Source organism: Mesocricetus auratus, unplaced genomic scaffold (assembly GCF_017639785.1).
Source record: "Mesocricetus auratus isolate SY011 unplaced genomic scaffold, BCM_Maur_2.0 Super-Scaffold_4256, whole genome shotgun sequence".
Taxonomy (NCBI): Eukaryota; Metazoa; Chordata; class Mammalia; order Rodentia; family Cricetidae; genus Mesocricetus; species Mesocricetus auratus.
In genome coordinates this window covers 26,427,266-26,499,354 of record NW_024429182.1, presented here as the reverse complement: position 1 = coordinate 26,499,354, position 72,089 = coordinate 26,427,266, and the positions used below count along the sequence as shown (strand labels likewise).

Sequence of the window (72,089 nt, the reverse complement as noted above, 5' to 3'; positions counted from 1 at the left end):
GGAGGCTTTGAAGGACAATTAATTCTTGTACACACTACAATTATTATGATGCGATTCCTGGCTGTAAGACATTGAAAGCCTGAGAATGTTGGCTTGCTTTGTTTACCCACATCTGTTGGGAATACTCTGTGGTCTGACCTTGAGCTGGTAAGAGTTCATCTGGGTCCTTATCTCCTACCTGACCTCTAGAATTATTTGGCCTTAATTACATCATTTTCTTTCAACAGATCACTAAGTGTTCCCTGTTTTTATTTGTATTTCAGTCATTCTCAGAACTTTGCCAATCCAGACGGGCATGTGTTTCTGTGCCCGTGTTTCTGGGTTTGTTCCATAGAGCGTCTCAGTCTCATAGCTACCCTAGGGCGGTGATTTGGAAGCAAGGTGCTACCGAAGTGTGAGGCGCAAGAGAGGCGTGTTGCCAGGCTGAGAACCTTTCTCAGGATCCTGGCTCTTAAGTTTCCCTTTCTTTTGGTAGTGTGACTGGGATTTAAAGTGGAAGAACGGCCCTGTGAGAGAGAGCAGCCAGGGATCACTGCCCGAGAGAACGATTCTTTACCACAGCTTACTTTCAGTCAGTGAATATTGACAAGGTTGGTTTCGAATTCTCGGTTCACATTCCTACACTGAAAAAGAAGTCACGAGACTAGTCTTTTGCATAGCTGGCCTGATTTAAGAGATAATTGTCAAAGAATTCCCAAGATTTCAGCCACCCCCCAGAGGGTCTGTAAACAAGCCTGGAGATCAGCTCTAGGCTCCAGACAGCACTGTGGGAGGCCTACTGACATTCACCACCGGCTTGCAATTTGCCATGCCCCTTCCTCCCCTTTTTCTCCATTGAATTTTACACAACTCCTATAATAGGAGTGACAGGAAGCAGAGGCAAAGAGGCCAGGACATGCAGAAAGGAAATAGACATATTTTACTTCAGAGCTTGGAGACTTGATAATAACCCAAAGTGTACAGTTATAAAGAGAGGCTTCAAGTAATCTGTTATGCGTTAGAAACACAAGAAATGTCATAAAATATGACAAACTTTCCAAAAATGTGCTCTTAAACTAGGATTAAAACAACAGCAGAAGCATATTATTTGTGATGTCTAACATTTAACATGGGAATTATATTGTTTTACATATACAATATATACTTATATGTTGGGGAAGTCCTGTTATTTGCCTGTGCATTTGTCAATAAAGTACTGTCTGGCCAATAGAAAACCTAGATAGGAGGGACTAGGAGTCGAGGAGGATTCTGGGAAGGGGAAACACAAGAGAGTTCGACATGTAACGCCATGAGGTAGGACCCCGGAACTATTCTCCGGTAAGAGACATACGTAGATTAACAATTATGGGGTAATTACTTAAAGCAGAGCTAGCCAGTAAGAGACAAGGAAGGCCAACAGCTTCATAATGAATATAGCTTCCTGTGTGTTTATTTGGGACTCATGCAGCTCTAGAACTAGGCTGGCGCGGCAGAGCCCAGGCGACTGGTGGGGGATAAACCAAAGTGGCTAGCAAAAGAAAAAGCTTCTCTTAACACTTATATACTTATAAGAACTACATACTAGCATAAATACTTTTATACTTATAATTTTAAATGATATCTAAATGTCACAATAATTTTACATTTCTGAAATATTTTACAAACAAAATATTTGTATATTATATGAAATTAAAATGCAAAAAGTTTTATATAAAATATACTATAAAAACATAAAATAGAAGAGGGATTTTGTGTGTGTGTGGTTTTTTTTTTTGCCAACAAATGATTGTTCTTTATGGAAGGATGTACAAAATACGTGACAAGATGGTTTGTTAGAAGTATCATGGAGATAGTTTGTTTCCAGAAAATGGCTGTGAGTTGGAAGAAAGAACCGGAGAAATAAATGCAAACTGTACTGGTCATTGAGTTTCATCTGGAGTCCACTTGACGTGTACTGGTCATGAGTCCTGCATGTCCATTTGAGTGTCCTGTACTTTGGGGATAGCTGAAGCCTGGCTCATCCCTAAGCCCTCCTGCTCTTATCTATGGCACACACAGCATCCTCCTTTATTCTTACTGAGTGTTTAATCTGATACTGGATTAGCTCAAAGACTTGTCTAGCCCTGGAGGGAGAATGAATTAACAGATGGATGAGGGGTTTGAGAAAGAGCCTGGAGTTGAGGCAGGGTTTAAAAGACATCATCAGGGATTAATGGATTTTTAAATCTAGTGTCAGATAATAGGACAAGATGGAAGACTAAAGACTCTCGTTGCTAAAAGGATCCCAGATTTCCCTAACTAAGGTCCTGTCTTAACCTTCAGGTGTATACTGGGACTTTAAGCCAAAACACAAATTATACAAACAACTGATGAAGAAATCTATCCATACCCTGAGAAAGACATTCCACCCCCATCTCCAAGGAAGGAACAAGATTGGCAGCTTAACCTTGGTTAAAGTTAGGAACACAGTAGTGGGTAAAGAAGCGATGGGTTCCTAGGAGTGACAAGGCAGCTTAACACTGTATTCTGGTCAATAAAAGAAGCCAAAGCATAAGGAGTAACATGACAGCTTCATTTGTTAGTCGATCCAAGTATCTGAAGTCAATTGTGATCTAAAAATAGTAAGTGAAAAAGTCTAAGTGTCAACAATTCCATTTAACCATGCACAATTTTAAGTAAAATTAAAAAAAAAAAACACACCATCCAACTACTTGTCCAGCATATCCATGTTGTATATGCTACCTTCTAATTAATCACTTAGGCCATCTCATTTAGGATGACTATGTTCATGTAACACTGTTGGGAGAGATCATTGTTATTTAGAACCTCTTGTGAATATTGTCAGTCTTTTTAAAGAATAGTCTGTCCCCTCCCCAGCTTCCTAATGAACAGAGCCTGGGTTCACAGGAATAGCTGACAGCAATCTACAGTTAGGTTACTCAACCCTCCTTCCTGCAATTAGGCTACTTAGCACTAACACCTCTTCATTCCTGCTGCTCAGCCTCAGTGGTGGTCTGCCAACACCCCTCAGTACCTGACCAAAAATACACTCCTTGGTTGCCACGCCCGCTGTGCAGCCTGTATCCCAGAATGTGGCGAGGGTGTCGGGATTGATGACACAGAGGCCAGTCAGTTGTGTTAAGAAATCTTTATGTTCAGCCAGGCGTTGGTGGCACCCGCCTTTAATCCCAGCACTTGGGAGGCAGAGGCAGGTGGATCACTGTGAGTTCGAGACCAGCCTGGTCTACCAAGTGAGTTCCAGGACAGCCTCCAAAGCCACAGAGAAACCCTGTCTCGAAAAACCAAAAAAAAAAAAAAAAAAAAAAAAAAAAAAGAAATCTTTATGTTCCCCGAGAAGGCTAAGGAGAACTTCCCTACAAAAAAGCTTCTGCCATACCTTCACCCACACGGGCACACACACATCTTTTCCTCCTCCTGGCTAGGGTTAAATCTCTGACACCAGAATAGGCAACAGCAGGGGGGACAGGAAGAAGTGGCTAGCCATTGGGAAGATCAAAGTCAGGGTGTTTCAGTGAGCAAGCCCTTATCAGGAACTTATAGCTCTGGTAAACATTTCTTAGGGCACTGAATTGTTTTCAGTAAACATGTTTTCAGTAAACATTGTCTCATAGCTGCCTGCTCCCAGGCTGATGGAAGAGTGGGTTTCCGGCTAAGGTCTGTTGTTCCCACACTTGGTATGTAACCAAGAACACTCCTTGGCCTGATTACTAAGCAACAGCCCCTCCCTTATTGCCTGCATCCCCCTACCTCATTTCCCCTATTTAAACCTGTACAGAATTTTCATTAAACAAGAGCTTGATCAGAAGGTCTGTGTGGCTGTCACCTCCTCTTGTCTCCTTCATTCCAGGTTCCCATGGGCTCCAATCTGTTGTGCCCTGCTGGTCAGGGCAATTGGAGACCAACGTGGGAATCCAGAACCCCAGAAACGCTGCTGCACCCAGAATGAGAGGCCTGCCCATGTGTACTGAGCCACCACACCCGAAGCACCCGCTCGCAAAAGTCACCACACACGATTGTGAGACAGACTTGTAGAGGCCACCACAGTCCCATAGCAGTGAGACAGACCTGCAAAATGGTCACCACTGCCCAACAAGGCTGTGAGATGAACCTGCAGTGATTGCCACTGGCTTTACCTGGCTAGTGAGTCAAATCCTGAGGAGAAACGCAGCAGCCCAAGGTAGGCTTACGCCACAGGACAAGCATTTAAATAAGCAAAGTTTGTTCATTAAGGGACTCAAAAAAGGCTCTCAAGACAAGGAATAAGGGTTAAAATCAAGGATCTTAAAATATACACTTAGAGCTATGAGACAGAAAATTGTTGGTCAAATGATCGTATATTTACTTGTGTGTGTTTTGATAGCCAGGAGAGCTAAAATAAAGTAAAACTACAGAGGATTTTAGAGTTTAAGAGTTTTGGGGGATCCTTTCCCCCCGCCCCTGCAGAGGCCACTGTTGCAGCTGTATGGAAGCTGCACCAGGGCTTTCGGGAAGGGAAGATGCGGCCATGAATATGAAAGACAGCGGGGAGTAGCTGCCTCTGAAGTGGTTAGCAGAAACCTCCACACCTACTGAGAAAAAACATACAGGGCAGAGAAACTGGAAACTAGAAAGACAGAGAGGCAAAAACCTAGTGGTAAAATTCAACAAAACCTAGGAGGCTTAAAAGATTTAACAAAATTGCTCTCATGGGGAAATAAAAACTTTTCAAGTTTCCTCAGATCAGAGAAGTGTTCCTTTGTCTAAGGCAGTCTAGGGGCAAGCCCCCCTCTGGTCATGGCCTATGGCCATGGCAGGTTAGGTGTTTCCAGGCAGCATGGTGTTGGAGAAGCGGCAGACAAACAAGCAAAAAAGCCCAGGATGTAGGAGAAAAAAGCAGCCACAGGTAACCTACTGCGGGCCAGCCCAGGCCCAAAGGCCAGGGGTGAGGAAGGCCATGGCCAGAGCCTAGGGGGCTCACAGCCTTGAGAGCTGCTTCCATGGCTGATGCCCAAACAAATGTATAGAAAATGCTATTAATACAGCCAGTCAGAAACTGTTTTAAGACCTTATAGAAAAAAAAGGGCAATATGGATAAATTTAAATTTGTTCAGATTTTGGATGTTCAAGGATTGACTATAGCTGCTGTGTTGCAAGAGACTTCAATTAAGGATGTTTCATTTCAACTAACTAATTATAATTTAGGCAAGAGGAGAGACGAGAGATTTGTATACATGGTCTGTGTGTATAGGTGTGGTCACACCAGTATGTTTGGAATGTGAGTGTAAATGTGTGAATGTTAACAAAAGCAACTGTTCTAATTGCCTTGGATATGATTAAAAGGATACTTAAATCACTTCAAATTAGTTAAAAAGCTACCTAAACTGCTTTAGATACACCCAAAAGGAGCATCCAGCCAGTCAGTTAATGTTTTAACAGAAAAGATGAAAGACTTAAGCCTTCAGAGCCAGTCAATAGAAAATAGCAAAAGCCCATAGCATGGCCTGGGAGACAAGAGAATCTGTATAGATGATTCTATGAAGTTTAACAGGAAAGGATACGGAGGTTCTCTTTGTTGGGGTGCCCCGGATTGAGGAGGGGTCCCCAAGCCGGATTCGTCACCCCAAGAATCAAGAGTCCACACGCCAATTGATGCAACACGCAAGAGGCTTTAATTAGGCATCTGCAGATGGGCCTCTCGGTCAGCTTTTAGACCGATTGGCCCCGAGGTTCAGTTACAATCAGCTGTTAAAGACAAAAACCACAAGCTTTTGGGAGGGGTCCTTATCTCGTGACGGGGGAAGGGGGTACGTGACTCCTGTCCCGGGGAAGTAGATGTCCTTCACATCAAACTTTGGCATGAGTTAATTTATCTCTCCCTAAGTAAATAGTGTTATCTCCTTGTTTCCCACCAGTCTTGTTTGCCCTGGTCAGTTCTTCACAGGTGGCAGCCCATAATTGGCTTTTTGTGGATTTACAGCCCTTCTGCAATTAAGGTTGCTAAACCATACATTCCATTCTGTGGCGATTTACAGCCCTTCTGCAATTAAGGTCTCTAAACCATACATTCTATTCTGTGGTATGGCCGGTTCCTGGGATGGGGTCCTTTGTTCACTTCCCAAGTTCTCTAGTGGGGTGCCCTTCCTGTTTAAGCTTATATTTTATTTCTATAAATTCGGGGTCTTACACTCTTAAATTTTTATGGTTAGTAAAATAAAATCTAAAAAATAAAAGTTAATACATGATTTAAAAAAGATTTTTTTCAGGAAACTACTGCTTGGTTGGGCCCCACCCACAAAGGTGTCTGTATAGATGCAAATTAGACCTTGTCAGCTACGATGCAAATGAGGCCTTGTCAGCTAGTGTGAGCTTTGTCGGTTGGAATGGAAAAGAGTGATTTTCAAAAGTTATTTGGGACATATGTTACATTCTAATAGAAATTAAACCTCAACTTTAAAAATTAAAAAGGATAGTTTACAATCTTTAAGTGATTTTCAAAAGTTGTTAGGAAATATTCAATAGTTATGTCCTTTTTTTTTTAAGGTCTATCAGTTATTCCCTGGGCCAGAGAATCTTTACAACTGACAGAAGACCTTTATGACCAACAAGTAACAAGGAAATGGCAACAGGAATGGTAAACAGTTGGAGCTCTAACACTCCTGATTTAAGGAGTTAAATCTTCCTTTGCCATTAGAAGTTCCCTCTTTCTATATAGATTTAGGGCTCAAGTTTTAAACTTTTATTAATTTTATTCTTTGGTCCCTCAATACAAGTTACGTATACCAAGCAACAACTTGATTGTTTCAAAACAGTGATTCATGAAAAATTGCTTTTGCTGAATTTTCAGGGAAAATTGATAATCAGTTTAAAGCTCATAGGCTGTTACAGTTTGAGCTAATACATCCATATATATATATATAATATATATATAATATACATAATAAAAATAGTCCTGTAAAAATGTTTTGATAGTTTTTACTAAGGGTTATTCTTATGCAAGAACAGCTTATGGTATAGATGGTAAGAAATACGTGGAGCAAATAACTCTGGCTTCAGCTCAGCTAGTTGAGTTATGATCTGTTACAATGGTTTTTCAAATTCTAGTAAATGATTCATTTAATTGTATACTGAAAATCATGTTTTTAAAACTCTTCAAATAATAAAGATAGTTTGGTACATTAAAACTAACAATAATCAGGTTAAAGTATTATTTAAACAAATTCAAAATGCAATTGCCATGTTTTGTGGGTAACATTGAAAGACTCCAAGCGGGGGACTTTCACGGGAGGGAGACCCGAACCCAAGGAACACCAAGACCACGAGCTTGGATGCAAACAGCAAGAGGCTTTATTGATAATACACGGGTACCCGGGGCGTCTCAGTCTCGGGAACTGAGAGCCCCGAGCTGGGGACTCAGGGGTTCTTTTATAGCAAAAAGCGCAGTACAGAAGCGAGAAGCCTAGTTACAGGACCCTGATTGGGTAATTTAAATGAGGCGGGGGCTCAGAACGAGGTTTCTCTCATCTGGACAGAGAGGCAATTAAGGTTTCTCTCATCTGGACAGAGAGGCAATTAAGGTTTCTCTCATCTGGACAGAGAGGCAATTAAGGTTTCTCTCATAACTCAATTCTCGGCCTTGGCCCTATCTGAAGAACAAAGGTTTCTGTGCCTGCCCAATCTTTCTGGGCTGGCTGTGCAGACCATAGACACCTGGGCCCCTATCTGGACAGAGATAGTAGTGACTATGCAGCTGTAAAGACCTTGAGCTGAGCTTCCTTCTGATCGAAAAAATGACTATTCGGCTGATCTGTGGGGAAAGGAATTTTCCATAGGCCTCAGCCACCTGTGCTGGGCCGGGGTCTTTCATTCCCCCATTGCTCTTGTAACTGAATGAAATCTTTCATTCAGAGGTTTCTGCCATCTCGAAATCCCTTTGCTTTAGCTGCTGGTATTGCTGAGTCAAAACCAGTGATTGTACAATTGATCAGCTTTCCTTTATGAACTGGATCAATCTGTTTAAGATGCATGGCCCAATCATCAGAATCAGAAATATAATGATCAGGGGTCCCATAATAGTGGATATGAGAGTCGAATACCAAGGGGACCTGTTATACCAATTCTGAAACCATCCCTGTTGGGACTCAATTAATTGGTGGTACTTTTGGCGTCTTTCTTTTATTTTAGCCAGGTTATTTCTTACCACTCCGGTATGGTCTGCGTAAAAGCAGCATTCTTCTTTAAGGGCCGCACAAATTCCCCCTTGCTGTAAAAATAAGAGGTCTAGTCCCCTTCTGTTTTGGAGGGCTACTTCTGCCAGGGAGGACAGAGACTTCTCCAGGGCAGCGACAGACTCCTCTAAAGACCGAATATCTGCACGCATTACTTGTTGTAGGAGTTGGAACTGTTTAGTTTCCTGCAGTGCGGCAGTACCGGTTCCTATTCCTGCTGCTATGCCTCCCATGGTTAGTCCTCCTAGTAGGATGGCAGTAGTGATGGAGATAGGTTCCCTCTTAATGCGGCCAGTACTTATCATGTCATAGTCAGAGGGGTGGTAAATTACCTTAGGCCATAATTCAATCAGAACACAATAGTCAACGGTGGCACCTAGTACCGTGGTGGAGACACAAGGGGTTAATCCAGTGTTGCATGCCCAATATGTCCCATTGGGGGCTATCAAGTAGCGGCCACTTTGGGGCAAAGGCTCAGTGGCATTGCATAGTCCTTGATGCGTGGTGGGGACTTTACCTATACATAGCCCCTTTCCAGACACTTCTGAGATGGTCAATTTATGTTGCGTGGCTGTCCCACAAAGAGCCTCGGCTGTGGCCTGATTTGTATATTTGCCCACAACCGCTAAGCCTTCATAATAGGGAGGTTGCGGAGTCAGACAAAGCCAGCATTCCTTAGTTTTATCTGGGCGAGTTAAATTCAGAGTGGCATATGTCCCTTTGATCAGGGCTAATATTCTATTTCCCGTGCCTTCAAGGGGGGTACCCGAGGAGGGGGGTTTGGGAGTGCTTTCTGGAGGCGCGGGAGCGGCTGTGGTTTTAGGCAGGGTCAGGGGCCTGGTATCAGCCTTGGGCATGAATAGGCTAGGCTGCTTTTGATCAGTAAGGACCTGGTTAGGGCCTATGGCCTGTGGATTGACGGGAGCCACCTTGCATCTGATTGTAAAGATTACTCCCCTGTCTGGTCCGTGTAGATACCAACGCAAACCCCAGGTATACCCAGTCTGCCAGTCCGGGGCTTGCTTTCCCTGTGCAGTGAAAGAAATGGCAAGGGGCATACCTATCATTCCAGATTGTCCTTTGTCCCAGCCTCTACGTACTTGTATTTTATCCCAGGATGAGGATGGCCTCCAATATGCGTCCCCTGTAGTCTCGCACCCCCAAGCTGCACAGAAAAAGGAATTATATCCCCCACATTTCTGGGCCTGTTGCCAGGTACGTCCATCTCGGGGGCAGACGTAGAAGTCCAGTGAATTTAGCTGCTCTCTGGCTCTGCGACTAACACACCCGGGGGTGGTTTCTCTGGAGTCCACGAATATGAATGTACGTCGGCGTCTGTAAAGGTGGGAACCACTGGCGCATGCCTTTGGGTGGCAATGGGGAATGTCCCAAGTGTTCAACCCTGCTACTAAATCACAAAATTCAGGCCGTAGAGTAGGCCACCATGTCCCAAGTGCATGTGGTTCCGTGACAGCATAAATGACCTCCCCCATTTGGGATAGAACCTCCCAGGTTAATTTATAAACGGTGTGGGGACTGGAGGCCACACCAGTGCTTGATTTTATGAGGAGGGCTATTAGCAGGAGGGAGGGGAGCGGGTAAGTTTTATTTTCAAAGGATTTTGAGTGCGTTGAGCTTTCCATCCTGAGTCCGAATCCTCAGGGAGGGCAGCTTTTACGTGCGAGGCGTGTATCCAAGCAGCAATCCCGTCCACCTTGAGAGCAGTAGGGGTGGTCAACAGGACTGTGTATGGTCCCTTCCAGCGGGGTTCAAGGTTCTTAGCCTGGTGGCGCCGGACCCAAACGCTGTCTCCCACGTTGTAGGAGTGAGGGACGATAGGGTGTTTCCTCTGGTCTCGGTAGGCTTGGGCCAGAGGCTTCCAGACTTCCTGCTGAACCAGCTGGAGTGCCTGCAGGTGAGCTTGAAGAGAGGAGGAATTGGCATAGTCAGAAATATCTTGGTCAAAGAACTGAACAAAGGGAATGGTGGTTCCATGTAAAATCTCAAAAGGGGTGAAGCCATGGGGGCTCGGTGTATTCCGGGCACGATAGAGGGCAAGGGGGAGCAAGAGGACCCAGTCTTTAGTGCCAGCTACAAGCGATAATTTAGTTATAGTCTCCTTAATGGTTCTATTTATTTGTTCTACCTGTCCTGAGCTTTGGGGTCAGTAAGCACAATGTAATCTCCAATTAATCCCCAACAAGGTGGCCACAGACTGACTTACCTGAGAAACAAAGGCAGGCCCGTTGTCTGTCCCCAATACCTGTGGCATTCCGTAACGGGGGAAGATTTCTTCAAGAAGTTTCTTGGTGACCACCTTTGTTGTCTCGTGCTTGGTGGGGTAGGCTTCAGTCCATCCCGAGAAGGTGTTAACAAAAACCAGGAGATCTGTGAAATCTATTTCCCAGTGCACCCCAGGCCAGTGCCCCCGAGCTCGGGTCCCCATGGGTAGCTTTAGCCTGGTCATATTGACGTGGGCGCAGGCGTCACATTGCTCAGTCACTTGTTTTATTATTTCTTCTATTCCCAACAGGTGGCGGGTATTTTCTTCCCGGGCTAACAGTTCTCTCATTTTCCTGGAGCTCAAATGAGTGAGTTTGTGTAGGCTGTTAACCAGATATCTAGTCATTAGGCGGGGAAGGACAGTTTTCCCTTGATAGGTCCAGAGACCATCATGTACTCGGGTCGCCCCCAGTCTTTTCATGGCCTTGATGTCTTTTATCTTATAGTCCCAAGACGGGGAGGTCTTCTCGGAAGCCTCATTAGTTACAGGGACTACAGCTGCCTGGAGGAGGTGACTGCTGCTTTTCATGGCCAGGGCAGCCTCCCGGGCGGCCAGGTCTGCCCTCCGGTTTCCCCGGGCGACTGGACTGTCACCTTTCTGATGCCCTGGGCAATGTATAATACTGAGGGCGGTTGGCAAGTGCAGAGCCTCTAAGAGGGCCAGGATTTCCTTTTTGTTTTTAATGTCTTTGCCCTCTGAGGTCAATAGCCCCCTTCGCCTATAAATTTCACCATGGATGTGAGCGGTGGCAAAAGCATAGCGGCTGTCTGTGTAGACAGTGAGTTTCTTACCTTCTGCCAGTCTCAGGGCCTGTGTCAAGGCAATCAGTTCTGCTCGTTGGGCTGATGTTCCTGGCGGCAAGGCCTCGGCCCAAATTGTTTCTGACTCAGTTGTCAATGCAGCACCGGCTTTCCACTCTCCTTGATGTACAAAGCTGCTTCCGTCCGTGAACCAGACAAGGTCAGGGTTGGGAAGGGGTTGATCCGTGAGGTCAGCTCTCGTCCCATGGACCTCAGCCAGGACCTTGCAAGGAGTAACGAGGCGGGGTTCAGGGTCACCGGAGCCCCGGAGTGAATTCGGTCCTTGTCCAGCAACAGAGTCTGGTAATGGGTCATCCTGGCATTGGTGAGCCAGCGGCCCGGTGGCTGCCTGAGCATAGATAGTCAAAGGCTGCCCCAACGTCAATTTGTCAAAGGGTTCAGTCAGATCAGGTAACCCCAGAGCTGGGGAGCTGAGCAGAGCCTTCTTGATGTCCATGAAGGCTTTCTCCTGGCTCTCCCCTCAGTCAAAGTTGTCCCAAGATTCCCAGGTCTGCATCCTGCCATTCAAAGGCAAACAGTGGCTGACTGTCTTTGTGTAACCGCAGGCAGAAGAAGGCATCCTTCAAATCCAGGACTGAGTATCAAACATAGTCAGGTGGCAGTCCACCCAGGAGGTTATAGGGATTGGGGACCATGGGGTGTATGTCCTCAACCCGCTTATTGACTTCCCGGAGGTCCTGGACCGGCCTATAGTCATTGGTTCCGGGCTTCTTGACTGGCAACAAGGGAGTGTTCCAGGGGGACCGGCAGGGGGTTAGAATGCCCTGCTCCAGTAGCCTCTTAATGTGAGGTTTGATTCCATCGCGGGCCTCCCGGGACATGGGATATTGTTTAATTGAGGCCGGGAGAGCAGATGCCTTTAAATGGACTATGATGGGAGCCTGCTGGAGGGCTAGTCCCATTCCTCCAGTCTCTGCCCAGGACTGGGGAAAGTCAGTCAACCAGCGGTCCTCGACCTTAAAAGAGTCATCCTTGGGCTCATGTATTCTATATTCCTCTTCTAAGGCTATAGTCAGTACCGTGAGTGGGGCCCCTTCTGGCCCTGTGACTCTTATGTTGGCTTTCTCGAAATGTACTTGAGCCTTTAACTTCGTTAGGAGGTCTCGACCCAGGAGGGGGTATGGGCAGTCAGGAACATGTAAAAAGGAGTGCATCACCTTACCGGTCGCTAGGTGGAGCTGGCGGTCCGTGGTCCATCGATATTGCTTCCCACCGGTAGCTCCTTGTACCCAGGCAGTTCGTCGGCTCAGGGGGCCGGGTGACCGATTTAGAACAGAGTGTTGAGCCCCCGTGTCTACCAGGAAGGTGACCGGGCGCCCCCCTACTGGTATGGTTATCCGGGGCTCAGGGGGGGCTCCTGGCCCTGACCTCCCTAATCTTCGAGGCTCAGCAGGTCGGAGGTCTGAGAGCGGGGTTTGGGCCTTTGGAATGTCCTTCTTTGTTTCTTGGGACATTCTCTTGCCCAGTGTCCTCTCTCCTTGCAGTATGCACACTGGTTCCTTTCCAGGCAAGGCCCTCTTTGTCCCTCTCTCTGCCTATCCTGTCTCTGCTCTGCAACTACTGTGGCCAACAGTTTAGTCATCTCTCTATTACGCTTCTTGTCCCTTGCTATCCTGTCTCTCTCATTTCCTGTCTCTGACATTCTGTTTACCTCTTTTCTCTCTCTCTCTGAGCTTCTCTTTTATTAAAAAAATACGTTCTGTCTCCCTCAATACATCTGGTAGTGTATACCCCTGTCATATGGGTTATACATTCTGTAAGCTTCCTTAAGTCTTTCAAAAAAATGCGGCTGGCGATTCCTCTGCCTTCTGAACTATCTGTCTTACCTGGGCCAAATTTATAGATTGCTTATCCGTCTTTCGGAGACTCGCTACAAGCAACTGGCATTAAAGACATTAGATGGGTCCTACCTGCCTCAGTGGTGAAGTCCCAGTCTGGGCGGTCGAGGGGGAAAGCAGCATCAATTTCATTTGGAAGCTGCGTAGGTTGTCCATTTGCCCCAGGAACAATTTTTTCCGGGCTTCAAGAAGGACCCTCTGTTTTTCCTCCGAAGTGAGGAGGACCTGTAAAAGCTGTTGGCAATCATCCCAGGTGGGCTGGTGGGTAGTAAGAACCGACTCCAATAAATCAGTCAGTCTCACAGGATCTGCTGAAAAGGAGGGGTTATTATTTCTCCAGTTATAAAGATCAGAGGCAGAAAACGGCCAGTACTGTAATTGGCCATCATGGCCCGTCCGAAGGGGCAGGGCAGTTTAATCCGGAGCGGGCTGAGGCTACGGCGCCGCCCGGAAGGGCCGGAGCGTCTGCCGGGGAGCGGGGCCGAGGGGCGTGGCGGCCGCTCTCTGACCCGGTCCATCGCGGGCCGCAGGGAGGCAGACACAGCTCCCCTCGCATTGTCGCCGGTCGGTCGCGCCGTCACATTCAGGGCGCCCTTCGCGCAGCGGCCGGGACGCTGAACGCGAACCGGAAATGGGCCGCAGCCCGAGCGGTGCCGCAGCGGTGGCGGCGGGGGTTAGGGAAGAGGAGGGGGAGGGAGGGTCATAGACCGGCACTTCCCAGGTAACTATATAGGGTACTTGGTCCGGGTGGCCCTGGGGTCCAGGATCCATGACTTTCTCTTTCACCTGGAAAATAATTTGAGGGTTAAAGGTGCCATCTCGTGGCCAGCCAACATCAAAAGTTGGCCATTCAGAAGAGCAAAGGATGATCCATGTTTCTTGCGTGCGACAGTCCGGTTACAAGCATCTCGAGAGCGATGACAAACGACATTCAGACGGACGAACAGATAAGAAACAAAAACAAACAGATTTTCGCTGCGCGGCTTTGACGAAAGTCAAAAGCAAATTCAGATCGGGGACGGGGGCCTTGTGCTCCCGTCCTTGTCCCCTATCAGGATGGAAACTCCCTCGGCCAGCGGGACTTCCCCAAACAGACGGGGCAGATTCCTAGGCATCTACCCTAAACAACTGAGTCCCTAAGGACTCCCAGATACAAACGGGGCAGATTCCTAGGCATCTACCCCAAACAAATGAGTACTCCAAATACAAACGGGGCAGATTGACATCCACCCCTACAAATGAGTACTCCAAATACAAACGGGGCAGATTGACATCCACCCCAACAAATGAGTACTCCAAATACAAACGGGGCCCCCAAACAAATGAGTACTCCAAACGCTACCAGGACGTCTCCTGGAGCTTACAAATGCATACAGCTGTATACTACAAACGCAGGCGCAAGAAAATAACAGGCATAGACAGACAGCAGACAACAGAACAACAGAAATTTAGTCCGGACAATTCTTACCTCCCAGAAGTGGGTCGGTGGTCCCTGGGCGGGGTCTCACTTCCCGGCCAACGCACCAAATGAAAGACCCCAAGCGGGGGACTTTCACGGGAGGGAGACCCAAACCCAAGGAACACCAAGACCACGAGCTTGGATGCAAACAGCAAGAGGCTTTATTGATAATACACGGGTACCCGGGGCGTCTCAGTCTCGGGAACTGAGAGCCCCGAGCTGGGGACTCAGGGGTTCTTTTATAGCAAAAAGCGCAGTACAGAAGCGAGAAGCCTAGTTACAGGACCCTGATTGGGTAATTTAAATGAGGCGGGGGCTCAGAACGAGGTTTCTCTCATCTGGACAGAGAGGCAATTAAGGTTTCTCTCATCTGGACAGAGAGGCAATTAAGGTTTCTCTCATCTGGACAGAGAGGCAATTAAGGTTTCTCTCATAACTCAATTCTCGGCCTTGGCCCTATCTGAAGAACAAAGGTTTCTGTGCCTGCCCAATCTTTCTGGGCTGGCTGTGCAGACCATAGACACCTGGGCCCCTATCTGGACAGAGATAGTAGTGACTATGCAGCTGTAAAGACCTTGAGCTGAGCTTCCTTCTGATCGAAAAAATGACTATTCGGCTGATCTGTGGGGGAAAGGAATTTTCCATAGGCCTCAGCCACCTGTGCTGGGCCGGGGTCTTTCAACATAGGAGCTCATTCAAACCTTCCCAGCCTACTGGCTAAGGGAAATGAGTCAACAGATAATTAACAAAGTTGGTCACTTTGACTCTGGTGGAGAGAGCCCTACAGTCTCATTAATTTTCATCATCAAAATAACAAAAATCTAGGAAAGCAATTTGGTTTAACTAGAGAGACTGCTTGTCAAAATTGTCAAACAATGAGGTGTGCCCACAATATTTGACTGTAAATAATTTAGAAGTAAATCTTAGAGGCCTACTTCCTAATCATTTATGGTAATAAGTTTATGCATTCATGTTACAGAATTTGACAAATTAAATATGTACACATGGCACTTGATAGGTATTCAGGTTTTTTGATGGCCACCACACAAACTAAAAAAGTCACCAATTGTTTGGAATGTTTTGCTTGCATGGGAGTTCCAGAGATGATAGGGAACAGACAATGGGTCTGGATATTCTAATAAGACATTCAGCTATTTTGTACTCAATAGAAAATTGATCACAACAGGTATTCCTTATAATGCTCAAGGAATTATAGAACATGCTCATAGCTCCTTAAAAATGCAACTTCTAAAAACTAAAAATAATAGCAATGTCACTACTCTCCACCTGGTAAGTTTTTATATGTGAAAATGAAATGGCTTATTCCATGTTGGACAGGGTTAGGTGTATTAGCCACCCTTCTCTCAGATGTAGAGTTTATTCCAGGAAGTGAGCCCATAGATGATCTTATTCCTAGACATAAGAAAGCCATCTATTAATCCCCCTGTCAGTGGGACTCGGAGTATCGAACCTGAGCCACCAGCTACACAGGCATGGGAGTAGCTATTCAGACATACTCCACAATGAAACATAGTCACATGCCACTTGCAAAAATGGCTATAAAATCACCTTTGTCTCCACATGATGCATTAAATCATGCACTTTTCATTTTAAATTTTTTAAATGTGGATGCCAATAAACTATCTGCTACAGACAGATTCTGACATGATGGAACTCGAGCGACTTTTAACCAGGTCAGATGGAGACATCCATGCATTAGGCAGTGGAAAAGACCCAATTTGGGGTGGAGGGAATGTTTGTGTTTTCTTACAGGAAAAGAACAAAGCTCGGTGGCTACCAGAACATTTTGTAAAATACATGGAGCAGAGAAAAACCAGATCCAAAACCATGGAAGCCTACCCAAGCCAATTCCAGTGAAACATGCTGAATTCTGCATAGTCCCCTCCTCCACCCAGCTTCCAAATTCCCTCAACCCATCCCCACCTCTGCAACCTCACTCTCTTCCTGGATACTAACTCCTCTTCTCATCTGATCTCTTACAATGGTGGGTCTCTCAGGATGGCCTCACCACCTAAATTCTGCCCCAGCGTTTTATAGCCTAGGAACAGGAGCTAGGCTGGTTCCAATATTGACTCTCAGCCTCACCCTTGCTCACCACCCTGCTCCCTTCCATTTTAGGATGCCTTGCTGGCTTTTTAATGTTGCTCACATTTGGCCCTCGGGCCATCAAGAGGTTAACTGACTTTATCAGCCAACAGATCTACTCCCTAACAGCAAAACCTACCCAAACTCACTATCACAGGATTGACCTCTGAGGATCATGTCACACCTTTTTGAAGGTGACAACTCACAATCAAGGGGGCCACTTCCTAGGGAGGCCTCCTTCTGCTATTGACAAAATTAAAATGTCTCCCACCAAGTTACACCCTGCCAGTGCAGTGAAGAGGCTGCCAAAGGTGACTATCCTGGGCTTCATGGGAGCATACCTGGTTGGATGAAGGTCAATGTCATAAAAACCCTTCCCTCCACAAAAGGGCATCATGATGGGCCTAAGAAAGCTTGCCTGCAAAGGCTGGGTTAGCGTTGTGTCCTGCTGGTCAGGGCATAACCCTTAATTTACTTAAGAATTACTACATAGTGCACCAGTGTCAAAAGTAAGCCATCAAGTACCTTCTTAGTGTGAAAGGCAAAATTCATTGCATGTATGTATGTATAGAAAAAAAAGCATATAGAGTCAGGTACTAACAGGGTCTTCAACATTCATAGAGACCCATGGGACCTTAAAATATCCCCCATGGATGAAAAGGACCAAACACTGCTTTCAAAGGTTTCTTTTCAGGTAGAGCTATTGTTTCTGAACAAGAATCTGTGTTCCCTACTTGGAAATCAGATGCTTCTAATGTCCATTGGTCCATGCTGCTTCCACTGATCCACAAAGGAGGCCTCTCACATGGAGCTATAGGTTTCTACCACTTAGAGCCATGGCTCATATCCATATAGAAATGGGAATTTGGAAGTTTTCTTCAACACCCAGTTTGTATACAAGGTGAATTAAAAACATTTTTTTTAAAATTAAGAAAAAAATGGATTTTTTCCTGAAATGTTTGTCTTTTTTGTTCTAGAATAAGTAGACATTTCTGAGCTAAACTCTTTTAATGATATTCTCACTGAAGGGAGGTTCAATATCCTATTTGGGAAACAATAGCTGAATAATGACTATCTTTCTCTTTGTAGATACAATTATCTTTTTGGAAAACTTTTTATTTTGTATTCTGTAGTTGTTTAATATACACTTAAATGGTCTTATCAATTCCAAAGGAAATATGAGAAAGGCAAAAGATGACTAGCATTAGCCATTTGCTTTTTGGGTTTCTGAGGGAATAGAATTTCTATATATATGATCTCAGGTTTTTTGTTTTTCATATATATATATATATATTTAAATTTAAATTAGAAACAAGGTTGCTTCACATGTCAATTCCAGGTTCCTCTCCATTTCCCTCCCCCTCCTCCGGTGCCCTTCCACCAACCCCCCCCCCCCACCAATATCCCCTCATTTCCCCAGGGAGAGTGAGGCCCTCCATGGGAGTGTCCATAGTCTGTCATTTCATCCAGGGCAGGGCCTAGACCCTCCCCCAAGAGTTTAGGGTCTGGTTTTTTTTTTTATATTGTATTATATTGAGTCTTCAGTTGGAAGAAAGACACTCTGAAATCCTAAGGCTAGCACACATCCTCTAATAGCCAGCTTGTCTACATGGGCAGGACACTCAACACTAATAATCAAAGTACATCTGGAGGGTTAGATGTTTGTGAAAGAATTTAGAATTGCTTGCCTCGTTCCCTGAGAAAAATCAGATAGGAAGTGGCCTTCAGAGACACCTTTTCTTGAAAAGTTATAACATTAGTACAAGTCAAATCTTACAGATTTAGCATTTGTTTTTTAAAAAGCAACCCATAATATTAAATATAATTAGATATGTTTTACTTTTTTTATTCACAGGAACCCAGAACTTATAATGTGGAACTTTAGAAATAAAAATGTAAAAGATGACATGATTTTTCCTCATAGTAGTGTTTGGGTATTTTACAATAGAAAGTCTCAGCTTTGGAAGAACCCTATGAAATAGGAAATATTGTTCCTCTACAGGGAAGAACTGAGGAACATGGACAGAATGGTGAATGATGAAGTAAACTTATGCCTGCGTGGCTTAGGTAGTCTCTCCTTGGACATGGTGTATAAGCTGTCTGAAATCTTTGACGGGGTCCCTGCAGGGGTGAGACAGGAAAGGGATTAACTAGAAATGAGAATGAAAACTGAGTTCAGATTGATTTTGTCAACCTGGATCAGATTTCAGGAAGTCTAATGTCAGGTAGTTTATTGCTGGCATATTTAAAACACAGTACAAGTTGTGAAATTGTTTCCAGGCAACAATCAGTCCAATTCCAGGTGCACAATAAAGTTTAAGGAATGACTACTTATGAACTCCTTTACAAAGTATGTGTGACCATGAGGGTGGGTTCCACAGCTAAAAGGTCTAGTTCTACGGACATTGTTAGGTCAAGCAGACATTTTTAGACTTCTTGTTCTCTGGTATAATAATTCTGACCCTCCCTATAGTCATATTTTCCTTTCCTTAAACTTCTTTACCCACACTGCCTCCAAAACCTTCCATCCCAGCTGGGTTCACAAAAGGAAGCTGGAGGCTCCCAAAGCATCCTTTTCCTTCAACAGGAAGCCATTGAAGCAGGAAGTTGATTTTTCTTGACCAAGATAATTTTCTACTTCATATCAAAAACACATGTAGTTACCTCTCATCAACAGCCCTGTGTTTCCTTCTCCAAGGAATCAATATTCAGCACTGATTTCCGAGCAGTAAATCTGCCTTGGCCAGAGCACCAGAGAGCAGAGCAGCCTCCAGCCTGTTACCAGTATAAAGCCCACATTGTTGTTTTTGTCTTTTTAATTGATTCTTTGAAATTGAATCCAGTATCTTTGAAAACCTCAACATCCTTCCATAGTTCTAAATTTTGATACCTGCTTACATATTCCCTATGCTTTAGTGGAGAACAGAGAGTGTCTGCTGTGAACTCAGATGTACTTAAGTCCCTCAGCGTTTTCAGAGTCACACAGCCTTTCTGCAGTAAACACTAGTAGAATCTCAACCATGAAGTGGCCTGTATGAAGTGAGAGGAACATGGCTGACGTGAGCAGAGAGAATGGGGCAGGTCTGTTTCACTCTGTCCTGGCCCCACATTTTCACGAGTTAAGGGTGTAAACTGGGCCGACATACTCTTACACGCTCTTGTTTCTCTGTTTTGATTTCAAAGAGTCAGTTCATTACGCTATTGGAAGGGTAGCATAAATGCTGTGAGCTCTGGACTGGATCTAGATGACTCTTCTCTGAGGACCCCCGGTGGTTTGATAAGCTAGACTCTGTATCTCTGAAATTCTCAAGGATGCCAAAGAAGCCAGGCTTGATCAGGTGGTGCCCACGTCGGTCCACTCCTGTCCACTCCTGGCTGCTTTGTTTTAAATCCTCAGTAGTCTTTAAAAAGGAAAAGACACTAGATTCATGGAACACTTTCCTCAGGGTAAAAATACTACTAGTACACTAAAGAAACCTGTGAAAACTAAAATGAGCATAAGGGAAAACGTCATATTGCCCTTCTGTCATCAGCCACAATTAAAATACACTCTTCATGAAATATTTTCCAAGTTGAAGATTGCTAAGATACTTAGTTTCTTTGTATCGTTTTGTTTAATGCTGCATCAAAATTTCCCTTGTTACTGAAATTTCAGTGACAGGAATATCATAATGACATTTCTGTTAAGCCCAAAGGGCCGGGGACTCATACTGTTGTAGGAGAGCAGAACCACTGCAGAGGGGAGTGAGCTGCAATCTGGAATAGCCCTGGAGCTAGCATAGCGGAAGAGGGACCAGGGTGCTGGGGACCTTTGGCACTCACAGGCACTAGGGATCAGAGAAGCCTGGAGGTTGGTATGGGCTTTGATATACAACCACAGGTGTGTGGCAACCGAGAGTCAGATGTCCCCTTTGTCACAGGTAAGAATGGATAATGAAAGTAGCCCCTTTTGGCAACAGAAAGCCCTGTTCACAGGTTCCAATGGAATGCTGCCCACAAGCTTTTTTATCTTCACCAGCAATAGCACAGCTTGAGCTGGGTGAAGACTGTCATCTGGGACCAGGTCAGTGAGTCTGCCGTCTTAGGATGCTTGTGGATTTTCCCTTTGGACCTAACAGTGGTCGTATGTAAACATTCCACTTGCTTTTCCATCGTTCCCTTTCTTCCATCCAACGCCTGGTTTCTTTTCTTCTCCATCCTTCTCATTTTTTCTTCTTTCCTTTACTGCTCACTTCTTTTCTCCTCCTCTAGTCTGTATTTATTTTGTAGGTAAATCATTTTTTTCATTATTTAATTGCTATAAACAATCAGCTTCAGGGCAGTTAGGACAGCAGACTCGCAGCTCCATCTAACCTTGTTCCCTACTCTCCAAAGTCACTAAAGAACTCACTCGGTGACTCTTTTGTTCCTTATCTCTATGCCTTTCAGTAATGTGAGTACAGTGATGGTTCCTGTTTTTTTTTTTTTAAATTTTAGCCATTATATATTGATTTCCCAACACAAAGCTTTTCCCAACAAGCACATACATACATACACACATATATGCACACATATGCATGCACTCACACAGGCACCATGCACACATGGACACACACAAACTGGATAACACCAAGATTAATGTTTGCATGGATAACTGGAAACTGTTCCCTAACATGTTAAGATATCAAAAGACCAACACAAGCTGGGCATGGTGGTGCATACCTGTAATCCCAGCTCTCCAGATGTTAAGGCAGAAGGACTGTGAGTTCAAATTTTAATTTGCATTATATAGTGAGTTCCTGAAAAAGGGGACCATTCTACATTAAACACACGCATACGACATCACACACACACACACACACACACACACACACACAAATACCTTTGACTGAATATTCGATCTAAACATTCCTAAGATTCAAATTATTATGTCAAAAGCCCCTTTCCTATCCCACCACCTTGCCCTACAAGGTCTGTATCACAAATCCTCCAGGAACTCTCTTGTGAAAGTCCCTCATTTGCCACATGCCTGAGATCACTGAGTTTTCACAAAATATGTCACTGTACACTTTTAAGTAGCATTAAAACACTGTTCAACCCCAGACTGATGGCTGAGAGACCAGAATGGGACTGATCCAGACTCCCTGAATGTGAGGAGGCCTCGGTAATCTATGGGGCCTTAGGTATTAGATCAGTATTTATCCCCGGCATATGAATGCACTTGGGGAGCTCATTCAATATGGAGAGATGCTCTCTCAACCTGGACACATTGGGGAGGGCCTAGATCCCGTCCTGGATGATATGACAGACTTTGGAGAATCCCCATGGAGGGCCTCACCCTCCCTGGGGAGGGGAGGAGGGATGAGGTGGGGGTTGAGGGAGCTGGTGGGGCCAGGGGAGGAGGGGAGGGAGAGGGAGCTGGGATTGACAGGTGAAGCAAGTTTGTTTCTAATTTAAATAAAAAACATTATTCATACAATAGACACTTCTGTCATTATTGTTCATTAGATTTTTAAACTCATCATTATTCATTCGATTTTAAACTACCTATTCACATTACAATTTTCTTAACCAGTACAGTTTTTTTTAACTATCCAAATTAAATTATCTTTGTCATGTTTGTTGTAATGACTTTTCTTGATTATAGTTTTCATTTTGATGTCATTACCTCATCTAGTATCACTTAAAGGTTCTATTTCAAACCTCAGTGTCAGGTCCAAAGGAAGCTCCAATTCCCTAAGTTCCAAAAGGTGGTTCATCTATCAAGAAATAAACTCAACCTGTACTATATAGAAGGGTTTCTAGTGGTTAGATAAAACACAGAATTCCTCAGGAACTTGTGAAACCAGTTCCTATCTGCCAAAAGGAGTCATTTCTATCACCTGGCAGGAGGGACATAAGGCTACCTATGGCACCATCAATCCATGCTGGCCTCTAAGCTCCATCAGTATCACAGTATCTGTTATGTATTTCAATGTCCACGCTAACATCCTAGTCCTTCTCACCTCTTTTACTCTAAACCCCTTCCAGCTGACAGGTTTCCCTCCTGTCAGCTGTTCATCCTTCTTATAACCTGTCTATTCCCATTATTCTCTGATCTTACTATCCTTGCTCTATCTATCTATCTATCTATCTATCTATCTATCTATCTATCTATCTATCTATCTCTAGATATCTACTTACTGTCTCTTACTCCCTTACTGTCTCTTGGCTCATTTACTATGTTATATTTGGATATCTCCACTATTAATTCCTGCTCTCCCGTTTCCCTAGTGCTGGCCATGGGCAGTCTTTTTCCTTCTCTCTGCTTTAGATTCTTCCAGATATCTCTGGCTGTGCTCTCTCTCTCTCATAAATATATATATAAAACTTAACCTTACCAATAACGAGTAGTCATATCATCAGTTTCTTTATTGTACCCGCTTGCATATCACCAGGGGCTAAGTAGTCAAGAGAGAAGAAAGACGTAAATCATTCCACAACAGTCCTGTGTGCTTTCATGTTTTCCTGTCAGATTGTAAGATCCATGAAGTCAGAGACATCATACACTAATGCATTCCAAGAGCCTAGAATGCAATTGCAAAGTGCCTAGAACATTGTACTCAATAAACGTTTATGAATGAATTGTGAATGAATAAAACAAATACTCTTAGTGTTCTATCAGAAACAGAGGTCAATCTACCCAATGTAAACTTATTTCTAAGTTTATCCTCTGCTTGGGACTGTAGAGAAGGCACTTAATTGTCTCAAGTTCCCAGTCAAAGACGCTGGCTCATCTGAAATCTCAAATTTTACTGTTAAGGGAATTCCTTAGTGGATGGAGAAATGGCTCTGTGGTTAAAAATACTTCCTACTATTACAGAGGACCAGCGTTCTATCCCTAACACTCACATCAGGTAGCTAACAACCAACCAGCCAACTGTAATGCTGGCTCCAGGGAAACCAATGCCCTTTCCTGGGTTCCACTGGCACTCACAATATACATGCATACCCAGAAACATACACAATTTTTTAATCTTTGAAAAAGAAGGTCCTTACTCCCCTTTTCTTTCATATAAGCATGGCATGAACTGGATAATGCATAATGAACAGAAATTTATTTCCTCACAGTTCAGAAGGTCAGGACATAGGAGATAGAGGGAATGCATTTGCCAAGAGCATTCCTGGTGAGAAATCTCAGAGAGCAAGAAGCAACTGCCCTCCTAGGGAGACCTGCTCCTGTGGTAACAGCATGGATCCATTCAGTTTGTGTCATTGGCTCCTATGACCCATCAACCTACCTCCCACCACCAGGCACCCCATTCACTACATTGGCACATGGGAATCAAGTTTCTAACAAGAACTTCAGGGAGTACATTTGAACCATAGCAAAAAGAGATAATGCTGAATTTATTTCTGTGTTAGTTAAATTTCCATGGTTATAACAAAATACCAACTTAAGAAGAAAAAAGATTTACCTTGGCTTATGGTCACTTGGGTCTGCAGCAAACCCTGTAGTGGAGAGAACAGGGCAGAGGAAGTTCTTGTCACATGATGATCAGGAAGTAAAGAATAAGACAGGAAGAGGCTAGTACCCCCAAATCCCTTTCAGAGGCATGCTGTCAATGACCTAATTTCCTTTCATTGGTTCCATTAGTACAATCAGCCGGCAACCAAGCCTTTGGGAAATGAACCTTCGAGAAAGACATTTAATCAAACTAAAGTAAATTCTGAGGAAGAAAATAGAGATGCAAAGCTAGTTTACTGGCTACATGGATTGTTGAAGTTCATTTGGAAGATCCCGTTAAGTATTTTGATTTGTCAGTGAGTACAGCAGGAAATTATGCAGATGAGAATCTACTTTCAGGAGTTGGCCTTGGTGTGATCCAGGTGATCCAAAAAATCCTTTTGACCTTCTGGTCTGTATGATCTGTGATTCTTGTGTCGTAAGGGTATTTTGTGGCTCAGAGTTTCCCAGAGAGTTCATAAAATGGGATATATAAAGTTGCCTTGCATAATCAGAGGTTGTATAGTTACAGACTGTCCTTCTGTAGAGGTCCCAGAAAACCAGTGTCTGCTCAGGTCGAGTAGCTAAATACCTGCCTGAGAATATAAGGGACCAGTGATGACACCCCATTCTAGGGCTGAGGCGTGGAAGGCCCCTGGAGAATTCCTGGTGAAAGTGTGTCAAAGGCTGAAGAAAGGGAGTCTTTGTGTGAGTCTTCATGGAGTGTTCAAGGGTGAGGGCAACATTACAAAAATTCAAGTGGTCAAGTAGGGTTGGTTGATCAGGGGTGCTCATGCCAGCTTCCCCCTTCTGCCATGCTGCTGACATTCAGGTTAGGCCTTCTTCATCTTGTTTGCAACCCCTTAGCCAGTTTTTGTAGAAGTGCTTTCACAGGCAGAGGCAGAAGTGTGCTTTGCCAAGACAAGCAGACTGCCAAGATTAACCAACAGAGCTGTAACTAAGGAAAAAGCAAGGATGGTATATTTCTTTTTTTATTATCATGAATGAGAGTTGCTGCACATCTGGGTTTGCACATGCTGACTGACAAGCTGCCCCAAAAGGTGGGTCCCAAGGAAGCCAGGAATAATAGACTGTCCTAAGGATTATTTGCCTTAGGTTTGTCAGTGATCATGACAGGTCATGGAATGTCAGACCATTTCAGGCTCTGGAAAAAGCAAACATCCAAAGTTTGTGATTTTGGTTACTAATTATATCAGTTACTAGGTGTCAGGCATGATTCTAGAGCATCTCATTCATTCAACCCACTTAATCCTCCCATCACCAGGATGATCTGGTAGCTATGGTGTTCCCAATTCAGAACAGAAGAAACTAAAGCAGAGGCAAACAGTAATTTACCCCCCAGAGAGCCACAGCACAGAAATGCATATAGACGGGTATTGGAGCCCAAGCTTGGCATTGTGTTCAGTCATCCAGCATCTGCATTTGGAAGCCCTGCCATGCCATGGAGTGTGCACCTGTCACTGAAGGAAGGGACCTTCAGCTTAGTGAATGAGTCAGAGAAAAATCCCTGCCAGGAGAGCAGAAACTGCTCCTTACAGTGGCCTGTGAGTCGTAAGGGTGATGAGAGTGAGGATGGGCTGTCGTGGCAATGTGAGGCAGGATGCTGAGGTAAAGGTTTCCTTCTCCAGGTTGAATACCCTCTGTGTTGCAAATCTAAGACATCAATACTTCTGACACACAGTGCACTGAGGGCTTGGCTCTTTTACAACTAATTTGTTCATAGAAAGTGACATCAGTTTTACTTTCTGGTTTCAATTTCTCTTCCATGGGGTCAGCTGCAAAGAAACAGGAAAAGAAACCAGCAGCTGCTGCTATATATGGGTCATTAGCACTTCATTAGAAGTCAGAGGATGAGATTGTCTGGAGTGTGCTGCAGCCTGCACTGAGCCTTTCAAAACAGCTGGGAGTTACACAGCACCCATGAGGTATGTCTTCCCTTTCTCTGATGGCTAGACGTTCAGCCCTGATGATGGCTGCAAATCCTAAGCAGCCACGGTCCCAGCAGAGGCCAGTTGCGTTTCTGTGTTTGTTTATTGCCTTTCCCACCTCTGTCTCTATAGTTATACATATGTCATAGAGATACTCAGTTGCTTCCAACAGATCTGCTTAGCTGGCAGCTGAGAACCGAAGTCAAAGAGAGCTGTTCGATCCAGCAGGGACTTCCTGTGAGGATGGATCCAGAAGAATTGCTCTCTCTCTCTCTCTCTCTCTCTCTCTCTCTCTCTCTCTCTCTCTCTCTCTCTCTCTCTCTCTCTCTCTCTCTCTCTCCCCCTCTCCCTCTCTCTTCTGTCTCTCTCCCTCTCTAGTTGCAAAATTAAGTTGAGAGTACCTAATATGAATATTATTTAACGGAATAGCTCTTCTTAGATTTCTTTATTGCTTAAGTTGTAAAGTTGTACTTAGACTACTAACCCTGCTTACTGCACATCTGAATTTTACTTGTAGTTGCTGAATTAATCTCAGAATTACATGAAATGAAGGTTGATAACTAAACAGAGCACAGACAGGAAGGAAGGAAATTGTCTCACTCACTGCCTCTCAGATCTATTTCCTGTCTGGTAACCCTAACTCTGGCCCAACAAAAAATGTGGATGGTTACAAGATGTAAGGTAAAAAGTCAAAGAGAGGGGTTGAGTACAGTCAATACAGTTCAGACATGATCTTTGTCACTTCGTGTGGTTTTCCAACTATAAACTGTACAAGTCAGAAACTTTAATATTAGAATACACAGCTGATGTATATACAGCATGGAAAAATAAAAGAAAAAAAATAAAATTCCAGAGGCTTCTGTGGTAGGTTAGTTTGTTTCCTGTTTATTTCCTTATCTGTTTATGGATAAGACTGAAGGGTATCTTACAGGATGGAAAAAATTTTAAGAGTCACAAGGGTACCCTGAATAAAAAGTTCTCCCCCCACCCAAAAGGGGCTGGATGCTTATAAGCCTTCCCTGTAACCACATTTCCTATCCCGGGTATAAAATATAAACCTGAGAGATTAAAATACAAAGGGAAATTAAAATAGTAATGTCAAAGTGTTAATGAGTCACCAAAGTGAGACATCACTACCACTGTAAGAAGCAGAAATGGGAGAGGGGTATGGGGACTACATTTCATTCTGAAATAAAAGTTTGAGGTGATGGGGTCAATGGGGGGCATGGGAGGATGGGAAGGAGAGGGAACTGGGATTGATATGTAAAATAAGATTATTCCTAATTTAAATAAAAATTATTCTAAAAAAGTTTCAGGCATTGCTCATATATATAATACAATTAATAGAAGAAATATTCAAAAGATGGTAAAATGGGTAAAAATCAAGGATGATTGAAAGTAAAATGTAAGCAGTTACAATGAGCAGATGCCCAAAGGGCTTTTAGTCTTATTTCAGATCATTGATGTGTGTTTTAAACAAACATGTTTTTCCTCACAAAAACAAGGAAATGGAATCAGCCTAGGTGTCCAACAATAATGAATGAATAATGGAGATGTTATACATACAATGGAATTTTATTCAACCATAAAAAAATTAAAGGATTAGCCTCTCCCAGGGACGAGCTATCTCACTGGTTACTTAGCGTTCAGCCCCCAAACCACACACACACACACACACACACACACACACACACACACACACACACACTAACAACAAAAGATACGCTCAGCAGACTGTATTTGTAGATTTGTGCATATGTACACACACACACACACAAATATGTAACAATACTCAAAGAAAAAAGAAAAAGAGGCTATTAATTTGAGAGTGGGGGAGCAGGGGAGGTCTGGAGGGAGGAGACACATGAAGGTCTGGAAGGACAAAAGAGAAAGACGGAAGTCATGCAATTATATTTTAACTAAAATGTATTTCTAAAAGAACAAAATGAAGTCATGCAATTTGCAGGAAAATGAATGGAACTAGAAAATATCGTAACAAGTAAGAAAATCCAGACTCAGAACAGCAAATATTGCATGTTCTCCCTCATTTGTAAATCTTAGCTTTACATATGTATTTTTATGTGAATGTGTGCAGATGTCAGGAAAATGGAAATGGGACCAGGATCAGGGTAAGACAGAAAATAGGCTTTAAAAGGGAGGGGTGGGGGGACCAGAGCTCACGTGATATCAAGGTGAAAGTGGAAGACTTGAGACAGGAATGAAGGCAAGGAAACAGAGAAAGAAGAGGGCAGGGAAAGGGGCAGCCAATGCAAAGTACAAGATGCAAGATAAAAACATTTAAAACAAAACTAATTTTTAAAAATAATCTTTTAATAATAAGTGGTTAACAGAATAACCCAACAGCAGAAGAGTAAAATGTTTAAAATAAAAAGATGCAACTAACATGATAAAAATCTCAAGATGATATGCTAAACAAAGAAAACACATTAAAGTTGGACTAGGGATGGAGGGCTAGCTTGATAATTACAAGCAAATACTGCCCTTCTAGAGGAGTTAAGTTCTGTTCCCTGCACCCATAGGGGATAGCTCACAACTGTCTGTAGTTCTGATTCCAGTGGATACAGTGTCCTCTGCTGGCTTCTGTGGACACCACACTCACGTGCTCATAACCACACATAGACATACACACCTACTTTTAAAAAATCTTGTCACTAAAGGAGAAATCCAGATGAGTCTCACTATCCCTACTCTTTGCTTCCTGATCCACTGAGATGTGAGGAGGTCTAGTCACATGCTCCTGCTGCCGTGAAATACGCCATTCCTTCCCTGTCAGGATGGACTGAACCTTTTAAAGCACAAATCAAAATAAACCATCCTTCCTTTAAAAACACCTTAAAAGTTTGAATAATAATAGGAAATAGTAAGACATTGACATTTAAAGGAAAAACGAAAGGGCTAAGATAACAAACAATTTAGACTCAGCACAATGAAATGTCAATAGCATACAAACATGTAGCTAAGATTTTCAAATCTCAATAGTATATAAGAGGTTAAGAGTAAAGAAGTGATTGAGTTACTGTTTCTTAAATGAAAAAAGCTTCACTAGTAACACTGAAGCTGCGCTGGAGTTCAAAGGCCCTCCAAGGCAAAGGAAAAGGAAAGAGCTAGGAAGTACAGCCAGTCTCTCTAGGAAACCCAAACTGCTTCTAGGATGGACTCACTCCCTTCTGTCAGTCCTTCTGGCCCAAGTGAGCAAACGCTTGCTTCCTTATGCAGTAATTCAGACATATGCTAAATACTGGAAAAAAACAAAGTGTGTCCCTTGGTTAGGTTTAGTTTAGATTAACACTGTTTAGAAGGAAACAAATATTTGCTGTGATCCTACTCCTTGCCAGGTGAACGTGGGATGTGTCCCCACATGACCGTTTCTTTTATTTTTTATTTTTTCTGTCCCACAGCACGGCCATGGAGAAATCTTTGGAAAGCAGGCTTCAGCAGCTAAAATGCCATTTCACCTGGAACTTGATAGCGGGAGATGAGTCCTTGGATGAGTTTGAGGACAAGGTATTTAACAAGGATGAGTTTCAGAACAGTGAGTGTAAAGCCACAATGTGCAACATATTGGCCTATGTAATGCACCGCAGAGGTCAAAATAAGGCAGCGCTGGAATGCTTAGAAAAAGCTGAACACTTCATCCAGCAACAGCATCCCGACCAAGCAGAAATCAGAAGTGTAGTCACCTGGGGAAACTACGCTTGGGTTTACTATCACATGGACCAACTAGAAAAAGCGCAGGCTTACCTTGACAAGGTGAGACAGGTCTGTGAGAAGTTTTCCAGTCCCTACAGGATTGAGAGTCCTGAGCTCGACTGTGAGGAAGGGTGGGCCCGGTTAAAGTGTACCCAAAACCAAAATGAGAGAGTGAAGGTGTGTTTTGAGAAGGCTCTGGAAAAGGACCCGAAGAACCCAGAATTCACCTCTGGCTGGGCCATCTCGAACTACCGTCTGGACAACTGGCCAGCACGGCAGAATGCTGTTGACTCTCTGAAGCAAGCCATTAGACTGTCTCCCAACAGTCCTTATGTTAAAGTTCTCTTGGCACTGAAGCTTGAGATGATGCATGAAAACCAAGGAAAGGCACTAGTTGAAGAAGCCTTAAGGGAAGCCCCGGGTGCGACAGATGTACTCCGTAGTGCGGCCAAGTTTTATTATAAGACACATGATGAAGACAGAGCTATACAGTTGCTTAGAAAGGCTTTAGAATTCCTACCAAATAATGCCTACATGCATTACTATATTGGGTGCTTCTATAGGTCAAAAGTCCTTCAAATAGGTTCCACAAGAGAAACTGCATGGGATGGAAATCGAGAGAAGTTACTGGAACTAGCAATTAAACACTTAAGGAAAGCAGAGGAGACCAAGGAGATGCTAGAACATTCCTGTAGCTACCTTGCTGGTCTTTATGCCATGGCAAAGCAGTATGAAGAAGCCGATTATTACTTCCAGAAAGAATTCAAGAAGGAACTCACTCCTGGCCTTAAGCAGTTGCTCCACCTACAGTATGGCAATTTTCAGTTTTTTCAAATGAAGTGTGAAGACAAAGCCATCCACCATTATATGGAGGGTGTGAAAATAGCGCAGAAGACGAAGCCTAAAGAAAAGATGGCAAGCAAACTTCAAAGAATTGCTGAAAGGAGACATTCTGAAAACAAATCGGATCCCATGGCCTTGCACATCATGGCGTTTCTTCAGGAGTTCAATAAAGAAAGCCAGCGAGCTGCTAAAGATTCTGAGAGGGGACTGGACTCTGAGAGGCCTGTTCTTTCAGCATCTTTGCATGAGGAAGGAAATGAAGAGTAGTGACCTGGTTCCCACAAGGCTACTGCTGGAAGGCAACTGAAAACCCTTACCAAGTGGCCATTCAGAACATTTAACAACTTCACGGAATAATCACGTACTAACAGACTGACTATAGTATTTATCAGTGTTGATGGGAACCCTGCAATCAGATGTTAGCACCTGAATTACTAGCTCCAACTGAGAAAGGGGCCAGTTGGAGGTACAGATACAGAGCAGCCTAGATATCTTACTATTTCTTAGAAATAGTTTTCATGGTAGCAATTTTTCAGTCACCCTCTGTGGATTTGTCTTGGATTTGTTCCTGTATTTATGCAAAGCAGCCAAATTCCTCACATGGGTGAGTTTTCCATCCTTGAGTTATTGTATATGTGACACAGCCTTGTTCTACATAATAACAGTGTCCATCAAAAAAGCTGAGGAGACAGGGGCAGTGACTATAATTCCAGCACTTAGAAGCTGAGAAGGAGGATTACAGCAAGTTGGAGGTCAGCCTGAGCATGACCTGGAAAGGGGATGGAGGGTGCTGAGGATTAGGCATGTAAATATTTAATGATTATGTACATTATCTTGTTAGTTTGGATATGTATATGCTTATGTAACTACTATTATCACATATTTGTAAAACCCAGAAGGTAGTGATTTTGTTTTACTGTATAATTTTGAAATTAAGAAAATAGTGTTCAATATTAATTGAGCTCAAAATAGAAACTCAGTGGTGAGTTCCAGGTCTAAAAACAAACAAACAACAACAAAGGCTAAGGGACCAAATCAATCCTCCCTCCAATTGACCAGTCAGTCCTCAGTCTACGGTGTCCCATAAACATGAGTTCATTTGTTCCATTAACTCAGACGGCAACATAATGGGGGAAAAACTGAGACCAGAGAAAGTTAGAAGGGCCAGCAGTATCTATACAAAGCAGTAGAGTCAGGCCACAATGTCAGACCTCCAGGAGGCACACGGGGAGACTTTTCACACACCCTACTCTCTCTGTGAGTATGGTGCTGCATGCCAATAAGGGGCATTCTGTCTTCCATAGTGACAATTGAAATGTTTATTCCAAACTTGTGTGGAAACTCTGGCGGAGACAAAGAGAATGCTGATTTATCCTTGACAATTATAAATGCATGAGGACAAAGTTTATAGTCACTATTAGGAAAATTTCTCTGTCAAATGAATATGTCCTTTATTCAAAAAGCTATGATGAACCCATATTACAGATGCTAGGTAGGGCCACTGAATGGGAGAATAACTTGATGACTGAGGGCCTGGTGGAAGGACTTAGAAAATGGCATGGATATTGGAGGGTGAAATTTTTCCTCCATTAGAAATGTTGCACACTAAGGGATATAAAGACTTCTTTGAATTCTGAAAAAATACTCAGGAACATCACAAAATTGACAACTGGCATTTCCTAGGTAATTCTTGAATGGCCTAAACATTAGGGTTGGTGTGAAGCAGCATAGAGTCAATGGGCCCAGCATGAGGCTCTCAGTTACCCTCTGGGGTAGAAAATGTTTCTCTATTAGGATTAGTTTGCCTTATGTATATAGAAATATTTTATTTAGCAATTAAAATATATTAGATTCATAGATTGGTAAAACCGAACATTCTAATACCTGGAACAATGTTCCATGTTATTTTAAATATTAAAAAGTTTTGAATGGATTTAAGTCCATCAGTATTTAGCATTTGAATTTCTGGAAAAATAATAAACTTTGTTCATGAATAACGCGTGGTAGAACATTAAGCATGTTCTGGTTCAATAAAAATTTTACTGTACTCTGTTTTAGACTCAAGTACTGATAATAAAGAGCAGCTTAAAATTTTTTTGCAGCCTTAAGTGTCTGTTCTTTTTATATTAGATAGCTGATATTATGCCTCGGGTACACAGGTGTACACTCTGTCTTGACTTTTATCCTTGATTGCCTTCCTGTTGCTGTGACAAAACACAAACCAAACCAACTTGAAGGAGTTATTTAACTAAGAAGTCACAGTCCATTGTTGAGGGAAGCCCATACAGGAATTCAAAGTAAAAACCCAATCAGAGACCCTCGACAGGTTTTAGGACATAGCTTGACCACATCTTCAGGGAATGGCATTCCTCTCCCTAAGGCTATAAGAGGATGTAACAAATTTATGAGACAGACAGGAATACATCTCATGTTATCATTTCTTAAGAAGGAAATCTGGAGTGCCAACCAGTGTAGGAAGGAACACAGAAATGCCTGAAGTCTTCCTCAGTTTCTAGAGAATAGTTAGATCTAATGACATTCTCAGGCCTCAGATATTTTCTGAAGGAAAACAGCATCATTGTGCTTTATATAACCTTGAAGATGCCTGGTGTGAATAGGCTTCCATGATGAAATGCAGACTTGACCTGTTATCAAAGAAGCTGTATCAATAAAAGTATTGCAGTTGGCACTTATGTGCCCTCCTGCCTTGCGTCCCTTGGTTTCCTGTTTCACTCTTCAACATCAGTCAGGAGATGTGGTTTGCCACTTTCTCACATCTTTTCTCCTATATTGAAGGTAAGTGGTAAGTTCCTGATAAAGCTGCTCTAAGTCCTAACAAACAAGTCTGTAGGGACTCTACCTAACGTTTGTCTGCTCTAAACCCTACACATCAACATTGTTTGAGCCACAAAACAGCTTCTGTATGTCTCTGGTACCTACACTGGGTTGGTACTCTGTGAGTGTCAAAGAGTCTCAGGTATGTTTGTGTGAGTAAAGGAGAGAGAAAACTTCTCTCATCTCCAGCTTAGTCTCATATAATAACTTCCCTTGGTGAAAAGCCCCTCCCAGCTTCTTCTTGTATCCCTTTCTCCTTTAGGCTCAGAAGCCGTCCCTGAACAGCAGACTGAGCCACTATTGCTTTCATATAGAATTAGTGAAAAGAGGGAGGGTTATTATGGTTGGTGGTTTCAGAGGTTACAGCCATGATTTGTTGGCTCTTTGTTTTCTGGGATTGCAGCAGCAGAGGGGCATGCTGAAGGCAGCACTCATGTTGTGGATGCCAGGAAGGCAAGAGTGAAGCAAAGAATGTCTTGAGACAAGATATTATCCACAAGTACATGCATTTGGTGACCTACTTCATCCACAAGTTTCCATCACTTTCCAGTGAAACCATCAAATTGGGAAACTATCAGTGGACTGAACTATCAGAGCCCTCCAGACCCATCACTTTGGGAGCCTTTGAACATTCCATATTCAAACCATACCAATCATGCCAGTAGACTCACACCATATTCATGCAGTGAGAGCAGAAGCCATGGGAGTGTTATAGTCTCAGTGAGACTTGTTTTAGCATCCCTTCCATGGGTGCCATCAGCTTGACACCTACCTGGGAATGATGGTTCCAACTAAAGACTACATAACCTGGGCCCTCTTTTCTCATAACACTACCCCATCACCTATTTCAGAGAAGGGACTTAGACAAATTTTCCTTATGATTTACAGTATGGCTGTCTAATTGCTGATAATCTGCACTTTGTGAGGGGTGGGGGGCTACAGAGGAAAGCTGAGTGAGGTTCTTAGATGTACCTAAGTGCAGCAGGTATAAGGCATTCTCAGTTGTACACTGCACCTCCATTTAGATACGTAGTACAACGATTTAAGATTGGAAATCAGAATGGAATTTGTTAAAAATTTGTGAATCTAAATGACAATTCTGCCTTTCTTCTTCATTAACCGTTGGGACAGTTTTACAAAGGATAATATGGAACCAACAATTTGGAAAACCAACCCCAAGGCATCCATTATGGCCTCATCTGTTGTAAATATTGGAGCATGCCTGAGTTTGTGTCATTTCTGAATGGATGGATCTTTTTAATAGATATTCCATTCCATCCTGAAGATGGGAATTCCTGAGATCCTTAGAGACTCCTGCATGATGCTCTCAACTATTTGCACAGATGACAATCTATCTAATCAAGAGTACTTAGGAAGCCTCTCTGTTTGCCTTCCAGCAGCCTCTGTCTTTAAATTAAATAATGGGCTGGAGGAATGATTCAGAAATTGTTTATTACCCTTTCAGAGGACCCAGATACAGTTTCCAACACCCAACGCAGGTGACTCCCAACAACCTGCAATTCTGCCTCCAGGGAATCTGATGCCCTTTTTGGCCTCTGGGAATACACATGCACTTGTGAACACCCCCCCACAAACACACACTTAAAAATAATAAAAGTAATTTTTTTTGAAACAGGGTTTCTCTGTAGCTTTGGAGGCTATCCTAGAATTCACTCTGTAGATCAGGCTGGCCTCAAACTTACAGAGATCCGTCTGCCTCTGCCTCCTAAGTGCTGGGATTAAAGGTGTGCACCATCATCCGACAATAAAAGTAAATCTTTAAAAAATACAGTTCCCTTAAATAAAAAGAATAAAAACTAAAATTGTGTATCCTCGGACTCTTGACCCTCCAGTCCCTAACTCCAATCTGATTCCCGAGTTCATTTTTAGATTCTTCATACGCATGAAATCCAGTGTTTTCTCTGGTGTCCAGGCTGTTTCACTTTCTATGACATTCTTCAGACATGTTCACATTGCTTAAAATCTCAGAATCTCCTCCTTTTAAAGACTGGGGAGTATTCCATTGTGTGGATATGTGTTTGTGTGTATGTGTGTGTGTGTTTTGTGTGTGTGCTAATAAATCCTACTGTGTGTGTACATGTGTGTGTTTGTGAATTCCATTGTGTACACACATGTGTGCACATGCTTACACACAAATATTATATTCACACTGTATTTTCTTTATCCCTTCATACATTGATGGACACATAGGTTGGTTCCTGTCTTAGTTAGGGTTTCTATTGCTGTGAAGAGACACCATGACCATGGCAACTCTTATAAAGTAAAACTTTTAATTGGGGTGGTTCACTTACAGTTTCAGAGGTTCAGTCCATTATCATCATGAAGGGTAGCATGACAGTGTGCAGGCAGATGTGGTGCTGAAACCGAGAGTCCTACATCTTGCAGGCGACAGGAAGTTGACTGAGACAACTTGGCAGTATCCTGAGCATAGGAAGCCTCAAAGCCCACCCCCACAGTGATACACTTCCTCCAACAAGGTCACACCTATTAATAGTGACACTCCCTATGAGATTATGGGGACCAATTATATTCAGACTGCCATATTTCCGTTCCTGACTATTTTGAATACTGTTACACTGAATGTGAGAGTTCAGAAAGCTAACTTTTCAACATGCCAATTTAACTTCCTTTGGCTAGAATGGCTTCTTCCATGCTGGGAGGCCATGGATTTGTGCCTGCTGTCACAAAGGTTATCTATTGGTTATCTTTGGTTCATGACTTCATGCTGTGACTTTGTGCATCGAGTGACATGGGGCCTTAAATGAAAAGGCTAGTTTCCTATATTTAGTTCAGAAAACAGGGTGCTTGATTGAGCAAGATAAATCTTTACTATACCCTGATATGTCACTTATCTGTATAAGATAGGTAATTTGTTTTCTTCATTTGACCAAAAGCATTTCTGAAGCAATGGCAAATGCTTGAAATTGTGTTTATAGCTTAATGTTAAAGAGATGAGCTTTCTGTAACAAGATTTAAGATGCCATGAAAATGCCTAACATATAATCATGTATCCTGTGACTCATCTTCTTTTAAACACGTGGAAGAGGGTGTATAATGTGAAATGAAAAGCAAGTACAGCCACCTGAGGGCTGAGAAGATACCCAAGCTGAGGCAAGATTCTCAGAAAGGCAGAGTTCTACAGATATCTTTGACTTTAAATGTTTTGATTAGCTTGAAGTCAACTTTTTACTTTTACACATTTCTTAAAGGGGAGACTCTTATTTTACTATAACAAATTTCAATATTTTTTCCACTAATGGGGAAAATGATTAATGTCAAATAATGTTTTGTATTTGCCACATGCAATTGTTGCTAACATATGACAAAATCAAGTGTACTTCTTGAGCCAGGATATAGAGTAAAACAAGAATCAAGAATATGGAGACGTAATTCTACAGTAGTAGAAAATATTTGCTATGCAAGGTTGTCCATAGGACTAGGAAGATGTCTCAGCAGCCCAGAGGACTTGCAGGTATAGAGGATGTGAGTTTATTTCCCAGCACCCAAGCTGAGCAGCTCTGCCACCTTTAACTCTAGTTCCAGGGAACACTGTCCTCTCTTGATTTCTGTGTATTCACGAGAGAAAGAAAAAACAGTTAATGATTGATGAAGCAAACAACCAATCAAACAGAACCTTTTATATTCTGAGAAGAGGAAACATCTGAGTCTACATGCCCTTTGCCTGACTTAACCCCTTCGGTTGCTCAGACCTTTTCTGCACCCCTAAGCAACATCTCTAAAATCAACGTGCTTAGAACGTGAAAATGTTCAATGTACAATCAGCACAAAGAAAGAAAAGGACGCACACCCATCTTCTTTGGCTTGGTGTTTTAAGGTTTAAAGTCCCACTAGGCCAAAATCAGGCACTGAGTTCTAAATAACAGAACTAAATGAGACCTTTGAAAATGTTATACTTTTAGTGCCTTTGCTAAGTGAAGCCTTCCAAAGTATAGTCTTTGGGCTAATGTAGTGGGTCTTACAGGAGTACACTTAACCTCTTGTACCATGAATAGCAGCAAGTTGCTAAGTAAAACAACCAATCAGAATTTCACAGCTACCTAAGTTCATGTCATCTTCCTACTACACAGCAGCAATGACTGAATTTGAACTACATCTTATGGGACTCTGTTTTCATGAACACTATGTGTCAGGCTAGCTTTGCTAGTGAGTCTTTGCTTGGTGCTGCTCTAGGCTGGGAAAGTGGTTGGGTTGTAAACGATCTCAGCATTAAGTTTCTTTTTCCCCTTCTGGTTGATTTTAAGTCAGTTTCACTTTCCAGTTTCCTCTTCCCTTTAACAAACACAAGAACTTAGAAACAGGAGAGCATCAGCTGGTGCATTCCCCCCTCCACCGCCCCCTTGCCTCTCTTATATAGTTCCCTGAGTGTCCACCTGATACCAACTGAGACTCCTGAACCGTACAGTCCACACCCAACTTTTCTGAGCAACAGAGAAGCAGATTTCCATCATGAGGTCAGTGCAAACTCCGGTTCTCCTCTGTAGATGATACATGGAGCTACTCTCTACATGGAAGTTTCTTAAGTTGTCTGGTTGCTTACAGATTCAACATAACTGAATTTGCATGGCTTTTGTTGAGTTTTTCCTTTGATTTTTGTTTCTCTGTGGGCGTGTGCAGGATCCAGCAGCTTCTAAAGCTGCTCACTGGGTGGCACTAATTCCTAAGCTAAGACAGAGGCTTTACAGGCACAGTTAGATCCATTTAGGCTCAAAATTTGACTCAAAGCTAGTACTAATGGAATTACTCTAACTGGACTTTGATTTTGTTTTATTCAAAGTGAACAAGTCACTGGGAGCTCTCTCTCTCTCTCTCTCTCTCTCTCTCTCTGTGTGTGTGTGTGTGTGTGTGTGTGTGTGTGTGTGGTCAAAGGAAGCATCCCTTCTCCAGCAGTAAGAGCTGGGATCAGTACTGCAAACTCAAGTCAAGTTGCTGAAATTCAGGGTTGAGGTAGAGGAAACGATGCTTAGAGATAAGCATGTTTTTTGTTTTTGTATTTTTTTTCATTTGTTACATGAAGCCAGTCTCAATGTTTAAAGTTTCATTTTACTACTGTGAAATGCTGCTAGGAAGCCTAATTTCTAGTTATAGGAAATAGAACAATGGATGTCTACATGCAATAAGGATAGAATATGGAATATCAGAAGTAACCTATAGGGACTCTAGGCATAAACTATAGGTACATAGGCATAAACATTTGTTGAGACTCAGCAAACAATACCCTTAAAATAAGTGCATATTATGATAAGTAAAGAAAAATCATAGTAGATGTGAATTTCTTAAATGTAGCTTCACCTGCGGAGAGTCTGTCATTGGTGGACCTTTCTCATCAAATACCTATCAGGGAATGATCAAGGCATCAATGATCCATGGAAGGCAGATGCTATTAACTACTCTGAGAGAGAAAGAAAAAAAGACAGTCATCCTTGCCCTCAGACCAAAGGGTTACAAATATTTACCAAGGTCAGAGTTGGGATTTCAATTCTAACTACTCTGGGTTACTCCTTCCTACGTAATGGCCCTGGGAGAAGACTGGTGTTAGTGGTGAGTATGGTTGGCTAGAAAGCCAAGACCTGCCTGGCAGAACCTTAGTGGCTAGCCTGAACAAGATGCTTTGCTGTGTTTCATCTTTGGGTATGTCTTGAGTTACCAATCTAAGCAGGTCTGAGGAGGACCCTTTAGACTATGCTATATCATAGCATTCTGTGAGGACAGAGGCAGTTTGAGCGGCTCTTCCCAGTCATGATAAATATCGTAAAACGGGGTAAACAAAGGACCTGGAAAGGTACCTGGAACCTTCTGGGTAGACTTTGTGGGAGGCAAAGTCTCATGAAAAGTTCTTGTTCTATGTACAGATTTCCTTGTTAGGATCTTTTAGTGTCCAGAGATTAAATGTGCATTTGTTCAGATTTCTCATAACCTGTCTCACCAATTTGGGTATTATGCCTGTGTCTCTGTATTAGTTACTTTGCTTGGTATACTGTGACAAAATACTTGATGAAAATGACTTCAGGAAGCAAAGGGTAATTTGTATGGGGGTGCAGTCTTTGCAGAGAAGTTAAGGCAGCAACAGCATAAGCTGGTCACACTGTGCATAGTCAGGAAGCAGAGACACATGACTGCTGGCCCCCAGCTTGCTTTCTCTTTGTTTTGGACCCAGACCCAGTAGGGTGGTGCCTCCCACACTTAGGGTGAGTTTTCATTGCCAAGTTAAATATTTCCAGAAACAGCTTTCCAGATATACCCAAAGGTGTGTTTCTATGGCAATTACAAATCTCAACAGATTGACAGTGAAAACTATCACAGCATCTTTCTTCTTCACAGCTAATCCGAGGAAGGACAGAAGCAGGTGAGAACTGAAGACAGGGAAGATATATGAGTCAAGCCTCTTTCAGAACAATCTGGCCCATGAAATCTGAGAGCCAAGAGGCAGCCCCTGAGGTTCTAGTTCCATCATAATTTCTTATATTTAAAAAAGACTAACCCAGAATTTGTGGATTTCTGTTTTGTGATTATCTTATCAGCATCCCGACTCTTTCTCAAGTGTGTTCATTATTTATTCTGTAATCTAAAACTCCAGTATGTGATTATGTCACTTAGAATTTGAATTTATTTTTTTATTTTATCTTATGTTTTGTTGTTGTTGAGACAGACTCTAATTTTGTCACCCTGGCTTGCCTCAAACTCATAGAGATCAGTCTACTTCTTCCTCCTGAGTACTGGGATTGAAGGTGTAGACTGCCGTACTCGGTTTTGAGTTTTGTTTTATCATAATTAGGGAGCATGTTATCAGGACCATTGTCTTAGTGGCCTGCTAAGTACCCTCTACCCTGTAAACTAGGAACAGAGATAAAGTATTACAGTCTCTGAAATTGTACTATGCTTGTGCTCTGAATCATAATTGACTTTTGTGTGATTAAAATGCAAATTGCAGGGATATCTAAACTATTGAATGAGTAGATCAGAGATAAGGTTGAGAGGAGAGGGCCATGGGATGGGACTATTTTAAAAGGACCACAGGTTTTTTCATATACACACTGAAATAGGAGCCATGTCTCCCATTCCTTAACTGTAAAGAATGCTGCTTGCATCAGATGTGTGAGACTGTGCACAGGGACGACAGAATGAGGTGGCGTGTGGGAAGAGCACAAAGGACAGAAGCAAATCTTGAATGGGTGTTTGAGAAACTAGCAGTTGGAAAGTGTAGCCAGAAAGCAAATACAGCCTGGAGTCCAACATCCACATGATAAATCATTTTCAGTCAAGCTAACATGTACAATGAACCATCATGGGATACACAAGATGTGCGGGACTCATCAAAGTGACCATGTGTGTTTCCTCCACAGTGAGTTCACCAGGAATGCTCTGGAAAAAGTTCTCCCAAAACTGAAATGCCATTTCACCTGGAACTTATTCAGGGAAGGAAGTATCTCAAATCATATGGAAGATAGAGTGTGTAACCAGATTGAGCTTTTAAACTCCGAGTACAAAGCCACAATGTACAACTTGTTGGCCTATGTCAAATACCTAGATGGTGAAAACGAGGCAGCCCTGGAGTGCTTAAGGCAAGCGGAAGACTCATTGGAGCCAAAACAGGATGATGAAGCAGAAATTAGACGTCTGGTCACCTGGGGGAACTATGCCTGGATCTACTATCACATGGGCCAGTTCTCAGAAGCTCAGGCTTATGTGGACAAGGTGAGGCATGTGTGCAAGAAGTATGCAAACCCTTACAGCATGGAGTGTCCAGAACTTGACTGTGAGGAAGGGTGGACACGCCTAAAGTGTGGAAGGAACGAAAGGGCTAAAATGTGTTTCTTAAAGGCCCTAGAAGAGAAGCCTAGTGATCCAGAATGTTCGTCTGGGCTTGCAATTGCCACGAGCCGTCTAGACGAGCAACCAGAGAAGCAGTTCTCTGTGGATGCTCTGAAGCAGGCCATGGAGCTGAATTCTAAGAATGAGTATGTTAAAGTTCTCTTGGCCCTGAAACTGCAGAAAATGGGAGAAGAAACTGAAGGAGAGCAGTTGATTGAAGACACCCTGAGAAGAGCTCCCGATCAAACAGATGTACTGCAAAAGGCAGCCCAGTTTTACCAGAAAAAGGGTAACCTAGATAGAGCTAACAACTTTCTTGTAAGAGCACTGAGATCCACAGCAAACAACGCTCCCCTCTACTGCTTGGTCATGTGCCGTTACAGGAAAGAGCTGGAGCAACTGCAGAAAACAGGAAATGCTGAAACCAGTGCCAGCGTAGAGAAGATGGAAGGACTCAGGAGATTAACAATGGAGTACATGCATCAGGCTCTGCAGAGGAAGCGAAGTCCTCTGAATTCCTACTCAGATCTCATGGATTACCCAGAAGTAGAACGATGCTGTCAGTTGGTCTTCAGCACGGAGAGCCCCGGTGCTGAGGAACAACAACTCTACCAGCGCTATTGTGACCTCCAGGAATATCACCGGCAGTCTGAAGGGCTCGCAGCCCTGAAGGCTTTCCTGCGTTCCTGCAGTCTCACAGAAACAACATGCATTGAGACAGAAGAGATGAAACAGCAAGCATAGGTCGCGGATGAAAACCTGTAGTGGCAAAATGCGCTGGATTCTTGACCTCTCCGGGGAATAAATCAGAAACTGAGTGGGGGGACACTCCTTGGGGGCTCAAGCAGCCTTTTCTTGACAGCATCTGAGCCTGAGGACAACAGGAAGTGTGCCAGAGTGCAGGTGCTCGACTCTGCACTGCCTGAGAGAAGTGTGTTGCGGAATGGTGCCTACCGGGTGTGGAGAGGCAGAAATCCTCCTGTCAAGTGTTGATGAACAGGCTTCTCTTGCTTAATTGTGCTACAAACATTTTTAAAGAACCACTTTCTCTTCCTGACTCCCCTGTCCATCCTAGCTGTATAATTTCCCAGCCAACAGGTCTTATCACGGATCACCCAGGGAAACAGGACCCCAGGCTCACATAGCACTTTTTAATCACTATTTTTGTCCTGTCATGTATGGCAACTGCCAGCAAAAATTAGTCTTATTTCTTCATTCCCTTTCAGTGTAGCCAGCCAAACCTGAAAGATTAGCTTTTGCCTAACCCTAGAATATTCTTTGCTCCTTATTTTTTAATTCAGGCTTGAGTTTGTGTGTATTCCTGACAATATCCCATGCTAACTGTGTATGACAAACTGGAATGCTATAATAAATCGAAGTTTCAACTCAGGATACAGACAGTTGTGTGTGGTGTAGGGGACAGGGAATTAAGACAGTAATGTTAAGCCTCAAAGTTTCTTCTCTGAAGACTGGGGGCGGTTTATGAGAGCTACACCCCTTTCTGAGGAGCAGGTGGCAATCATTTATTGTGGAAATATTAATCTACACAAAGTAGGGATGTCCTGTGATATTTTATTGAGGGAGAAGTCACTTACATGAGAAGCCAAGAAAGCTAAAAGCCAAAGGTCCACTTGCTGTTCTCCAAGACTCGACCAGAACCCAAAGAGCACGTGTCTTCTTCCCCTCAGCTCTTTTATCCCCAGTACGGTCTACAAACCTGTGACCATGCCCAAACGGGCGTGGTCAGCACTACAGATATGTAAGGTCTCTCCCTACAGTTATTTAAGAAAAAGCGAGGACAAGAAGTTGAAAGCGAAGCATGTTGGGGAGTAGTAGGAGTATAGAGAGGGAGTTGATGGGGATAGGTATGATCAAGACGTATTCTATACATGTATGAAATTTTAAAGACTTTAAAAGTTTTTCTTCCACTAGGATGATGGAGAATTGTGAACACATAACATGCTGCCCAATGCACATCTCTCTGAATATCCATCTTGACACTGAGTCAATCCAGCTAGTGTATCTAGGAGCTGTCACTCTCTTCCCAGTTTACAAGATCCAGCTGAGGTCTGCACACAACAGATGATTCTTTGGCCCCGCTTTTGGGGGCCCAGATATACCCGAATGAATGCCCTCCCATTGGTGTGTGAGGGCACTGGTACTAGACTAGCCTAAGTCCATAGGGGTGGCAATGGGTCATTCAAGCTTGTCAGCATCTGGCACTGAGAGCTTCATTTCACTCAGCCATCAGAAGCGCCTTCCAACTCCCCATACTCTTCCTTTGCGAACTGTATTGCTGCTGCTGTTTTCAGACGGGATTTCCCTGTGTAGCCCAGGTTGGCCTGGAATTCTCTGTGTAGCCAAAGCTTGTCTCATATTCACCGTTCTCTGGCTGCAGCCTCCCTAGTTCTGGGATTTCAGGTATGTAGCCCCAAGCTCAGCTCTGGAGTCTCCCTTAAATTCATTAATGAGTATAATGTATAGCCACAGGTTATACAGGAAAAAGAAATAACATATAAATGAGACTGGTGTTTGAATAAATTTCTTTCCCCCAGATGTGGAACAAAATTCCAGAAAAAAAATATTTGAAATGAGTTTCTAGTTAGTTCAGTAACTGGACACGTGTTAGGAGCTATGTAAGTGGTGGGGATGCCATGACCACATACAAATCTGTCTCTCTGAATCCAGAACTGAACAAAAACCCCATACAAAACAGTCTTCTGGTAGACACAAAAATACACATATCAAAAACTTGATCCTTCTAGGTATTTGAGACTTACAAAATTCTATATTTAAAAAGCAATCAGCCAGGTATGAAAACACACTTCTGCACCTGCTGGGAGATGGAAAGTTCCAGGCCAGCCTAGACTGCATGGCATGTTTTAGCCCAGCCTGAACAACACATTAAGACCCTATCTTAAAAAATATTAATTACAGAGAGAGGACAATGAAACCCATGAAGATGATGACAATAATATCAAAAATATTTGAAAGAGTAGATTTTGAGAGTTGTTACTATAAAAGATAAGTACTCAAGGTGATTTATGTTAACAGATGATGCAGCCATTCCATAACTTGTATGTGTATCAGAATACCATGTTACAGCATATACATATAATTTTAATTGCAACTCAATCTTTTTTAATTTAAAGTAAGAGTCTAATATAAGGGACAATAGCATAATGAATAAATTTACCTAGCAGTCAAGGATTCCCTTGTCAAGTATCCTATTTGTCATCAGTTAGTTCATAATTCTAATGAAATACTCTATAAAACGGCACACATCACTCAGAAATACAACAGATCATCAGTCTAAGGTCTTATAAGATGGGCTGAGGGAAGTTAAAACAGCCACACCAAGCAAACATAGGAGTGTGTATGAAAGGGAGAGTGCTGATCAATTGTTAACTAGTAACAATTGCTACTAGCTCCTAAACTTTTCTTTTGAAAAATACTGGAAACCAACCACTTAAAAACAAGCATGATTTCAGAAGTGAGATTGCACATCTGAGAGTACAGGGTTCAAATTACTATTACCTCTAGTTTTTTTCTTAGTATGAATTTCCTGTAGCTAAAGAAGACCCAGCAGTAATTGTCATGTCCCCACAACACATATTGGCAGAGGGTAATAAAGACAGTTTGAGACAGTTAATCTATCAAGATATAAGCAAACTGTCTCAAACCTGTAGCATATAACAAGAGCCACTTTGTTTGCTTAGCATTGAATTAAAAGGACAGCAGAGTTTAGCTTGAGAGTTCTTTTACCAGTTTTTCAGCAAGTCTTTTTTTTTTGGTAAGGTCTCTTTTGCTCTTGCTCTGTAGGTCTCTCTTCTTCTCTCCTTCCCTGCCTCTCCTCCCTCCCTCCTCACTGTGTGTGTGCACGTGCATGCTTGCATGTGTGAGTACATTTGTGTGTGTGTGCTTGTGCGCACGTGTGTGCGTGTGTGTGTGCGTGCGTGCGTGTGTGTGTGTGTGTGTGTGGTGCGCTCAGTCTGTATAATGTTACATGCATGTGTATGTTTTCAGGGCTAACCATTTGGTATTGGATAACCAGTTGGTGTGCTCTTCCTGGAGAAGGCTGTTTCTTCCATTCTCAATGCTCCTAGTTGCCTAGTTGCATAGGGTTGAGGCCTCCTAAGCTTTCTCACTTCCACATTAGCATGCCTATTGGTGTCCTTGTTCAGCTCATGTCCATGTTTAGGCAGTTATATTGGTGAGACTTTGTAAGCACGGTGTCTCTAACATTTATAGGAGACACAATCTCATGTCAACTTCCTGTCCCTTTGCCTTTTAAAATTTTTTCCACTGTCTCTTCTGCAGTGATCCCTGAGCCTCTGGTGCAGAAGTTGTGATAGAGAAGTGTTATGTTGAGACTTGGCTTGATAACTGCATTTTCATTGATTGTAGTTTTCTATAATGGTCTCTGTTACAAACAGTTTTCTGGCTGAGGGAATAAATAGTTCACTCATCTGTGAGTACAGGATAATGTTTTAGGAATTACACTGGTTCAGTAAAGTAATATTTGTGAGTCTCTTCTAAGATTCATGATTTCACTTGTCCTAGACAGTTGGATAGGTTTCTAGAACCAAGCATGACTTCCCTCTTGTTGAGCAAGTCTTATGCCCAATTAGAGAACTATTAGTTACCACAAGGTATGTGTGTCACTCTTGCATCCTTAGGACTATCTTAGTGCCACGCTGGTGGTAGCTTGGAATCACTATTGATTGCTTCCCTACTTTGTTAACTTGCATGGCACCTTCTGATAACATGAAAATTAGACCTCAGATAGGAGGCTCTCAGGTGAGATCTGCTTTGGCTCTGTTGGGCCCTAAGTCCAAAGTGCATGGTGTCTTTAGCATGCACTTTCAGGGGGCAACCAGTTGCAGTAGCTATAGCCCTACAATGTTCGGGAGTCATTTAGACAACTCTGACCAACAACTCAGAAGGGGGCTTCTCATGCCTGGTATTGGGATTTTTGTTTATCTATGGCTCTTGGGGGGAACGTTATTGGCCCAAATGGGAAATTTTCATTTAAACTCTCTCTCTCTCTCTCTCTCTCTCTCTCTCTCTCTCTCTCTCTCTCCATATATATATTGACTTACATGCACTAAAAGCATTTTAGGCAGTTAATGGTATGATTCCTTATGAATTTTTCAACATCATTCTGACATTTTACCCTCTTTTCCCCTATATTCTTTAAGATTCAGTAGTGTCTATATTCCCAAAGCTTCTTTGCTTTGACCCTCCTAACCCTATATAGGTTGATTCTTGTGTGTTCTGATTCCATACGAACATAGAATTTGGATCACAATGTCACAAACAAAATACACTCAAAATTCTGTAATATTGGCAGATTTTATTGAATACTATATGCTAAAAATTAAAAATATAATATCACACAATTCTCAATAATCTAAGCAGTGTCATGAAGCTATTTATGCTATTTTTAGTTTGTACATTCCAAAGAGGCTACCCTCTTACTCTGTCATCCCCGAAAACTTTGAAAGTTTTGTTAGCTGTAAATAAATATCCTTGTATTTGGGCTACCCACATTTACCACAATTGTCTGAGATCAGAAACTTGATATAAGTAGTTGCACTTATTATAAGGTTGAGCTTGTTGACCAGCAGGTTATGGATTTTGTAGGACCTGTGGCAATGGAAGTATGGACTGGAATGTTGTAGGGGAATCCTGAATTCCTCTCTTTTTGATTGCTCATCCTTGTTCATTTAATTTTCTCTCATGTATTGCCGAAGGCCAGAGATTCCTGAAGCATAAAAAGTAAGCCTTCTTTAGGAAAATGTACTTTGATCAGGGTACCATAGGACTGAGAGTGTAGTTCATGCACCCCAAAGGCAGCTCACAAGCGGCTAGAACATCAGGAGTCAACCATGATTGATGAGTACAACAAAGTGTAATAAGAGAATGGAAGCTCCTATCATAGACACACAGATCCAAGAAAAACAAAACTACCAGCCAAACAAACAAGACAAAACAAAACCATGGCTGTAGAAAGGCAGACTACAGAGAAGGAGTCATCTCTAACTTTCATCTGGTTCCTCATACTTAAGGCAACAGTCACAAAAGAGTAGTAGAATAATGAGCCCTTAGAATGCTTACTATGTCACTTGATGAGCTGTGCCTCAAAACTCAGGGTTCAATGCTTTAGTGAGTCTCAGGGCCTTCTCATAACACTGCAGAGCCTCCCTCGTGTCTCCTCTCAGTCTGTAGACAAACCCAAGGAGGCTGATGCTCTCCACAACTCGAACATTCTGGCGAAGGCGTCTTTCAGCCAGTCTCTGCAAAGCCTCGAGAAGCTTGTTTCTGGCATAGGAAGAAGTCCCTTCTATTTTCAGACCCTTTATATAATGGGTGATTGCTCTGTCTTCTGATCGCTTATGAAATTGTTGGAAACGGCCATAGCGGAAATGAATGTCTTGTTGGATAATAATATCAAGGTTCCTTATGCTCAACGCTTTCTGAAAATTGTCCTCTGCCTCTCCAAACTGGCCAGCTTCTGCATACATTTCAGCAAGATTAACATAAGCTGTCTCAAATGTGGGTCTCAATTCTAAAGTCTTTTGAAATTGAAGCATAGCCAAACGGATCAACCGGTCTGCTCTTTCTCTATCCTGACCTCTAGGTTGCATGTTTGCTGCTTCCTTTATTTGGATCATTTGCCTCTTGTAGCAAATCCCAATCTGGTAATGCAAGAAGGCTGAGAAAGGTTTCACCTGCAAGGCTCTGTATAGGAGATGGAGAGCTCTCTCCACAAAATCTTCTCTTAGGTAAAATTTGGCGAGATATCCAAAGACATAGGCCTGGCAGAATGTGTTGGCCTGAGCTTCTTGAATGTACATTCTTGCTTCATCTGGTTTTCCCAAGTTCTGAAGCTTTAGGGCGAGGAGAACTTTAAGATATGGCTCTTCTGGATTTAACCTGACAGCCTTCCTTAGGGGTTCCAGAGAAATACTATTGTCATTGAAATCCTGGCGATAGGCTGCGATGGCATAGCCAGTGTTGTATTCAGGGTTTTCAGGATCCACTTTCAGAGCCTTTGCAAAGCAGGCCATGGCTCGTCTATAATTCTGTCTTCCACACTTCAGCAAGGCCCAGCCTTCCTCACAGTCCACCTCGGCACACTCCATCCTGTAGCGGAAGGGGCTTGCAAATTCCTTGCAAGTGTTCTCCACCTTGTCCAGGTAGGTCTGGGCATCTGCCAAGCTGTCCCTGTGGTAATGCACCCAGGCACAGTTGCCCCAGGTCACCAGGCTTCTCTTGTCCAGCTTCTCCCTCTGGGTCAAGGCTTCTGCTTCTTTCAAGCTCTGCAGGGCTTCCTCATGCTGGCCTTTCAGGTGCCTCACGTAGGCCAGCAGGTTGTGCATCCCCATGCTGTTCTCGGTATCAGGTAACTCAGTATCGGAAATTCTCATTTCTAAGTCAGGCATATCCGCATCTTCTATAAGCAACTCCCAAGTAAAGTGACATCTCAGCTGAAGCAGATTTTCCAGCATGGGATTTCTATGAGACTCTTCACTGTAAAAACAGACCTCAGTTACTGATACCTTTTACACTTAAACACTCTGGGTACTGAAAATCAAGCCAGCAATTAAGTCACCAAGCACCCGCCCTCCCAATATCTCTGCTGCCAGTTTTCATTCCTTCCTTGTATTTACCTAATCGCTTATCTTAGGGAGTAATTTTACATAACAATTTGAAAAACTCAACTCACTTAGTGGTACTAGTACTTGATTCCAAAAGGTCTAAAGTTCTATCACAATAATAATTTCATGAATGCCAGTAGAATGTAACTGCTGTGTTGGTTAGTTTTACACTATCTTGACATAAAAAAAAAAAACTAGAGTCATTGAGGAAGTGGGATTGTGGATTGAGAAAATGTTTCCATTAAGATTGGCAAGCGTGTGAGGCATTTTCTTAGTTGGTCATTGATGTGGGAGGGACCAACCTATTATGGGTGGTGTCATCCCTGGGTAGATTGTTGGGAGTTGTATAAGCAATCAGACTAAGAAAGCCATGCAGGGCAAACCTGTAAGCAGCACTCCTCCATGGCTTCTGCTTCAGTTTCTGCCTCCAAGAGAACTATGATACCTATGATACCTAAGATTCAGAAAATATCGAGGAATAGTCGTCTGAAAGATTCTAAGAACCAGAGGACCAGGAGACCTGTTGTGAGAGGGTGTTTTCTAGTTTTGACAAGGATGCTGTGCCTATGCAATCTCAACAACATGCTTGCATAAATGTAACTTGCATAATGATTTCATCAGTTGACATGACTACAGAGATGGGAAAAATTTCACAAGGCTCCACTTCTAGATGAAGAAATAGAGGTAGTCAATGGCTGCTGAAGCAAAAAGAAACAGTGTGTGTGTGTGTGTGTGTGTGTGTGTGTGTGAGAGAGAGAGAGAGAGAGAGAGAGAGAGAATGTGTTTATTGGATTTACCCTATGCAAGAGAAATGTATTATGTGCCATCAATTGCCAAATAAAAAGGTATGAGCTAGGAGGGTAACACTGCCCTTCATGCTATTGGTCAGAGGTGTTTTAGAGACCCCCAAGATGATACAGGGTATTGTCATTATTCATGATTGTCCACTGTTACCTGATGATAGGACTCTATTGCTGAAATCATCCCACACATCAGCCATAGAATGTGGGGAAATCAAGTTGGTGCTAACCAGGAGATTGCCCCCAACCCCCTGACTAGTTCTCACAGTACTGGAAGATACTGGGGTGGAGGAGTTTATAAAAAATCTTACTCAGATGTGAACCCTGTGAACTGCAATAATGACCAGCATGGCAAGATGTGGTTACTGACACCACAGTGACATGAATGCCATGAAACAAATGACCACTTTCTAATTGGAACTGAGGTTCAGTTCAAAGGAGGAAACCCGTCTGGTCCTGCAACTCTGGCCAAGAACCCATGGTTGGGGAACTTACAGGTCCCAAGGGTGGCCCTACTACTACTATTTTTGCCAAATGGACATAATATCAAATTTCATCTAATAATTTATTTTATTTTGTGCATAAGATAGTTTTGCATGCATGTACATATGTGTACCACATGCTTGCATGGTGTCTATGGCAGTCTGAAAAAGGGATCAAGTCCTTTGGAACCAGAATTACACAGTTAGTAGTTGCCATTCACATCTTTCCACCCATAGATTTGTGCAACTCTCAGACCTCATTGGAATAGTTCCTTCGTACAGTGAACAGTTATTGATATAGAAATTCATAGCTGGTCAAAGTACAAAAAACAAGTATCATTGGGGTGTTCGGCCATAACTACGAGATCTATATCACTCAGTGGGTATCTCAAAAGCAGGGGTAAAAAGATCAGAGCCAAAGGTTTTGAAGGATTGGAGCAAAATAGTGTGTGAATACCACAGGACCACTGCTGTCAAGAACTCAGCTATGGCTGCCCAAACAAGACCTGCACCACATCAGTCTAACCTGGAGTAGGAGTAGGCTCATGTGCTCTCACTCCTGAAGACCAGAGAGAAGTCAATGGTTTCTGGAGTGGAGTCAGTATTTTTACTTCTTTAAGTATGTGACTCTTGATAAACTAACCACGCTCCTATGGGTGGCCCCATACTCAGAAGTATATGAACAGCACAAATTAGAGTCCATGGGTTTCTAGATTAAAAAAATAGGACACAGAGTTGAAGGGCAAGGAAGTGGGGGGGGTCATGGGAGGAGATAGAAGAGTTGGGTGAATTTGTCAAAATAACATTTTCAAGGAATTAATACAATGATTTTTAACTAATATAATTTTAGCGTCAGTCTTAACACTATAAGGCACTCGTCTGTTCTGCTTCCTTCAGACTTCACGGTATAGGCACTGGGACTTTCAGGAAAAAAGGTTGGGAGGGGGACTCACAGATATGGTTCCTTACCCCATTCCCTATTTATTTTCAACATGTAAGTTCACTTTTATCTCCCACCTCGCAGGAAAGCTTCCGAGTTAACTCTGAGAACCAGAAATGGTTTCAGTGGATGGCTTTCCTAAATGCCTAACTGGAGTGGAGAAGGTACTGTGGCCTCTTCCTCCTCCCTCCTATGTGAATGTACAAAGTCCCAGAATAACACTAACATGGCAAGGTCAAATGTAACCCCCATTTTTATAAATCGCTTGGTGCCAAGCTCAGGTGATTCTGCAGCTGAGTGAAGGATGGTTAATCACCATCTCAACAACTAAATTATTTCTCACCTCCCAGAGGGAAGCATACAGTAGTTCGGGATCTGTGTGACCAAGAATTTCTGTTCTAATATTTTTTCTTTCTATGATGTTCTCTCTGTAAGAGCACTAAGGAGGAAAATATTTCTTTGATGATTGAAAAAGTTGCCCCTACACCCAGAAGCAGATATCATTAGGAAAAGCTTTTAATCCAAATGCCTCATTTGTGCTCAACACTGCCCATGACAATGATAACAGACACCTACCCAGGGAAGATATACACATAGATGCCTGTTACTCTAGAGATGCCACAACGTTTGTGGATGAATCCTCCATGCTTTCTAAATATGTGGCCCAATCTCAGGTACCCGAACTCTGGCCCAGTTAGTACATTAATGATAAATAGAGACTACCCTTCAAATGAAGGGCAGTTTGCAATGTGAAAGCATAGCAGGTTTCTGCCCTCCTTGAGCCTGCGGAACTTGAAGAGCACCGAGTGAGCTGTCACATGGGGTCTTCTGTCTCCTGCTAGAAGATAATTGCTTTCCTTTCTTATTTGGTGCTTACCACTGCGATATTGCTTGTTTTTCTCTTGGCTTTGGTCCTGGGATGACTATGGAGCAGAGTGTCATCACAGGGGTCCACAGTCCAAGTGGGAGCTGAGCCCTCCATTAGCTGAGGATTGCTACAAGGACTATATAAGTGGGTGGGGACCTGTGTACCACTTTGCATGTGGTAGCTGGAGCTTGTCACAATTGTCAGGCTGGCTTCTTTCCCTCAGATATTTTGGTCAGTGAAAAATGCATGAATGGAGAGCTCACCCTACTTCTGTCCCTGTACTATTGGGACCAACGGTATTTTTATGTGGCCAACATACAGTCTTAGATTAAAACTATTTTCTTTGTAGTCACTAATATGCTATTTCTTCTCAAATCAAGTATAGACATTTGCTGGTGGAGGAATTCTGGCAAGTGGCCCATTTTACTGTGGGTTCTCTCTCCCCAACCAACTGCAATATTAGATAGACTCAGAAAACTAGCCAGAATGGTTTAGAGTGAAAATGTTTCCTGTGGTTTACTAATTCTAACCAAACCAGAAAAGAAAGTGGTGCATTTTCCTAGAAGGAGAGCATCCAAAGCTGAAGATTCAGAATTTTCAGAGTCTGATGTTTCAGTTGTACACTGAACATCTCAGATATTCAGACATCTCAGATATCCAGATTGCTTAGCCTACTCTAGAGTTTCTGAGTGACCACTTCTGGGGTGGTTTCTGGGAATTTGTGTTTCCAGTAAGTACCCAGCTGATACTGACACCAGTAGTCATATAAGCTTAATCTGAGCATAGCCGATGTAGTGAAAAACAACATTTCAAGTACCGACACACAGTTTTATTGTAACCATAAAATGCTGACCTAGGGGACTAGAGAGATGGTTCAGTAATTAATAACACTTACTGCTCTTACTGAGGACCTGGTTCAGTTCCCAGCAACTACATCAGGTAGCTTACAACTGTCTGTAACTCGGTTCCAGGGACTCTGATGCCCTCTGGCCTCTATGGGCATCTGCAGGCATGTCATACACATAAACTCATGCAGGCAAATACACATACACTATATGAGTTTATGTGAGATATATATATATATGACTGGCTATCACTAAAAACAAGAAAAAATGTCCACCTTTAAAATTAGCTTCTTCTTTCTACCAGGATTCAATCAAATTATCAAGTTAAAACCTGCTTCCTCTCCTTCCCCCACTGTTCTGATGTCACCATTCTCATCTGTCCATTGCCAGTCTTCGCTCTGACTCAGGTCTCTGTCCTTTCATGGGCAGTCTGTAAGTGTCCTCCTGGGAAATTGTCACTGTGGTAAAATGTCCTACTAAATGGCCTCTCTTCTGGAATAAAAAAGGCTTTCTTATTTATTCCCTTAAGAGCAATGCTGCCTTTACCAAGCAGGCTGCCACAGGTGGGAAACTCCCCTCACCTTTCTGGACCACTTCCATTCTCTCTTTATCTCCCACACGTGGGAGAGCTGACCCCTTGGATCTCCTTGATGTTTTCACTTTCTTGCGGATTCAGTCACTTGGTTGCACCACTCAGAAACTGGGGTACTGGGAAAAGGCAAGGTCTTGATACTCTTTTGTGAGTTTCCATCAAGCTGGCCTTTAAACTGATGGTGGTTGAGTTTTCCACCAAGGCTCTTAAGAAGCCTCTCCTAAGAGCTACAGCTAAAGACCATTCCAGATCTACTGAATCTCCCTCCCCATGTCCCCCAAGGCCTTATGGTTACCATGCTATCACTGTTGTTAGCCTCTTACCCAAAACCTTCCCCAGTGACCAGACTGAGACCTATTAGTGTCAGGACCATGAGCAGGATGACTTCATCAGGAGGAAGCATACCTAGGAACCAGTCATTAAAGGCTCTACATTTTAGAATGTCAACACATGCAGAAATCAGTTTAGCAAAGCAGAGAAAGTCTTTACCTCATGTTGCTGGGAGACAGCTCCTTAGTACTTTGATTCAGGCCAAGAGGCTCTTCCAAATTCAATGGGGTTCTAGGGGTTGGTTCTCAAATAAACAAGGTATTCATGTACAGGAAGATTACTAGGCAGTTTTCCACACCCTTCATGACCTAAGGGAAACTGGCAAGATTCCAGCGCAGTGAAAAGGAAACTTAAAGAGGGCTAGCTGCTTCTGCTTTGATAATAAAGACATGCATGATTTAGGAAGCTAACAAGATTTTTGTTAGAATCCATGTTCATGTTGGGCTCCATGTAGACTTTGTGTCAGGAAATGGCTGATGTTTTACATCCAGTGTTGGAGCAAGAAGAGTAGAAGCATGGATGGATATTTTCAGGGAGCATGCCAGACTATTTTGTTGCTATCACATAACACCCAAAGAGGCATTTCAGGGTCCGTGTTTATGCATAACAGAATTCTAGAGAAAGTATCTGTGGCAGAATGAGATTACAGATGGTTGTTTTTTCTGTGGGTTTTTTCTTTTTTGAGATATTGGTCTGAAAACAACAAAGGCCATGTAATGTGTATCCTCCTGTGGAATTCCTACCCCTGCCTACTTCTACGACCTTATCAGTGATCCAAACAACATTATTTGAATTGGCCAGTAGAGCATGAGCTTAGTAAGTGGTAAGGTGTGTAGTAATCGAGCTGTGATGGGCCACTGAAGTTTAGGGTATCCAGGGAAGTGTGGGTGCTAACATCTAATTCTAAATCCACACAGTTCTTTTGAGTTACCTCATAGTTTTTAAACTGTTCCACTGGGTGCTGTGAGAGCCACAGTTACATTTAACTTTCAATTACTGTGCCTTAGAGATCCATGAAACAAAAATGCCTCTGGTCTGTAAGGCCCTTGCTCACGGACAGTTTCTGAAATTCTGGAGGCTGTCGTTTGTGGGAGATAACAAGCCACATGTTTTCACTCCCCTAAACAAGTTTTCTTGATCCATCTGCACCAGATGTGCACTTGTGGGTGGGAGGTTCACAGGCAGGAAATATGTCAGGATGTATCCTTGCCCCTGACTGGATGGAGGCTGTAGGTACGTCAGGGGCTGGAGAGATGGCTCAGCCATTAAAGGCTAGGCTCACAACCTAAAATATAAGGATATATGCTTGCCCCTGATTGGACCTGATGGGAAATGTAGTGAATTATGGGTTTTCCTTCTTAAGCCACTGCAAACTGTGACTTGGAGCCATTTCCTGGGAATTTGGGTCTGGACCTGGCTAGAAACCATCTACCTGGCCAGTGTTCAATTAAAGCTTGCTTCTAATTTAGTTTTTTTGAATGGTTCTGGTCTTATTCTCATTCAGTGGGATCAACAGTCCTGAGGTATGGAGTCACAAAAATCCACACAGAGTGTCTATCAAACGCAACTTACTTATTTAATCAAAATTTTCTGAGACCAAGACTGGTGCAATTATCCATCCAGCTAGCAGGGGAAGAGGAAATGTTGAAAAGCTGTGGTTCTAAAGCTCTCTTGTGAGTTGCCCCTGAGCCACCTTGTTAGTTTCTGTATCTTGCTTTGGTAGGCAGCAACATAGTCAGATAAGCAAAGGGGTTAGCAAGGATGGAGAGCAGTTTCCAGCTGTGCGTTACAAGATAAGGCTATTGACTTCCCTAAGTCTACAGTAAACTGCTGTGCCTAGATGTGCAGATTCTTGGTTGACCTGGGCCTTTAACTAGACTGTGCTCTCCAGACTCCCTATGAGGAAGGTATGGTCATTAATTCAAGTTTGGGTCAGTTGCAGACATCTTTTCCTGATGACTTTCTCTTTTCTCCCCAGCTTGCACATAATGAGGGACATTAATGTGTTTTGCTCTTGTATGCACACCTGATTGTACTGAGAAGGCAAAGGGCTGCCTGGAGACACTGTAGTCAGCATCATTACTGAACTTTGGTGTCAATTTAATGTGTCATCTTGGCTTCTTTGGCAGACATTAACAAGCCATATTTACTCACTTGTTAATTCAAAATCATAGGATTTTCCTTATGGGTTGTGATGAGATCCAGAGGGATACAGCATTGGTTGATTGAAAACAAAAACATCCAGTAAGGTGGGCATTGTTTTTACCGTAGGAGCAGTCTTCCCATCAGTCCAGTCTGCGCTAAGTAAGCATTAGGTAGAAGCCTTCCTCATTGCAATTGCTCCCCATCAGGAACTGAGAGAAGTGCCTCACGTGGCATCGCTGTGTAGATGCTAAACTTCGGTTCTGAGCTTTAAGCTGAGGCAGTGTAGACATTTCCCAACTTCTGACTTGTTTAAAAATCCTAGACACAGCCAAGCACGGTGTCTATAGCGCCTCTTCAGTGCTGGTACTCAGCCCATTCCAATAGTGGCAGAGGCGGGGTGAGAGGAGATTTTTGAAAAGGGGACTACTTCCTCCCAGCTTCCTTCTTCCAGCCCTTTATTTGAAAGGCTACATCTAAAAAGACAAGTTGAGCTTTGAGGTGCAAATATTTCCATAAGGTAGTTTCTTCAAACTAGCCTTTGCCTGGCCTTAGAAAGAAAGATAGAAACACTAGCAAATGCTGAAATGAATACTAGGAATGCGGTTTAAACGGGTATCAGCATGACTTTGAAGTTCTTGTGCCCAAAATTACTGCTTAGTAACTGTTAGGGAAACAGAACAAGTGTGCATCGCATGGTCATCATGAATTTGGCAATGGTCCAGGTTCTGAGAGCCTCTGGATCAGCAGATTAGGTCTTCAGAATCTTGCCCAATGTGTCTTTGGCATAAACAGAGTCACAAAATGCACCATGGAGACAGCAGTATTTGGAAGAAAAAAACAACAGAGGGTATGATGAGCACACATATGTTAAAAAGAAAAGAACAATGAGAACCAGAGGGAGGTTTACTTTTGAAGACTGGGAGCATTATATGCAGCTCTGCCTCTCTGCCTGCCACTCCACCCATCCACATATCCTGATGAGTGTCTCCTTTGAGAAAAGCTCTGAGTGTTTGTGCCTTCTTAGGAAGTTTGGTGGAGAATGTGTCCCATGGTAACTGACAGTAGCTAAGAGCATAGGTTTTCTACTTAGGAAACCCTTTACACAATTTCATGTAAAGCCTTTCTGTTCTCTATAAACACTCTCTGTGATAGCCTGACAGTCCTGCCTCCTTAAACATTGTTGTGAGTTGTTTATTCCTTTCTTTTTCAACTATAAAAAGCATCACTTTATTTTAATAAGCTCACAAATAAAGCCACTATACAGGTGATTTAAGGAACCCACTCAAACACGTGTCCACTTGTCCAGTCTCAAACTCTGTTCATCCCAGCGAACTTCTATATAGTCGGGATGGCCGTTCTGAAGCCAGGGAGCTTCACTTAGGATTTTACACTTTTAGTATCTGTTACGCCGTTCAGTATCTATCTATCTCTATCGCAAAAGAAAAAAAAGGACCACAGGAAGAAAAAGACCTATGATCTCTTTCATGACTCATGTGTCTTTCTGCATTTTGTCTTTCCTCATCAACCATTACCCTTTCTTAGTACAGATGTACACACACACACACACACACACACACACACACACACTAAATGCCAGTTGAAAAGGGGGGAGCATGGAAAGAACAAGGCTTAGAAAAAGCCCCTAAAAGAACGTTATTTGCTGGTCATTATGATTGCTTGCTTTCTTTCAAATGCAGTCTCTTTATTCGATAATTGTTGTTACATGCCTGTATGTAAGTATACACACCCTCTCTAAGTCCATCAGTTTTTCCTATAAATTTCATGATTTCATTTTTCTTTACAGCTCTACAATATTCTATTTTGTATAGGCACTGCCTTTTCGCTATCCATCAATCGGTTCATGGACATCTAGGTTGTTTGCATTGCCTTGCTGTTGTTAATACAGCACCAACAAACACGGATGTGCAAATTATCTCTAAAGTAGGATATGGAGCTCTTGGGGTATATTCCCGTAGTTATATGGTATTTGTTTTTAGTTCTTTTTGAGGCATTCACAAACTGATTTCAGTAATAGTTGTTTTAATTCGCACCCCTGCCAGTGGTCAATAAGTGTTCCTCTTCCCTCGCATCCTCTCCAGCATTTGCTGTCAAATTTCCTTTCTTTCTCTTCCCTCCCTCCCTCCCTCCCTCCTACTCTGCTTCAGTCATTTTGATGGCTTCTCGGAAAAAGTGCTGCCAGAGTTCTTGATGCTAGCCATTCTGACTGGTATGAGGTGGTACCTCAAATCAGTTTTTATATGCATGTTTTGATGAGTTAAGGATATTTTACAATCTTAAAAATAGTGTTTGATTTTTTGTTTTATGTACTTCTTCCTCTGTTTGCTTCATTATCCCAGTTGTTCATGGGGGTGGTTTTTTTTTCTTTGTATTTCATCTCTGTAATTCTTTGTAAATTCTGGATATCGGTTCCAGGTTTAAAGCATAGCTAGTAAAACAAAATTATTTCATTGTATGGACTCCCTGTGTGCTCTGCTCATGGTTTCCTTTGCTGTATTGTTTTGGAGGCTGTCCTGGAACTTGCTCTGTAGACCAGGCTGGCCTCAAACTCACAGAGATCCACCTGACTCTGTCCCCCAAGTGCTGGGATTAAATGCATGTACCACCAACATCCGGCGTGCTGAAACTTTTAAATTCTGTGAAGTCCCATCTGTTGATGCTTGGGACTCATTCCTGTGCTACTGTAGTTCTGTTCAGAAAGTTATCTCCTAACCTAAAGTCTTGATGAGAATCCCCTGTGATTTCCCTGAGAGTTTCAGTATTTTATGCTTAAACTAAGGTCTTAGATCCATTGCAAAATAACTTTTGTGCAAGATAAAAGATGTGGATTTTTTTCTTTTGCTAGAACATAGGCTAACTTGATGTTTCACTGTTGGTGAACAGCACTATAACAAACAGAAGAGTGAAGGCATTTCTTTAAGTGTGTACTTTGAAGAAGAAACTAATTTTTGGAATTCATTGGCTTAGAACAAACTAGGGAAGAGAAGTGTGTGTACTCTTAAAATACAATGTATATTAATCCTGCCTGGGCTTCCTATTTCCTAATGAGAGTATGTAAAACATTTTATTTATTATTGTACCTGAGAAGTCTACCATGACGTTCTGAACACTCAAATTGTCAGCTGAAATGAACCCGTGTCCCGTAAGCTGCCTTTGTCAGGTATTTAATCATAGAAGTGAGAAAAGTAAGCACATCACGTGAACTGCTCACTCAGAAAGAGTACACGACTCAGTGTCCTTGGTGTTCACAAGTTCTCTCCTGCTAAATGCACAGGGTGCTTAAGCCACAGATATGTCTTTGGAGTCCATGGAACCCTCATGTAGATTGACCTTTAATGGAACCATTGCCTCAGTCACCAAAATTTCTGCCTTCATCAAGTCAATTGTCATAGACAGAAGCAGCTAAATTAAATCAATGTGCTCTTAGGTCATATTTTCCTTGAGGACCATCAAGACATGGTATGTTTTAGTTATTTCTTATACCTACACAAATTATAATACAGATTCCTCACAAATGTTTTGAAACTCAAGTGGAAGACACAAGTTCCCTAAAAATCTTAGCTTTCTGAGCTTGTACATCATGATAACCATACCTTAAGTTTAGTCAAGATCACATGTGGGAGATAATTTATTAGTTGGTACTGCAAAGTGACCCAAGGTGAATCCAAGTGACCATAACACCTCAAACACAGAGACAGGACTAAACTAAAATGTAAATACACAGATAGCATGCCAGGCTTTGCTGTAAATAAAAATGGGCACTCTCCAAAAGTGTCTAAGGTTTCCAGTCATACAACAAGAAACTGCTAGTTACTGACTCAATGGAATCTTCACACTGAGGAACATTTTAATCACACTTTCTCTACAATTGGTATCTAGGGAACAAAACAAACCAAGGTCTTAACTGCAAGAGTTCATCACAAACTATGCAAATCATAAAGCGAAACAACCAAGAGTGCTTCTCACAAGGGAGACTGAGTTAAAGTCAAAAATTATTTTCTCTTTACCACAAGACATTCATAGGCAACTGACACTTAGGAGCCAGGGAGTCAGAATAGTATGCCAAACAGCTGGAAATTTCCCCACATTGTAACCGCAAGTATCTGTTGTGAAATAATTCTCCTGTACATTGTGAATATGTATTGTTCTCATTGATTAACAAAAAAGCTGACAGGCCAGTAGACAGACAGGAAGTATAGGAGGGATAGTCAGAGACAGAGAGAATGCTGGGAAGAAGAGGGGCAGACTCAGGAGAGATGCCAGACATTCACCAACCAAATAGAATGTATAGAAAATGAAGCAACAGGTTGCCTGCTGTCGGGAGCTGTGCGTCAGGAAAACTCTAAAGGTTAGAGAAACAGAAGTCATGTTTTGAAGACCTGTGTTACAGGTGTTTCATCAGTTTGTAAGACATGAGTCTGAAGTGGCCAGCAGTTTGGTTCTTGAAAGATCTATGAATTGTGTTCAGTTACTTGGGCGAGTCAGTCAGGACCCAGTCATGAGACAGGTGGAAGGAAATAACCCAGTCACAATATTTTCTTTGTCAACAAATGGGATGTGGCGATCAGGAGACAGTGAAGCATACCAAATGGGTGACGTCAGTCAAAAGACAACCTGGCACAGAATATCGGTGTTTTGACCAGGCCTCAGAGATGTGGCATATCAGTACGTGAAAAAGGGGGCTCGCATTTTGTGGAAGGGAAAGTGGACTATGGTGAATACATGGATAAAAATAACGTGAGGAGGCAGGCCACCACAATCATAGCTGATAACATTATATTTCTGAGTGACCAGATAAAAGAAAAGGCGTAGAACGGATGATTCTGGTTTGATCATTCTTTGGTACAGCCTCCTTCCCAAATCATGTATAGTCTATAGTTTAAAGATAAAGATGAAAAAGTTTTATATTAAAAAAAAGAAAATGAAGCAACAAGCCATGAGTCATGTGTCCAAACAGAAAAAATGCGTTAATTTAAATGTAAGAATCATCTAGTAATAAGCCTGAGTTATTGGCTCAGCATTTTAAGTCATATTAAGTCTCAGTATGTTTATTTGATAGTTCCTGGTAGGACAGAATCTTCTGCCTACATATGGCACCCAATGTGTGGTATGCATTAACACATTAAAACCTGAGAAAACTTAAAAATAGAGAGGATTCTAAAGACACAAAAATGGAGTCCAATTCAGCTTATTGGTAACTGCTTTTTCACTGGTGTACTCTGTTTGCTGGTGGTAAGCAGAGATGTGGCTCCTTTAAGAGGCAACTTTCTAACTTGGTGCCACTAACAAAAACTATTTGTCTCTTTTAAGATGCCCTGCTACCAAACACTTAAATGGAATTTATGAGTAGTGAGTGGCCCACTACATGGTGACTGTGTGACCCCAACAACTTCCCAGAGTTGTGGTGGTAAACAGGACTCTCATGCTGGTAACTTCTTCACGAAGCAAGACACAAGGGCTTGACAGAGTCAGCCACCAAAGCCAATGTTTTGGTCCTAGCCATGTCCCTTAGAAGTTTAAAGACTCATGTGGTCAGAAAAAGTTAGAGATAGGCAAATCCAGATTGGGGGGGAAATCCTCTAAAAGGTTTACAGTGTATTTGAAAATATTCATAGTCTTGGGAGAGAGAAGAAAAAGAATATATACAGTCTTAGATTAAAAAACACAATTTTAAAATAAAGTCCTTTAAAAAGAAATAGAGTAATAAAAAATATAAAAACACATCTAAAGATGGGAAGTACACAGAGAGTTTGGATCCTATATGTTGTCTTCAGACTTTTTGACTGTTAATGAACAAATAGTAGCTGGTAAAAGATATTGGATTATGAAAACTGATACATTAAACCAACCTATATATTTAAAAAATTTAAGTCAGAAGATATGTCACTTTGGGAGAGAGGCTATGCTTTTGTTTCCACATGAAATGGGAGGCTATTGATTCATTCCAGGTGAAGAAAAATCAGGTTTGGAAGCAGAAGAACTCCTGAAAAATCACTGATGGGAGTGAATGGCTCAGATGATCCAACATCTCAGAGCACCTCTGTTGCAGTTTCTTCTGAGTTCTACATCCAGAACAGCTTCCAGACGACTACCACATTACACTCCCTGGCCCCCATAGCCTTGTAGCCATATCATAATGCAAAACTCCATTCAGTCCCCATAGTCTATCTATAGCACTCTCAAACTTGTTTAAAATTTCCAAGTCACTTCTGAGACTCATGTAATCTCTCTACTATAATACCCTGTAAAATCAAAATGAAAAAGCAGATCACAATGTATAAGATATACATTATCAATCCCAAATGGGGATAGGGAGCACAGTCAAGGCAGATGTCTCCCTAGGCAGCTGGTGTCCTGTGTTCAGGAGCTCTGAGCTGCCCTGTCAGTGGCTTTATTTCTCAAAAGAGATGGGCACAATCTCTAACTCTAAGTGTGGGCTGCTATAGGCAGGGAAAGCAAAGACAGACAGGATTGAATCTGATGTCCCTGGGTCATGAACCTTCCTACAGAAATCTGTCCATCATTTCTATGTGGTGCAGAAAAGAATGAATAACCATGTATTTGTTTATTTGGGAGAGATAGAGAGAAACAGGCAGAGACAGAGACAGAGAGGACAGAAACTTTTTATGCTTTTGCCTCTTTGTCACCTGGCTTATCAAATGTCATAGGTAAAGTCCTGAGTACAGGAACAACTGCCAAACACTCCCAGGGGCACTTTTCAAATATGCAAGTAATTGTGTCCAACAACAATGAATGGGACCAGGGCCACACCCTTAGAGATATAAATAGAAACATTTCATTACAAAACAGCAATCTGGAAAATTAGAATGGACTATCAAGCGGAGGGATCAGTACAAGGAGTACTGGGCCATGAGTTTCATGACGGTTTACAGGGCATGAACAAAGAGTCCTGTCTCTTCTCCAGGTTGGTACATCAAGGACATTTCAAGCCTCCTCTGTCCATTACTTGAAGCCTAGGGAAGGAAAGGCTGCCAGTGTTCCTCTGAAAACAGGCTTCGTTCATAGTTGTTGGTGCTTCTCTCTGTGGCCCCCAATCTCAAGCCACTCTCCATGAGGTCTGAAATGCCATGTGAAAGAGGGCAGGAAGCCTCCCAATTGCTCCCCTTGGAGACTTAGAATGATGCTGGACAGGTGGCTCAGTGGGAAAGGGGCTTGTCAAGCCGGCAAGAGGACGACAATCTCAGTCTCAGTTCTACCGAGAGAAGACCTGCAAACCACCAGAATTTCCTTCTCAAAAAGACAAACAGGTGAAGACCAGTGCCTAATGCTGTCCTCTACCCTTCATATGCATGCCTTGGCATTTGCACCTCTTACACACACACACACACACACACACACACACACACACACACACACACAATTTAAATGCCACATGAGAAGGATGCCAGAGTAAAGAATAGTATAGAAGAGCTCCGTAAAGCATAGTTATAGATAAAAAGACTTCTTTGTACATTTGCCTTTACTTTTCCTTAATCTTCTTTAATGTATTCTGCCACGTATTTTTTATTTTTGAGATTATAATTTAACTGCATTTTTGACATAGTGATTTTATTATACTTCTTCCTTCTCTTTCCATTTTTCTATTTTCCTCCTTGAAATCCCCACTTATTACCCTCCAAGATCTGTTTAAAACCCATATCCTTTTTTCTTCATTCATTGCTACCGCAATTGTACACATGCACACATAGAGACACAACACACACTCAGAGTTCATGGCACAGACAGAAAAGACTACATGACAATGGAGCAGGAATGTGGCCCTCTGCAAGTCAGGAGCAAACACCTTCTAGGTAAGGTGCTATATAGGCAGGCAATTTAATCTGAGATTTATAACTTGCTAAGTTAAAAAAAAAAACAAAGTTCTGTTGGGTAAGCATGTGTATCCATAGGATTTTCCTATGGCAACCTAGGCAGAAGGGCTCAGTCATGCAATCAGTGTTTTGTCTCTTGGGTCATTTTGTAACCCCATCCCCTGTGGTATATATGGGGTTTTTTTCCTTACAGGAGTACTCATGCTGGTACCATAATGAGTTGATTATTCTAAGCTGACAGTGAGTCCAATTCTATGTTTTTAAATTTGGTTTTATTATTACAAGGTCTTAGGGATATCATACGATTTGGGGGTTAAAAATGTCACTTCCCTACAGGAAGGATTACATTGATTCTGTGGTTCTGGTGGTAGTTGTGTCATTTTCCTGAGGAGCTGAAAACAGGGTACCCTCTTAGGGTATTTAGTCCTGTTTTGAATTTAGAAGTGGACTGAAAGGGGCCTCTAGGATAATGTAATGCAATTTAAATGGAAAGCCTCAGGGCAGGCAAGTGGTCAATCTCAGTACATGCCCTAAAGAGGAGAATGGAGAAGGGAAGGGGAGGGGGATGGAATACGCATGCATATTGCAGTTGAGTCTTTATGAAGGACAGCCACATGGTATATAACCAGCCACACAGCAGGGAAGGGATCTTTACAGAAGTAAGAAAGAAAACGTATGGTGGGAATCGGCGGAATAGATAAACCTTTCCAGGTAAGGGCTCAGAAAGGCAGGCTGGTCCAGCCTAAACTCATGCCAGCTGCTAGGAACTGTACTCTAGGAAGAGTAATCTCTGGGAAAGAAAGTTTCATTAGCTCATGAAAGGGATAAGTTTTCCTCCTATCTCTTTATCCTGACTGAAGGTAAACTTGCCTTTCCAGAGGGGATCATTAGCCAGATCAATAATCTCCCCCAAATAGAACAGCTCTTAATGGAGGATACAAGAGCAGGTTTCCACATAGTGGTAGATCTTCCATGGGCTAAGAGGTAACAGCTTTCCTTTCATGGGCCTTTAGTGAACTACATGAATCCTGCCCCACCTCATGAATATGGATTATAATTCCACAATTTTCTATTTTAATTTCTTTTATATAATTTTAGAATTTTCAGTGTTCATTGTATATTTACAACTTTTATGGGTAAAATCCACCCCTTGTCAACTTCCTTCTATATCCTCTTACAGTGACTGATTTCCACAAATTCAACAACCTTTTGTGTGTCATTTTCCACTTACATTGCCGTCTGGAAATGACTAATTACACTGATAGTAACAGAGTTTACAGTTATCAAGACTAAAATGTGAGGGGCTTGAGGCCACAGGTATGCCTGTAAGGGGTATAGCAGGAAATGGAGGCAATAGTCTTAGAGGACCTTGCATCTGCTGATGGATGTCAGTTCCAAAAGTTTGATCATTAAAGGGACAAATGACAGCTTTCCTTGTGTGGTTGCAACTACCTCAGTTTCCTAACTTGTTCTTTAACTCTAGTAGTATAAGATACTCATATTGAAAAAACTCGGGTAAAGGAGAAAGATGGGCTTTGCACTGACTGGGAAGGTTGCCATGGATCTGTAGTTTCTACAAGTAAAAGGGGAAAGCACAATCCTGGTCAAATGTCACATAATTTCACTCATTGTCTTGTTCCTGTTGCATAGCTAGATGGTCCTCAAGCCAATAATGTTTAGGAAAGTTCTGCTTTTAAAACTAGCCTCTCTTTAACCCTCCCGACAGGAGGGGAGGGAGAGGGAGCTGGGATTGACATATGAAGCTAACTTGTTTCTAACTTAAATTAAATAATAATAATAAAAAAAAATAGCTTCTCTCCCCGCGGAGCACGGTTGAGTCTGTCAGTCAGTCTGTTGGAGTCAGTCTTCTGAACAGCCTTCGCCCAGTACTTCGGAGAGCCAGCTGTTGGATTATTCTGTGTCCCCTCCCACTCTCCAGTCCTACTTCTCTCTTCACCTCTCTCCTGGCCACTCAGTCCCCATCAATCTCCTCGTAGTACTGTCCTCCGGGGCGGCCCAGTCATTCATGCTTGGCAGTGGGTGTAGTCCGGGAGCCTGCCCCGCCCTGGGGTACACCCACCTGAAGAGCTGGGGCTCCTCAGGTGCCATAAGCGATCTGACTTTCTGGCGAGATGTGAAGACCGGTGGCTCCCCGGTCCCTGTAAAACTACAAATTGATGTATTAATTATAAAGAACACAGTGACTGTCAAACAAACAAGAACTAGCCTTATGCAAAGGAATTAGGATTTGGGTTAGACAGAAGGTTTCTAGACTATGGTGAACTTTATTTCAGGACTCAGTGAGCAAAAGTTTCTGTTGAGTCAATGGTGCTATGTTCTGGTCTTATACTATGCAAGACTGATGCTAATGCAACACAGAAGGGGATTTCAGAAAGAATCATTTTGGGATTATAAATGAGAACTTCACTAAAAGAAAATGGTGCTCAACCCATGTGTCATCATCCATCTGGGGGTCATATATGACATATTTGCATTATGATTCCTAACAGTAGCATAATTATGGTATGGAAATGACAATGAAATGATTTTATGTTTGGGGATCACCATAAGATGAGGAGCTGTATTAAAGGGTTGCAGCATTAGAAAGGACAAAAACCACTGTGGTCTTGTAAAAGAGGGACCTGGAAGAGGAGGGCATCAATAGTCCTGAGTGTATTTTTCATAACATTTATGGATGGAGGCATGGGGTACATGTGAGATGACCTGACAAACTGGGGGATCCATGAGGTGTCTGTTTCCATTGGCCTACTCTCGTTGTGGATGATTACCATACACAGGATAGGGATGTCATATGTTATTTTATTAGGAAGAAATCACTTACATGAGAAGCCGAGAACTGAGGTCAGCACTCTGCTGGTCTCTGACCTCGACTGATACCCCAAGAGAGAAAGCCACCCCTCCTTCCTTGACCCTTATCTCTGCCTTCCCCCATGAACCTGTGACCATGCCCAAACTGCTGCGGGTATGTGAGATCTCTACCTACAACTCCCCTTTTAGTCTAAAGAAAAGATTTAGACTTGGAAGAAATTAAATTGTCTCAAACATATATATATACATATATATATATATGGTGATAAATTATAATCTACTTATATCCTATCCTAAGCATATCTATTGCATCTACACCCTAAAAAAGCGATTCCCAAGTCTGTACACCTCCTTCCAGTCCTGACCGTAAACTAACCCTATCAGGTGTAAATTATTCTGCAATATCAACAGTAGGGAAAGGGCATTCTCAAAATTACTTCTTGATGAAATGGGACAATGATAACCTCATGGGATCCTGTAGGATGAAAATGTTAGTGTAGTGAAAGTGTGACTTGGACTAGCTACAACATTTGTACTCAATCTCTATTTGGCAGGAGATGCTTGATTGAAGTTCTTGACTTAAGTTCTAATGTTGATTGAAGTTCTGTCTGAGGCTCTGGACAGAGTGTAGAAGGTACACCATATCAGTTAATTAGTCTGAAGTTGTATAGATCAATGTAGTCCCAAACTGGTTTCAGGGTGGTACTTGTCAGTTCAGATGCATCAAGTCGGAACAGATGAAATCGATGAAGTGGGCCCCATTTTCTTTCCAAAGTGTTTGAAGATTGCTGTTAGGAAATTTCTTGTTCTCTGTGGAAAACTCAAATGTTAATGTCAACAAAGAAATTTCAACATATATATGTATGCATAGCAGGAAAGGCAACAATAAGGAAGACAGTAATTGTGAGGAAAATTAGACTTTCAGAGAAAGAACTGAGTATAAGCAGATGATAGTCCCTAGATTTTGTTTTCTTCTATCTTATATCAATTGACTCCTTGATATGATACAGAAACTCTGAATTTTATTTTAACAACATGCTTGAATTTAGAGGAGGAGAGCCAAATCCAACTTCAAAGTCAGTGTTGGTTTAAGTGAATTGGGACCAAAAGAGTAGTAGGAAGTAAAGAGAAATAGATTTTGTAAGGACAAAAGTTAAGAGAATTAGACATTGATACCAAATACGAGATTCTCTTCTGTTTGATGGTTCTTTTGGCTAGCCATCCTCTCTTCTTTAGGTATCCACACATTCAGTATCTTCTTACAGTTTGGAGATTGGCTTTCCCGTTAAAACAAGAGCAAAACACTTCCCTTTGTGAGGTCTTCATATACCTTGTGGAATATGACTTTGTGGATGAGCTGTCATCTTTCCTCCTCCCGAGGTTTCTCTGTTCATATAGAATCTTGACCAATTTTGATGGAATCCAAAGTGTTTCTTCTCCTGCAGAAACAAAGGTGAAACCCCTTCCCCAATGTAACACATATCTTGGTTTTCAAACTGAGGTCATTGCATCTTTGAAATACACTGGCTGATTTAGTTCAGAAGTTTTTTCTGTAGTTCAGTGTCTTTCTGCACTGTTTTTCTTTTCTCATTAGCATGTGTAATCTGTGTTTTGTCATGATCCCCATGGTATGGACAGCGCCGTAACCAGCAGGAAGCAGTTTGGAATGAACAGCGCATAATTCCCAAGTATTGTTTATAAATTTTTGTTTTCATTTAAATGGGGTTAGTTATAAATGTTTAATGATCACAACCAATCTCTTTTTAAAGGTAAAAGAGAGATTATGGTATAGAAATGAATACTTTGTATTGGTATGGATTTTCATTTATTGATACATATTTAATATCAGTTTTGTGATACATATATTTCTCTTCTTGTTTATATATTGTATTTATACAACTCTTTTAAAATAAAATGTATAACTAAGTACAGATTATAAACAGTTACCTATAATAGTCAAAACTTATAGTTAGGTTAGTTAGGTTTCTAAATATACAGAGATGTATTTGAGATGGATAGATTGTCTTCAAACCTTTCAAAGACCTACAGAATATATGGCATTTAAATGGTTTAGGGTTTTTCATGGTAGTGAGATACAACTACTCCTGAAACACTAATTACATCTGAAAGGAAGATGGGCATTGAAGAAACTTATTATGGAATTTACTCTCAACATGGCAAGATTAGCCATTTGGGTAAGAAACTGCTCTTGCCTGGGCTGTTTGACCTTTGCTGTATAAACTGTACATGCAAGACCCACAGGAAAGTGACTGTTGGACTTACAAAACAAGATGGACAGTCCCACAGGGTTAGTGCTTCATGGAAGAGTCTGTCAGACATTCTGCAGGGCACAGAAATGACTAACAAACTGCCAGAGCAGATGGACAGTTTATAATTCCCTGCTTTGTTGAGATGTTTGCTAGACACACTGTGGCCCATGGGCTAAAGATGGATGCCACATTGTTATAGAGGAACTTCGGGTGACTGTCTAGGAAGTAGGATGTCTCTATCAATTCTTCTGTGGTCTTTGATAGCGTTGAAGACAGATAGTTATAATTATAGTTTTCCTTAGTTAAAAGATAAAATATGTGTTACATATAAGACTTTAGACTCACAAAGATAGGATAGATGATATTTTCTTTAAATCTTGCTAAATGTTAATGGACTAAATGTTGTATTTATAGTACTTGTTTAATAACTGCCTTGTTACATATTTTACTATGTTAAAGTTAAAAGCTTTATTTTTATTTAGACAGAAAAGAGGAGACAATGGGGGAAGTCCTTCTGTATATATGTTGTCTAAGTAAAGCACTGTTGGCCAATAGGGAAGCAAGATAGGTGGGACTAGAAGTCAAGGAGGATTCTGGGAAATGTAGTCGAGAGAAAAGCCACCATATGATCCTGGGAGGAGAGGATGCAAGTCTGCTGTTCTCAGTAAAACAAAATCTTATAAAAATATATTAGCAATTATGAGTTAATAATTAAGTCAGAGCTAGCCATTAAGAAATCATAGTAAACGACCAACTGCTATATAATTAATATAGTGTCCTGCCTGTTCATTTAGGACTGATGAGGCTCATGAACCAGGCTGGAAGGAAGAATACATGATACACACCCTTATGCACATATAGCTAGGGTACTTCGTTATGGATAAGACCTTATAGGGTAGTACACCTATGATCTACTATTCCTGGTATTATTATGAGTAAGACATTGCAGGGTGGCACATCTGTAATCTACTTTTCCTGGCATTATTATTGGTAAGACCTTACAAGGTAGCACACCTGTAATCTACTATTCTTGGCATTATTATGAGTAAGACCTTACAGGGTAGCATACCTGTAATCTACTATTCCTGGCATTACTATGAGTAAGACCTTACAGGGTAGCACACCTGTAATCTATTATTCCTGGAATTGTTATGGGTATGACTTTACAGGGTAGTGCACCTGTAATCTACTCTTCCTGGCATTGAAGATGCTCAATGAAATTATTACCTAATTTTCTCTATGATGATGAAAGCTCAGGAGTCAGAAACTGAAGTAAAGACCATACAAATCAAAGGAAAGCTAACCCTCGCTCCATATTTTCTGAAAGGTCCAGCCCCAGAAATCCCCCCCTCAAAACCACCAAAGTGTCTTCCTGTGCTGTCTAGTCACCCTGCAAAGTCCTCCATGAGCATTATGGCTAATCCCTGTCTGCCAATCCCTAACTCTGTCTTAGATTCAAGGTTGCTTTATTGGCACATTGGATTGGCTGTAAGGACATAGTCTGTCCAAAGTCAGCTGATTTAAGCACAATGGCCACTCTGGTTTCTGGAAGACACAACTGCCAACAGGACCAAGGGGCTTTTTGCCTTCTGAGCACGGATATATCTCAAACCTTTGTGTTCTTTTGTCCCTATCTAGACCTGAGTGATTAGATTCTGTAGGTTGTTCTTGGCACTGATAGAAAAATGAGAGACTCTTAATGGAGTTTATAATTCAAATCATCTTTTATACTTTTATAGGCTTACTGCATCCCAAAGTCCTGTGTGGAAAATACTAATGTTATTCCAATAGCACATATGGGTACAGTTGACACTGAGGCATGAGTGATATACACTTGGAAAGTGCTTGTACTGCTCTATAGGGAGACAAGAAAATATATGAAGTGTATATATGCATCTTTAAAATGTAGGGATTCCCTGTAACAATAGCAGAGGACAGATAAGTTGAGTCACTCATGGAAGCACCCCACCTAAAATGCCCAGAGATAATGGGTTCAAGAACAGTCATGCCACTACTGTCACAAGGCAAAGAGCATGTCACTTGTTTTTGAAGAACCAAAAATTAAAATAAATTTAAAAGCTTAGGCCCTGAAAAGGGAACTTCTAATGACTGGGAATGTAGTGGCTGGTGCCTAAGCCCTGGTTTCAGAGAAGTGGAGGTGTCTCTCCACCACTTGGTCAACATTCCTATATCTGCTAATTGGTGGTCATAAAGTTGTAAAGGTCTCTTGGCCCAGGGCATAACTGACAGATCCTGTGAATCTGTAACACTGCAACCTCATGCTCTGTCTTATCTTACTCAAATGTATCTTGTTTAAAATATATAGTTACTGACGTACTCTGTAGTTTTCATAACCTTGAGTAACCATGGAAACTCTGAAATTTGTGGCCTTTAACGTTATGGTCTTCCCCTTTAAAAGTTTTTCTTTAATGGCTGGTTGGTATCCCATTTCCCCGCCATGGAGTGAGATCCGTCTTGAATAATAAGAAACCTTCGCTTTTGCATCAGCTCCTTGGGTTGGTCTGGGGCTCCTCGAATCTGTCATAACATTTTGAGTTAGCTCATTTCCGACTTCATACCAGCTCCTAGTTTGTGTCTGAAATGAAAGGGCATACCTATGATGACTTTTCCCCAATATTCAGTTTTTAAAGCATGAGCACTTCCTATTTAGGTCAGCTCAGGTGGCATGTGCTTATACACATAGGACTCAAAGACAGTGGGAAAGGGGGAATGGTTTTTTAGGGTTCCAAACCTCAGGGCAGGAGTCTGACATGTATGTTTGCATGTACATACCTGTGTGATCATGTCCAGTCTTGATTGAAATGATTAATTTACCATTTAAGATAGTAATTCCAAGTGTGCATACAAGAATGCACAAGGACTTTCTGGCAGTTCAAATAAATGGAGCAGGGGACTGAGGTAAAAAAAAAAAAACCAAGAACTTCTAAAGGAACAAAATGTCAGATTTTCAGAAAAGAGAAGAAGGTTGTAAAATGTGCTTTGCTTGGCATCAATTTCTGCTCATTTCTCACATGACAAACCATCCTGCTTCTTTGTCACAGAGACCATGCTGGTGATGCCCAGGTGGAGGAGAAGCTGCTTCAGCTG

At 42.3% G+C, this 72,089-nt stretch overlaps 3 protein-coding genes and 1 pseudogene across 4 annotated transcripts; 3 read left to right on the top strand and 1 right to left on the bottom strand.

Moving 5' to 3' along the window:
• Positions 1 to 25,965: 25,965 nt before the first annotated feature.
• On the top strand, positions 25,966 to 32,775 carry Ifit2 (interferon induced protein with tetratricopeptide repeats 2). Its single transcript, XM_013112267.3, has 2 exons — positions 25,966 to 26,123; positions 29,546 to 32,775. The coding sequence occupies exons 1-2, from the start codon at positions 26,119 to 26,121 to the stop codon at positions 30,945 to 30,947; spliced, it is 1,407 nt and encodes a 468-aa protein (XP_012967721.1). The 5' UTR covers positions 25,966 to 26,118; the 3' UTR covers positions 30,948 to 32,775.
• A 5,075-nt stretch (positions 32,776 to 37,850) lies between these two features.
• Ifit3 (interferon induced protein with tetratricopeptide repeats 3) lies at positions 37,851 to 42,755 on the top strand. 2 transcript variants are annotated; one of them, XM_021224964.2, is made up of 3 exons: positions 37,860 to 38,008; positions 39,876 to 39,900; positions 40,898 to 42,755. In XM_021224964.2, the coding sequence occupies exon 3, from the start codon at positions 40,992 to 40,994 to the stop codon at positions 42,108 to 42,110; it is 1,119 nt and encodes a 372-aa protein (XP_021080623.1). In that variant the 5' UTR covers positions 37,860 to 38,008; positions 39,876 to 39,900; positions 40,898 to 40,991; the 3' UTR covers positions 42,111 to 42,755. The 2 variants fall into 2 exon arrangements, with proteins under 2 accessions (XP_005063261.2, XP_021080623.1); XM_005063204.4 differs by lacking the exon at positions 39,876 to 39,900 and having other exon boundaries at positions 37,851 to 38,008.
• Positions 42,756 to 46,707: 3,952 nt separating this feature from the next.
• LOC101822883 (interferon-induced protein with tetratricopeptide repeats 1) lies at positions 46,708 to 54,159 on the bottom strand. Its single transcript, XM_021224958.2, has 2 exons — positions 54,047 to 54,159; positions 46,708 to 48,902 (listed from the first exon to the last, which is right to left on the bottom strand). The coding sequence occupies exons 1-2, from the start codon at positions 54,049 to 54,051 to the stop codon at positions 47,510 to 47,512; spliced, it is 1,398 nt and encodes a 465-aa protein (XP_021080617.1). The 5' UTR covers positions 54,052 to 54,159; the 3' UTR covers positions 46,708 to 47,509.
• A 6,257-nt stretch (positions 54,160 to 60,416) lies between these two features.
• Positions 60,417 to 60,958, top strand: LOC101843639 (annotated as a pseudogene).
• Positions 60,959 to 72,089: the final 11,131 nt, after the last annotated feature.